The sequence below is a fragment of the Pelobates fuscus genome, chromosome 2 (assembly GCF_036172605.1).
Source record: "Pelobates fuscus isolate aPelFus1 chromosome 2, aPelFus1.pri, whole genome shotgun sequence".
In the NCBI taxonomy this organism is placed as follows: Eukaryota; Metazoa; Chordata; class Amphibia; order Anura; family Pelobatidae; genus Pelobates; species Pelobates fuscus.
The window spans coordinates 157,438,427-157,510,515 of record NC_086318.1 but is presented as its reverse complement, the minus strand read 5'-3'; the positions used below and the strand labels follow the sequence as shown (position 1 = coordinate 157,510,515).

General features: G+C 42.7%; 1 protein-coding gene across 1 annotated transcript; it reads left to right on the top strand.

Moving 5' to 3' along the window:
- Positions 1–21,879: 21,879 nt before the first annotated feature.
- On the top strand, positions 21,880–34,156 carry CHRD (chordin). Its single transcript, XM_063441112.1, has 23 exons — positions 21,880–22,015; positions 23,902–24,005; positions 24,915–25,041; positions 25,305–25,436; positions 26,218–26,335; positions 26,663–26,759; positions 26,848–26,989; positions 27,441–27,578; positions 27,891–27,967; positions 28,198–28,345; positions 28,454–28,560; positions 28,852–28,968; positions 29,368–29,524; positions 30,011–30,252; positions 30,721–30,834; positions 31,205–31,417; positions 31,709–31,802; positions 32,065–32,121; positions 32,213–32,316; positions 32,393–32,495; positions 32,590–32,744; positions 33,214–33,307; positions 33,414–34,156. Exons 1-23 carry the CDS (start codon positions 21,895–21,897, stop codon positions 33,476–33,478), a joined length of 2,826 nt encoding a protein of 941 aa, XP_063297182.1. The 5' UTR covers positions 21,880–21,894; the 3' UTR covers positions 33,479–34,156.
- Positions 34,157–72,089: the final 37,933 nt, after the last annotated feature.

Here is a 72,089-nt window from a genome sequence, read left to right as displayed (position 1 = left end):
CATATACAACGTGTCATTTAATAGCACATGTGATTTGTCTGGAACTGCTGCACTTCTTGTCATTACATACAGATTGTACAGAATTGCCAAATGTGTTCATTATATGGAGTATGTGTATGCAATTCCAGATTGCAAGTGAAACATAAGACTGGTAACATGCAGCATAGGACAGCCGTTTTACGGAGCAAAATGAAATATCTTTAATGCTCCTACTTTTGCAAAGAGCTGGCTGGTGAATAAACTGTATTTTGTCTTCCTTCATCATTGCCACCAGGGCTGGATTAACATAGGGGCTGATGGAGCTCCAGCTTCAGGCCCATGGCTATGGAAAAGGCCCATTGATTTAAATATATATATATATTTTAAATGACATGCTCTTGCTTAAGTATGGAACCTTAAGAGGGATGCAGGAGAACAAAACTGGTGTGGGCTGGCTGACAATGGAATTAGTTAACGTAAAACTATGCGAATGCTCTTGCTTCTTCAGTTTCTCTAACACTGTGGCATGTTCTCTTTCTTCCACACTCACTACATATATATATTTTCTCCCAGACTGTACAACAATAGCTTCCGCCTGCTAGTAAGAAGGTTAGGAAAGGAGTGGACCAGCGAGTGCTAGGGGACAGTTGTTAGAAAGTGTAGAGCTAGCGTGTTATTAGAGGCATTTATGCCAAGCTCAGGGTGCTGTGTGCACAGTTTGCCCTTGGTTGGTCATCCTGCATGATTGACAGGCAGCCTGACCTGCATTCATGCCAGGCTGACCATCTTATTCTTTGTGCAGACACGCCCCCTTTTTGGGCATGTTTGTCCCTTTGGGCGGTTCTGGTTACGTGATTCACATCAGTGGCCCACCCTTTTACACCGCCCACCAAAATCCTGCTTCACGGGACCCTGCTGTTAGGGGGTATGGATTTACCTGAACGATTAAAGCAAGAGATTAGCATAGGGTATGTGTTTACTGATCGCTATATTCCCTGCAGCACCACCTCCACCAGATACATGATGCATGGGAGGTATAACTGGTTTCGTGTTTTCTGTCGCTAAGATTCTGTAATTAGGCCAATCATTGTGAGCACCAGGCCCAATGGGCTCTTAATCCGGCACTGATTGCCACATAGTATATGTATGGTCATTGAATGAAGTAACATAACATTTATGTCAATAGTGTGAATATTAAATGAAATGTGATTAACAATGCTGCTCAAATTTATCAATGGCTTCTGAAGGTATAAAACGCTAGCTTACTTAGTGATGTTATAAAGCTGTATGAGCAGCCATACTATTTTAGTGATGCTGGTGCAAAGTGATATTGGTTTGCAAAAATCACATAATGACTTATTTTATTAGGCTAACACTCACTCGGAAACGGTATTAGTCCAATTAAAAATATTTAAAAAGATACTGATATTATTTTGCATTAGTGCTCTAAACTGAAATATTTTTTTTAATAAATAAATATAATAAATTACTATAAGTCTATTTTCAGTTAAAGGGACACTATAGGCACCCAGACCACTTCAACTCATTGAAGTTGTTTGGATGCAGTGTTCCAGCACCCTTAATCCTGCAAACCTAATTATTGCAGTTTTTTATCAACTGCAATAATTACCTTTATGGGTTAACTCCACCTCCACCAGACAGCCACTAGAGGGACTTCTAGATCATTAGGTGACTTTTGGCCCCCTAACTGAACCTGGACGTCCTCACGCTATGCATGAGGACTTCCAGTGTCATCGCATGCGCATTAGGTCTCCCCTGCCAGCTAATGTCAGCCATGGAGGAGTGGAGGTGGACCAGAGCCAGTGCCAGCGCCAGTTGTTAACCCCGTCTGCACCATGGGGTGGAGGTGGGAGCTTGACAGAGGGGGAAGCTATAGTGCCAGGAAAACAAGTCTGTTTTCCTGGCACTATAGTTTCCCTTTAAACGTGCTTGTCACAAACGAGCAATTTTTTATTAAAAGATAGCATACTGTGGCTCTATGTTATGATCATACACAGTGCCAGATTTGTTCAACATGTGGAACAGACATTTAAAATCAAAGCAAACTAGGCTGACTGCTCCATATTTGTGAGTACCATTTCATTTATTTATTTTATTTTTACACTGTTTTTATACGGAGAACACTATTGGTCTGTTTTATATTTTCTCTGAGTGGCACTTACACCAGAAGAACAAGAAAAACACTGCATTGTATTCCAGAAACACTGCATTGTATCCTGCAAGCGGGGATTTGTACCGCTGTACGCTTTCTACACTAGAGCTGGTCATAGCTCTACCAAATGTGAGTGCTACACCATTCTTTTTTCTATATTATACCTTAAAGAACTTATTACACTATTTTGGATATCTGTTTTTATCTTTTCATATCATTGGATTACCTGAGGAAGGACAACAAAGATTACACCACTGTAGGAATTTACCTTAAAGAAGACATACCCAGTTAAGACTGACTTTTATCCTATTTTATCTGGACGTTCTCTCATTTGGACTATTTTACTTTTATTTTATTTTTTTGTTTGGCGCAGCTTTTATCTCTATTTTATTTATCTGTGTCCTAAGGGTCTTGAGGGATTCCCTTTTTAAGTTGCTGCCTTGTTCTTCCCTGTTTTAAAGCGCTAACCCTTCTCATTTCTTTTATCATGTATTGATATAAGGACTGTAGTATGTGTATAAGGAATATCATTTTATAGGGCATATAGTATGCATGTATATAGGGTCTGTAGTGTTGTGTATAGAGGATTGTGTATAGTATGCATGTGTATAGGGTCTGTAGTGTTGCGTATAGAGGATGTAGTGTGTGTGTATGTAAGGGATGTTGTGTGTGTGTGTGTGTGTATACAATGGCTATAGTATGTGTCTGTGAATGTGTGGAGTGGGATAGGGGCTGTATTGTGATAGATTGTGAGTCTATCTGGTCACACAACTGCCCCGGAAATTACTTTATGAAGGTTATGTTTAAGGTGATGTACCTTGAACCGATTGATCATATTAGTAGTAAATAACTATTGGGATAACTGCATGCTGGTGATCTATATGGTAAAAAATGTCATGATTTAATGTAATAATGTGACCATATCAATATTTTAAGATACAGATATCCTTCTAGATTGGACAATCCCAAGGCTACAGTTGGAAGTCATTTTTAAAAATCGTATATAGCTATGCAATACACCATGTTATGAAGATGCTTATAAAAAATATTGCAACAAAATGACTCAGTTTTACTCGGACTTCAACATTACCCAAAATGAGCAACACTTTTTTTTCAAGGACCCATTCTCTTACTCGTGTACAATTAGTACTATCAAATCCAATGTTTGTTTTTATTGCATTGTTCAATTATTCATGTTTCATTTGATAAAAAAAATCAATATCAAGTTATAGCACTTTATAAAATGTAACATTTCTCCCCCTTTCCTCCCCCCCCCCCCCCCCCCAAAAAAAAAAAAACAAAATAAGAAAATGCATAAATGTATCTTATAAGAATATGTCAGTGTAGAATATAACATTTCTGGCAAATTCCCTATGGAAATAACACAATATTAGGTATTGTTACAATGTACTTACTGACTTCTGGTTGCTTCCTTTTTTTAAATCCACCAATTAATACAAATGACGGCTATTTGCATGATTGGTGGAAGTATGTGTGCAGTATTTTGTGCATATGCAATTGCTTTCTTAACATGAACTTTGGAGATTAGTCAATCTTTTGTTCATTGTATTAACCCAATTCTCACAATTCATGAAACTCAGCAGTTACTTAGTGGGTGAAAAGGACACAATCAAGCCCTGAAGTACCAGGGGATTTCATCAATTTCTCTAAATACAGTATCTTTCTTTTTTCTTTTTTTTTTTTTTTTAGGAAACTTCAAATTACAATGACATATACTCTGTGTGATCATGAATGCTGAGAGCTACTCTTGACTGTAGCTAAATCACAAAAGTCAGGCCAAAGAGAAGATTAAACCAATCTAAAAGGTGATAGGTGTGAGAGTTCTGGGTACATGTTATTTGAGTGTGACATTTCAAGACCTCCCAGTTCTCCTTTCAGATGTGGAGATGTTTGTACATAGGATTTACAGACCTCAAACATCTCAGATGAAAACTTTCATGTGGTTGCATTAAAAGGTGTCACTGAAAACAGGGTAAACAGATTATCACACTTAGCACTTCAAAGTGCATGTCTTCAGCCCAAGACATCTGCAGGACTGCATCCTACTCCAACATGCAGTATTGTACTTGTTTTGCTGTAGATAGGGCACATTACAATACTTAAGAGATTATTTAAACAGTTAAAAAGTGTGACACTATATATACGTATATTTAACAAATATATCTATATATATATTAGTATGTTAAATAATGGAGCTGACATTGCATTTTGTGAACTAACGGTCTTTTGGGATTACTAGTCCTTTATTAAGTTTAAGACATTTTAAATAAATTCCCAAAAGCTTGTTTTTGCCAGTATACTTGTAACCCCTTAAGGCCCAAACTTCTGGAATAAAAGGGAATCATGACATGTCACACATGTCATGTGTCCTTAAGGGGTTAATGTACTAAATAAAGATTTAACAAGAAACCGCAATATGTTATTTTGCATCTATATCCGTACTACCTCACTATGCCCATAGCATGGCATGCTACAACTATTTCTGTACAATCCAATGGGCGCTGTCTTAAGGTGGACTGAGACTGTTCCATAATTGTGTGTGTGTGTCTCAGAGCCTGGAGTTCTAATCATTACAGATAATGAGCATTGTGTGAGTCACACTTACTTAAGAACTCCGACAGTACGTTTAAATCAACAGTGTGTAAGAAAGCAAGTTATTTGTAAGGTATTTACAGTTGTGTCTGTGAAAGACTAACATCTTGCTGTTAAACATATTCTTCTATGGGAACAAGTCATCCTTCTACCTTGTGTTATCAATTTACTGTATCACATTACTTGTAACCATATAGCAAAAGTTCAATGTTCACATTTTGAAAAAGTCACTTGAGGTTAATTGACAGAAAATGTCTGCAGTTTGCTATTGTAGCATGTATTTACCTCAGTCTAGCTAATGTTAGGAAAATCGACAGACAGATAGAGGGACATACAAACAGACACTGACTTGTAGCCTGGCTGGGTTTAAGCCAGGCTTCCCCAAACTCCGGCCCTCCAGATGTTGCTGAACCACAACTCCCATGACTCTCAGCCTATCTATTTCATTCATAGAATCATGGGAGTTGTAGTTCAGCAACATCTGGAGGGCCGGAGGTTGGGGAAGCCTGATTTAAGCTGTGCATGCAGCAGACATTTGGGCCTGCTTTACAATGCCTTGAGTATAAAACTTTGAAGTGATATTATTTATAATACCTACTCAGTGTGTTCACCGCAACAGTTGTAAAAAACTGTGTAGAGAAGAGCACCTAAATTAAAATACTTGTTTATATTTCCAAACATTGTGCTGATTTATGCAACAGGTACAAATCCCTGGGATTTGCAGCAAATGCGAGAACTGCAAAGGCGAACACATTTGTTGTTTTTTAATGCAAAGCAGCAGTATCAGTTTGGAGTGTCTATTTGAGTCCCTATTTTCAATTTTAATCAATATAATATTTTGTTTTAATTCTGGAAATCCATGGGATTATTGTGTAGCGCATCAAATTAGTGCAGTTCACTATTTGTTAACTAAAACCTACATATTTCTATGTTTGCTAGATTGATACATCTTTCACAAATCCAAAACCCCCCAAAAATGAGGATCATTACATACTCACACATATGTGAATAATATGAATGCTCTTTGCATTTTTCACACACAAAAAATACACTTTTGCAGATGATATCATCATTATACATTTTACTGCTTTAAAACTCACATATTTGTATTCAGCAATGTCTCACAAGTACAACAGTACTCCCCATGTATAGGTTTTATGGGGTTTTGGAAAGTTCCAGGGTCAAATGTAGGGCTTGCAAATTAAATTCTGTGGAATTTCTGCCAAAAATATAAAAGCAATTAGAATAAAATTCTCTCTCTCTCTCGCTCTCTCTCTTTATTATAAAATGCCATTCCAACTGTATTTTGATATATGAAAAAAAGCATTGGAACACCTGACCATTACACCAACAGGGACTCTTATGACATAAAATTCTAATTACATAGACATTAATATGTAGTTGGTTTTCCCTTTGCAGCTCCAAAAGCTTCCACACTTCTAGAAAGGCTTTCTCCAAGATTCTGGAGTGTTTCTGTCGGACTCTTTGCCCATTCATCAAGTAGAGCATCTATGAGGCCAGGCACTGATGTTGGATGAGAAGGCCTGGCTTGCAATCTCTGTTCCAGTTCATCCCAAAGGTGTTCAGCGGGGTTGAGGTCAGGCCTCTATGCAGGCTGTCAAGTTCTTCCACACCATACTCATCCAACCATGTCTTTATGGACCTTGCTTTGTGCACTCTGGTACAGTCCTGCTGGAATAGAAAATAGCTTTACCAAAACGGTTCCCACAAAGTTGGAAGCATAGCTTTGTCCAAAATGTCTTGGTATGCTGAAGCATTAAGATTTTTCCTTCACTGGAAACTAAAGGCCTAGCCCAACCCTAAAAAACAACCCCACAACATTATCCCTCCTCCAGCAAAAACTTTACAGTTGGCACAATTCAGTCAGGCAAGTAACATTCTTCAGGCATCCGCCATACAGAGTCGCCCGTCAGACTGCCAAACAAACAGACGCATGATATGTCACTCCACAGAACCAGAGTCCAGTGATGGCGTGCTTTACAACACTCGATGAGGCATTGTGAGGCTCCCGCCGCACAGTTTTTGTGCTCATATTAATGCCAGTGGAAGTTTGGAACTTTTCAGTTATGGAATCAGCAGAGCGTAGGAGACATTTAGGCATCATGTGCCTCAGCACTCTGTGACCCTGCTATATGAATTTACGTAGTCTTAAGATTCGTGGCTGAGTTGCTGCTGTTCCTAAACACTTCCACTTTCCAAAATATCTAGAAGGGATGAAATTTCACAAACTGCAAATTTATTGCAAAGTTGTCATCCTATCACAGAACCACACGTGACTTTATTAACCCCTTAAGGACTGAGCCAAATGTACACGTTGTGATCAAAACAAAACGTAAACAAAAACTGTAATTTGCGCTATATGTCTGTACAGGCGTAATTTACCTCTTTCATATTATGTGCACCCACACTAATTATATATCAACAGGGAAACAGGGCTTTCATTTAACAAAATATTTAGGTATGGAACATAGTTTAATATGAATAAAATATAAAAAATGGGAGTAAATAGGAATTTTTAAAAAATGTTTCTAACTGAGAATGTCATGATACTGTTTACTTTTACTGCAATAAAATACACATATTTGTATTCAGCGATGTCTCACGTGTAAAACAGTACCCCCTATGTACAGGGTTTATGGTGTTTTGGGAAGTTACAGGGTCAAATATAGCATGTTACATTTTTAATTTTTTTCACATTGAAATTTGCCATGTGGGTTATGTTGCCTTTGAGACCGTATGGTAGCCCGGGAATAAGAATTACCCCCATTATGGCATACCATGTGCAAAAGTAGACAACCCAAGGTATTGCAAATGAGGTATGTCCAGTCTTTTTTAGTAGGTATATATAGTGATATATACGTATATACTTATGTATATAGATATATTTATTATTTCGTTCTACATGTATTTTTATATCAATATATATATTAATTTTAAAATACAGTTAGAACTAATTTACACACATATATAGAGCGTTTAGAGCCGGGTCCCCAAGGACGGCATAGCACACCCGCTGTCCTTAAGGGGTTAACTCTTCAGATCGACCTATTTTATCACAAATATTTGTAAATCCAGGCTGCATGGGTAGTTGATTGATTTTATACACCCGTGGCAATGGGTCTGACTGAAACACCTGAATTCAATAAATAAGAGGTGTGTCCCAATACTTTTGTCCATATAGTGTATTAATATTAAAATACACTTAAAATGGACTTATCTTGCTCCAATCCAGCTGAATCCAGCTTAATCCAGCTGATCACAGTCATGTGATCGTGATGATATCTAGAAACATATAGAAATATAGAATGTGACGGCAGATAAGAAACGTTTGACCTATCTAGTCTGCCCAATTTTCTAAATACTTTCATTAGTCCTCGGCCTTATCTTATAGTTAGGATAGCCTTATGCCTATCTCATGCATGCTTAAACTCCCTCACTGTGTTAACCTCTACCTCTTCAGCTAGAAGGCTATTCCATGCGTCCACTACCCTCTCAGTAAAGTAATACTTCCTGATATTATTTTTAAACCTTTGCCCCTCTAATTTAAGACTATGTCCTCTTGTTGTGGTGGTTTTTCTTCTTTTAAATATATATATTTACTGTGTTGATTCCCTTTATGTATTTAAACGTTTCTATCATATCCCCCCGTCTCGTCTTTCCTCCAAGCTATACATGGTAAAATAAATAAATAAACGCTGCCGGATCGCTAGTCAACATCGTTTATGGTCGGAACTATGACGGAATCTCATTGTCTTTGAAACTCCGACTTTTGTTCTTAATTAATGATTGATTAATGAAAACATTCTTAGCAAATGCTTTCACTTTGGTTCGTCTTGCGCCGGTCCAAGAATTTCACCTCTAGCGCACAATACAAATGCACCCTGCCATCCCTCTTAATCATGGCCCCAGTTCCGAAAACCAACAAAATAGAACCGGAGTCCTATTCCATTATTCCTAACTGAAGTATCCAGGCGACCGGCCTGCTTTGAACACTCTAATTCTTTCAAAGTAAACCGCAAACACTTGATTTGGATTGAAAGGATTGGCTCCAGGGAGACAACCTGGGTTGTCACGATTGGCGTGGAGGGTATTTGGGCTGGAGGGAGGGCCAGATTGTTAGGCTGTGCACCTCATAGCTCATGTAACTATGAGATATTCTCTTTCTCTGGCTTTATTATACTCTGCCTCCATAGGGACAATCAGAAGTATATTAATCTCTCCAGCTATATACTCGGTGCTCCACTGTGAACTGCCTATCAAGCTCAGCCAGTACAGTTACTGCTCTACTTGGTTCATTCTTCATGAGCAGTATTCTTGAATCAGCTATCTATGAGATTGTGTTGTATTAGTCCCACCTTGTCTTTAATAATCACTTCAATATTGCTATTTTATTTGCAACAGTATACAAAAGGAATGGGTGAAGATTGGGTATGTAGTATCCAGCTATACAGTGTAAAGCAAAAAATGAAAGATTGCTTTATAATCTATGACTTTATTAATAACCACAGTCCACGTTTATGGTGTACCTCTATGTCAAATCTGGCCTACGTATCACAACTTCACTGTACTCCTCTCTAACCACAAACCTCAAACTAAATGTAGACGGCTATAGCTTCATATCTCTGAGAGATAAATTAAAAAATAAACTACTTGTCTACCTCTCTCTCTTATAAGTGTTGGCAGCAGAGACACACTAATCGAGTCTGTGAATCATAAGTGTTTCGCAGTGTTCGTGTTTGTTAAAGAAAATCAATATAAACAAAATGTGCCTGACATGTGCTACTGTCTACCAGAGGATATTTCACTCAAATGAGCATTGACTGAACAGGAACACATGTTACAACATACATGGGTTCATGCAGAAGCCTGTGGGACAATTAAGATTGGCTGTGGAAGTACATTTCCTGGTTGAAGAGAGTTAGAAGAGAACAGGCTAGCCTGGAAATGTGTTGCAGTAGAGGGACAGTCGGATTTGAGTATCAAAATAGACATCAAGATGCTCAAAGCTAAGTAGTTATTTTGTTGGTACTTCATGTGTGTCACACCATATATCAATGCATTCATGATTGCCAGATCCATATATTCACAATAATGTGATATAGATAACATGTGAAAGATGGTTATTATGTGTATTTTTATCACTATATCAGGTGTTTAAGGTCACGATTTCAGGTGTTATAGTAAACATAGTTGCTGGAAAACCCAATAATCTATGATATGCCACCATTCTTAATCAGGTTTATCTCCAGACTATAGTCTTTCTGGAAGACAGACTCCATCACTGCTGGGTTTCTTTCAAAAGCCTGCACGGCCTCATGACCACTGATTACTAGTATCAGAAAATCAGTTTGTGTTGCCTCCACTTTCTCTACCTGGAGAGAAAATGAATCTACTGATGACGTCATTTGATCAGTAATTTACCACGGATTACCTGCGTTTTACTGGGAACATAGAACTTTATCATACTGCACAGCAAAGCAGGAGTCTGATTAAATAGTTTATGATTGCTGCACAGCGGGAAACAGTCAGTGGTCAGTTGAGGCACTAAAGCAAGAGATCTCAAAGCGCTCTCTCTTCTTTTAATTAGTACAATCACCATAATTGTATCCAATTAGTTCAGTGTGAAGTGAGTAACGAGGAGACAGAGAAGCAATGAGCGTCTTGTCACTCGAAAATAGGATGAGCTAATTTGCACATTCAGCCCCTGTCCATGTTGACAACACACCTGGTTGAATATAACATCTCTCCACTCTTGGCTTTCACACAACACTTATTTTACATCTGAAAATTGATAATAAACATCCATTCAGTGTATAAACAAAACACTTCAATTAACAAAAAACAACTTTCTAAGATACACAGAAATCCTTTCTCCTCTGAGAGTAATTTAGGTTACAGTGATTTAAGTAAAAATCAACATTTAGTGTTTAGTGATGTGTCTATTATGGACTTTAAAAACGAATTGTCAATTTCCAGGATTTTAACATTATCTTTACTTATTTTTTGCATTTAACAAAGATGTATTTGTGAGATCTGAAATATAAAATTAAATGTAAAAATACACACATCTTCATGCAACTGGGAGCCTCCATCTTGGCTCCCTGTCAATCATTATGAGCTCTGTCCTTTGCACCTGGCAGTCAGCAAAGAGAAAGGTACTGAGATAATGAGAATTGAAATAATGTTTCTATTTCTCTTCTCCATTTGCAATGTTTACCTTGGCTTTGCATTGTCTAAACTGGATTTTGATGTAATTTGCTAAATCTTTAAAAGAAATTTAAAAGAAAATGGAGTATCTCACGAAACAAAAAGCTTAACATGTTATAGGTTATTTTGAATGTTTTATTCAACGATATCAATTCCAGAAAACTGATAGACCACTTTGAACATGAACCTATTATGTTATACACTTAGCCTAACACATTTAAAGATTGGGATTCCTGCAATATATAAACATTTCAAGGTATAAACTGTAGAAAGTGTGGAGTAACTTAGTGCCAAAGTGTTATTTACTAAAATAAGGATTGCCAGGAATTTAAAATGTAAGGCCCAATCAGCCAAACTGAAAACAGAATTTCCTTTTTATCTAATTCATCTATTTTGACTTACATTTTGAAATTCATTTTAGATACCCAACAATTCTCACTTTAGTAAATAATCCTGCAAATGTTTTGTTGAGTTATGGTTATACTGCATAATGATCAAAACAAATATCACTACACAAAAGATCACACTGACAACGCAAGCAGGAATAAGGAATAAGTTGTGGACATATATTTTCTTGTCTTTTTCATTGATATCACCGAGTTGGCAAGGTTTGTGCAGAGAGTCAGGTTTATGGATACTAGAATGGAATGTTAGGGTAAGGGTCATTGAGGTTTGCTCTGAGATGAAGATCCAGTTGTTTTTGAAATCTAGCAATGACACTGCCTGTACATAAGGTCCAACTATGCAAGCTGAGCATCATTTAAAAACGCCATCCATATTTTTTACAGATTTACATCATTTTTAGCAGTACAACTATGAATCAATGCCATCTCTGGTTTGTGTTTTATATTTCATTCTCTTTTTTGTTTAGTTAGAGCTATGGCTCTTTGACGCTACATTCACAAGTGCAGCTCCGTAGCAAGCGTCGTGAAAATATATACAAACTGTAGCATAGCATCTCGAAGCAGATTAAGCAGAAAGCAGTGTTTTAATGTCAGTAAAGCTCCGTAACAGGTTTCTCTCTTGTCTTAGAATTTGTCTTTGGAATACTGTTACTCGACTACTTCTGCACTTCAGATGTTGATAGCCAACAATTCCCACAATTCTTTGAATACAATAAATGGTCAAATAATCATGGGAGTTGCAGTTGAGTAACATCTGAAGAGCTGCAGTTTGAGATGTCTGATTTAGACATACTAGTGAGTACAGTGTGTTACAAAATCCTGTATTTTTCACTTCAAATAGGTGTTTCAATCAGCGTTTAACCATTTAAATCTGTATGATTTGCACATGCATTATTATGCATAAACTCATTATGAGCAGCACAGCTACTTCAATTAATATGCAATGAACAACTCACGCATCAATGGTGCACAGCTGATACAGGTGTAGGGGGACCGGTGAGCCTAGGGCTCTGTATTGCTTATCTATCTATCTGTCTGTCTATCTATCTATATATCTGTCTATCTGTCCGTCTATCAATGCATATAAAAAAAATAGAAAGGATTTGGCTGCACTCACAGTCTTTTTGTACGTTCTCCCGGTGCTCGTGTGCAACGCGGGTATGTATGACATCATCACTGCACGTCACGTAGGGGGCGGGGTTAAGTCTGAATGTGCGCATTAGCACTGGGAGAACGCTGGGCACACCTGAACACCATGGAGGTAAGTGGATATACTACTTTCTTTTAATTATGTCATAGCCGTATAAATGTTAGATTAGATGTTATAGAGTTTTATTGTTCCTGAGGAAAGTCCCCAGGTGGGACTGAAACGTCGACTGGCTATTATACTCTGTTTCCCACACAGTATGGTGAATGTTCCCTTATAAAAGTATGAAATAAAGAAAATCTTGGAACTATTACATAAAGACTGTGAGTGCAGCCAAATCCTTTCTATTTTTTGTATTACAAAGCAAAGGCTGGGCACCCGGCAGAATAAAATGTTTACAAGAAAGTGTGCAATGATTTTTGTATTCTATCTATGTATCTATCTATCTATCTATCTATCTATCTATCTATCTATCTATATATATATATATACACACACACATATATAGCTGTGGGTCCCCGGCCATTGCAGGCTTATATGGTAAAGGGGAGTGTAGGGGGGTGGGGGGCAAGGCAGGAGACTCTCAGTCTTTATCTCTGCCAGGACCTTTACTTTGAGCAAGCCTAAGTCTGTCAGAGTCCTTCTCAGTGGTTACCATGGCAATGCTCCGATACTACATAATGCTGGAGCTTGCAAGAAGAGCCTGCACTCATCGGAGGTGGAAGCGAGAGCCTCTAGAGTACCACTGGACTGCATCCCTTGCACACATGCACTGCATCCCTTAGACACTCATAATCTGCATCTACTATACACACATACTCTATCCGCCATACACACACTGCATCCGTTACACACTCACTGCATTCTATACACATATTCACTGCATCCTTGTGTGTGCGTACTTGGCTGGTCCTATTTGCGTACTCAGTGGAGGTCCCTGGGGGCCCATGTCTTGAACTGTGTAAAAAATCCCAAAACGTCTGATGCCAGCTCTGCAAAGACCACAAAATCACAGTGTCACCTTTTACATGGGATCCTCACCCAATGATAGTGAATACTGGAAGCAAAATTATGTTTGGCATAATTATATCTTAGAGGAGGTGGAAAATCCCAGTTAAATCCCAGTGTAGCTTCCTTGAGGTGTGGTGTACACAGTTTTTTTTGCATTAAAAGACCACTATAGTGCCAGGAAAACATACTCGTTTTCCTGGCACTATGGTGCCCTGAGGGTGCCCCCACCCTCAGGGATCCCCTCCCGCCGGGCTCTGGGATGAGGAAGGGTTAAAACTTACCTTTATTCCAGCACCGGGCGGGGAGCTCTCCTCCTCCGATCTTTCCTTTCGGCTGAATGCGCATGCGCGGCAAGAGCTGCGCACGCATTCAGCCGGTCTCATTGGAAAGCATTTACAATGCTTTCCTATGGATGCTTGCGTGCTCTCACTGTGATTTTCACAGTGAGAATCACGCAAGCGCCTCTAGCGGCTGTCAGTGAGACAGCCACTAGAGGATTTGGAGGCTGGATTAACCCTATTATAAACATAGCAGTTTCTCTGAAACTGCTATGTTTATAACAAAAAGGGTTAATCCTAGAGGGACCTGGCACCCAGACCACTTCATTAAGCTGAAGTGGTCTGGGTGCCTAGAGTGGTCGTTTAACCACGAACTCACACATATATATATATATATATATATATATATATATATATATATATATATATAGACCTTAAAGGGACACTATAGTCCCCCAGACCACTTCAGCTCACTGAAGTGGTCTGGGTGCATTGTACCTGTCTCCTTAGTCCTGTAATGTAAAACATTGCAGTTTTAGAGAAACTGCAATAGTTACCTTGCGGGGCTCAGACTGCATCTAGTGACTGTATCAGACAGCCATAAGAGGCACTTCCTGGATTCTAGCGGACTCTGAGTGCTTTAAACAACACTGGATGTCCTCACACTCTGCATGAGGACATCGAGCACCAGTGTAATCCCCATAGGAAAGCATTGAGGCAATGATTTCCTTTGGAGAGAGCCTAATGGGCTTGCGGCACTCATCGCGCATGCGCTGTAGGCTGCCCTCGTAGGAGGAGTCAGAGTGCGACACAGCGCTAAAGGACAGAATTTTTCAACCCTCAGGGAGGGGACCAGAAGGCACTATAGTGTAGGAAAATATATTTGTATTCCTAACAATAATACAGTCAATAAAGCTGTGTTATTATTATTATTATTGCCATTTCTATAGCGCCAACAGATTCCGTAGCGCTTTACAATATTATGAGAGGGGATTTAACTATAAATAGGACAATTACAAGAAAATTTACAGGAACTATAGGTTGAAGAGGACCCTGCTCAAACGAACTTACTGTCTATAGAAAACATTCCACAAACATGCACTTGTTCAAGATTAATATATGCCAGCCAAATAAGAGTTTGTATACATATCATCTTCCTCTTTTACAGAGTAAATAAACCTAATTTGGAAAGATTATGACAAAAACTAAATGTTCCTTTCTTTAATTGCTTTCACAACTCTAGTTTTTGTTCCATAACATGTTTCTTATTAACTAAAACCCCAAAATGAATTCTAGATCAATGACAGAAAGTTGCCAAACATATATGTTACCCAGCAAACCTATTTATTCCAAACAATTTTTAATTGAAACAATTTTTTAAAATGAATTGTATTTTTTTAATGAATCATATAACTAATTGAATTGGTTGTCCCGCACAAGTGCTTTATTTTTAATACCAATCTTTTACTTTATCTACCCTTACAGGGATGATGGCCTCTTAACATGGCTGCATTCTAATTTTTAACAACTGTTTAAAGATTTCTGTGTTCTAGTCATTTGTCTCTTGGGATCTGTCATTCACTCCTTACATTTAAAAAATTGGATTATCTTCAGAAGTCCTTGCACTGATTTTAGGTTTCCTCAAAATGTCATCCACATTAATTTTCTGCCGAGTTATTAGCTAAAGTGCTGGGAATTCAAAGTGAACTCCAAATTTAAAGTCCAAGTACCTAAACTGGAGGCATAGCTTAATTAGAGTGGAATAGCTTTCTAATCTGGCTATTTTTACCTTCAATTTGAAATGCACTTTCAGTTCACTTTAATTTCCATTGAATGGGAGCTTCGGCATCACATGAGCAAGTTTCACTGAACTGAGAATTCAAAGTGAATTTTAAATTTAAATTCTAAATAGCCAAACTGGAAAAATTCTCTAAGCTAGCTTATACTTTCAAAAGAAGAAGGAGAGAAGTGTACAATATATCAAATCTCCTGAATGGGGGTTAACCCCTGGTGAAAGTGATTTCCCCAAGAAAGTACAAAAACCAACAGGAGAAAAAAATAGGATTTAGGTAAAATGTCCCGAAGAGTGGGTATCCCTGCTGATTCCGGAAAGAGGTGAATTTTCCGAAAAAGGAGGGGGGAAGGAAGTAATCAAGTGGAACCTCCAAAAAAAGAAATCCAGATTTGGTAGGGATATTTTCACCCACTCATATACATTGGTTTTATACTTGGTGTAGGTTTATCTCACCTCATTTATATTTATTCTTATTAAAAGTTACGTATTAACATAGCTTTTTTTGCAGTTTCCATTTTATTACTTCCCCCCCCCACCCCCACCCCTCTTCTTTTTCAGAAAATGCACCTCTTTCCAGAATCAGCAGGGATACCCACTCTTCGGGACATTTTACCTAAATCCTGTTTTTTGAAGCTTATACTTTCAGTTCCGACAGTTACCATGCCCTTAAATTTGAAATTATCTTTGATTGATAGATAGACAGACAGACAGACAGACAGACAGACAGACAGACAGACAGACAGACAGACAGACAGACAGACAGACAGACAGATAGATAGATAGATAGATAGATAGATAGATAGAAAAATAGATAGATAGATAGATAGACAGACAGACAGACAGACAGACAGACAGATAGACAGACAGACAGATAGATAGAAAGATAGATAGACAGACAGATAGATAGATAGACAGACAGACAGACAGACAGACAGATAGATAGATAGATAGATAGATAGATAGATGGACAGATAGATAGATAGATAGATAGATAGATAGATGGACAGATAGATAGATAGATAGATAGATAGACAGATAGATAGATAGATAGTCTAGATAGATAGATAGATAGATAGATAGATAGATAGATAGATAGATAGATAGATAGACAGATAGATAGATAGACAGATAGATAGATAGATAGATAGATAGATAGATAGATAGATAGATAGATAGATGGACAGATAGATGGACAGATAGATAGATAGATAGATAGATAGATAGATAGATAGACAGATAGATAGATAGATAGTCTAGATAGATAGATAGATAGATAGATAGAAAGATAGATAGATAGATAGATAGATAGATAGATAGATAGATGGACAGATAGATAGATAGATAGATAGATGGACAGATAGATAGATAGATAGATAGATAGTCTAGATAGATAGATAGATAGTCTAGATAGATAGATAGATAGATAGATAGATAGATAGACAGATAGATAGATAGACAGATAGATAGATCGATAGATAGTCTAGATAGATAGATAGATAGATAGATAAATAAAAACTTTCAATTGACATATAAACACAACATTAACACTTTTGCTATGACATCGTTGACTGTGTATAGGTAATTATCTGTGATTAAACTGCCACAGTTGGGGACCTATTGATTGAGTCTCTAATAGGATAGTAAGTCAGGTGTCTATAGGTATCACTTCCTGATAAATAGACACAGATACTTTATTAAGAGTTGCCTCAAGTAAGTAAACAGGAATCACGAAAAGTGATTCAGTGCACTCTGGGCCTTGAGTTGATAGAATCCACACACATTTAATGTGGCCAATTAAACGGGACACAATGCAAACAAGTGCATTAGCAACATCTTTAGTTATTTCAAGGCAAAAGATGAGTTACCTGTCTTAACTTTGTTCTTCTTTCTCTATGCAAAATTTGCATCCATACTGTTTTGATCTTCAATTTCGATTGTTAAAAGTTAAAAAGAAAAAAAATGGTGAAACCTTTGAAGTGCACTTGTCATTGAAAAGGCGAATGAATATCATAGGCAATCAAGGCCATAATTACCATAGAAAATGTGTAAGACCACCAGATTTGCCGACAATGATGGAAGTTGATTGATCATGCTGAATTTATGCTAAAGTAGATATGATAATTTTTTGCGATTGTACCCAATACAGTATGTGCATGATATGTTACAAACTAATAGAAGGGGAGTTTAGCTGAGAGTTATGAAATAGTTTTTGAGCTAAGTGGGAGAATATTTGTGAATATTAAGCCCACTATGGCTCATTACGTAAACTGACCGATAATTCAATCTATTAAAAGTAGTATTTTGTAAAACTTTTTTTAATCTAAGGCCGTAGTTAAACACAGAGTCCACTATAGAGCTTAGAAAATGAGAAGACATTCTGTATTTTCAATTACTTATGACATTGCTCCTTTTCTGAAATGTTTTAAAATTATTTTTACAGGGAATTTTATTTGTTAATATTTAAATATTTTCTACACCAAAAATAGTATTAAATGTTCTACTGTTCACTGTTATTTTTGCGTCGAAATCGAGATAAAATATGCACAGAATATTTGCACAGATTTTTTTTTTTTAATTAGTGGTACATAATTATGAAGCAACAAAATCTATTGGAAAATAAATACATGTTGGAAATAAAATGAGATAAAAACTATATATATATTTAATTTCACCAAGTGAGGCCAATAGCTGATGAAATTAAAACAAGTAGATGTGGAGGCATTTGGGTGATTTACAGTATGGGTGGAGGGTTTGTTAAAGTGTCCAGAACAAGCTTCACCTTATATATGTTGTTTTGTTCTGGTACAAATTCTAATTTTTATTATCAATTATTTATTATTTTATTATTGTATCCTATTTTGCAGTATTCTCTTATTTTCTTTCTGGGCATAGAAAGGGAAGCAGAATATTTCTGATCTTGGTTAGTTAAACACTTAAATAAATTGGGGGGTAAAAAACCTTCACATGACACTTTGATCCATTTTCCCTCAAGTCTTCCTATAAAAATAAATATGTCTTTATTAAGTCATTATATTAATAAGTCCCAAACTATAGCCAGACTCAATATAGTAAATGACAGCTGTTTAAAAATCCCGTAAAATTAAGGTTACACTGCATAATTGCATTTCGTAATACATAGTATATGACTTACATATTAATAGTATATTATCCAAATGTACAGTAATATCAATCACAATATAAAATAGATGTCTTCTAGGATCTTGTTCAGTAATGTCACAGGTTGACACATTTTGTAATAATTTCAAATGCTTTAATCAATCAATGATTGAAGTGCTAAGTTCTTCTTAAGAGCCTGTTGTGTCACAATGACAACTTCAATCAGTTGCAAATTGAGTTGTGTGCAAATGCATTTTCCTTTCTATTGGGTAGCTGTCTCCTACAATAAGCATATCATTATCATTGTGTGTTTCAACACTTTAGGGTTAACTATCCCATATCACACTCTAGTGTGATCTTGTATATTTTAATCCACAGAAGGGCAATAACACCAAATTTGAAAAATTAAATCTCAACTGGAATGCCCTCAATCTCTGAAAATAAAAATGATCTTTTATTGCAGTGTATCTGCACATTTTCTACCATTCAAATACTAACGTCTGCATCTCTTATAATTTTCTATATTCAATATACAACATATAGATAAGTAGGTAGCGGCCCACTGGTGCCTGTCATTTAAGTTCATGTTCCCTGACTTTAAAAATTATTTTTTCCTAATTAGGTATCTTTTAATATATATTTTTTTCATTTTACTATGGTATGTGGGAATTGAATTTACTTGTCTTAACAGAGTTAGGGAGTCAGAAATGTAGTTTATGAATTGCTTTAACATCCTCCAAAGCATGAAGATAGCAACAGAGAACTGGATGTTTTGGGGGTAGGGAAGAGTGGCACCTAGAATATAAGTACCCCAACATTCTAGCTATCTGTTCTTATTCTAGGGCAATTTCTCTGCATTTTAGTTTTAAACAAATATCCCTAATATTAGCCAGATATTCCCAAATTAGAATCAACTATTTTGTTTCTTTATACCATTAACTTCAGAAATTCAGAAATTGCAGGCCTTTTGAAATTAGCAAAATACTTGTAAATTCTAAAATTGGAGAAAGCACCACACAATAGATTTTTTTTTCTTTAATAAAAGTTATTTTGAGAACATATGATGAAGCTAATGCATATCATCAAGACATTCAGACATATAAGTAGTCATTTGGTAGGGATGTTTTAAAAATATTAGTGCGATGATATGAATGCAGAGTGGCTCAACTAAATGTGACCTTTAAATAGCATTGTTTTTTGTTACTAAGCAATGTCTAGCGAAAACACTTGGTATTAATGAAGCAATTCATAACGTGTTATAACTTATGGGAAAAAAACAGTTTGGTACCCTATTTCAAAAAGCTGTTTCTGTCACTCCATAATCAAAAATAAATATATTTTTGTATTTTCACGAACATTAATTTATGCAACATGCATTCATAATCCTATTTGATAATATTAAACTCACTTAAATGACAGCCTAAATCACTGGATCAAAAAATATTTTTTGAGCTATAAATTCCATCATTCTGATTCCTTGTACATGAGCAACTTAGTTAATATATCAGTCCATTTCACTAATGCTCATATATAAATCTGATACATCCTAGCTGGTGATATCTTTTAGATATAATCTCTATCAGTCTGTTTAGTAGTAGTGAAACGTTAACATAATCCATCTATACATATAGATTAAACAGTTATTGCACCTTTAAACTGCAGATCTAAATTATAAACCATAAACCATGTTAGGACCATTGTATTTGAAAAAAGAAACACATTTACAGTTTGTCTTTTCTTTTTTTTTTCTAATAGAAAACATTTTAATATTATATTCTGTGGGGGTTTTTTTGGGGGGGGGGGGGGGGGGGGGGGTTTACACATCTGTGATGTGCTAGAGAATTTAGGTTACACATTTATAAAATGATTTCATATCAGAAATTGGGATAGGGCACCAAAGAGCACTACAATATTTGATTAAAATAAATAAATGATGCTGGTTTTAAGAAATATTTTTTTTCTTACTATATGTTTATATCTTTGATTTGTGATAATACAAAACACCAAGCAAGTCAAGCTTATACCCAGACATCCTATTTTACCAATTCTATGGCCTTGGCGTTTGCTTACAAATGACACAAGCACATGCATGTTTTATTAGAGGATGTCTGATCTCCCAAGGATAATGTGTTTTTTGTTACTGCAGTTCACTGTTTAGACAATATACCCCTTTGGGTATGATCCCCTTTAGTCTCTCCTTTAGGCTCTCATTACTTTCTAATCGCTGTGGTCACTGATCTCTCCTTTTTCTGTCAATCCTGACTCATAGTTTTATTTACAAAATCCTGTTTTAGGGCACTCTCTTCTCATTCTATAACTGTCCCTCCATTTCGTTTCCCTTTTCTGCCCTCGCTTTCTTTTTCTCTATCACCCCACATGTGGATCTCCCCGTTTTTCTTTCTCTCCCTCTCTCTGTATTTCTGTGTTCATCCACTTTCCCACCTCTTCCTCTTCAAATATCACTCTCTCCCCTCTCTGCTCATCCTCTCCCCCTGGGTGGGTCCAGGCTGAGTCAGGATGCTGTGTTGGGTTGGGGTGGGGGGGTGGGGGGGAGTCCAGGGATCCCGCTGGGCTATTGAATGCTGTTAACAGACACTTTCTCGGGCTGAGACCCTGCTGAGCGACTCATCAACTCCCTGAGTGAGTGCGATATACATTTGGAATTGGGAAGGTGGAGGGGGGCTCGCGGGTGGGGGGGGGGCGGGGGGGGACTTTGTTTGCTTGTTCTGCCCACTGACTATAAATGCTGCACTCTCCCCTGAACCATCAGAAGATACCTCGGATACAGAGCTTACTGTCCATCTAGGACTTTGGTGACTTTTTGTAAAGGAGAGACCTGTATAGAAAGTGTTGTTTTTAACCCAGACCCACTGCGTGAGTGATCTTTGCAGCTCAGCTGTAGGACAGTCTAAGGGGCTCCAAGTGATACATTGTATCATCAGCATCTTCAGAGTGCCAAGGAGTCCCAAGGCACAGCCTGCTAGGGACAAGTGGCTGAGGGCTTAGGGATAGTGATCTAGTGAGAGACACAGACCCACCCAGGAGAGAGAGGGTTCACAGGGGGTGACAGGGTCACAGTAAGGGTGCCAGTATCAGAAGTCATTAAATAGCTAGGTGCTGCCGCTCTAGGGATCTCTTTCCTGGCTATCATGGATATGTCCAGCGTCCTTCTTTTTTTCTTATGGATATTGGAAGCTGAAGCATCTCGTCTCAAGAGTGTGCTCCCCATCCAGCCGGAGCAGGAGCCAGTGCCATCCAAAGCACAGACAGGTGAGTGTTATTCAGAACGCACTGGGGGACTATGGGAATCTCAGATGTGTTTTATTGCAGCAAAACTCTAAAATGATAATGATTTTATTATGTGTACAGGGTGCAGTTATAGCATTTTTTTAAATGAAGTATTGTGCTTTATTGTACCGTGCAGGAAGATGGGTCACTTAGTTATAGAGTTCTGTAAGATTGGTAAGAGAAGAGAAACATGCATGCCAGGGTTAATCAGTAATGGTCCCAGTTATCTGTAGGGAGCAGCTTCACTTGTTATAGGTTAGAAAATATATATTATGCTTATGATTTTACCATAGTTTTACTCTCTATATTTACTGTAAGTGTCCCCAGTGAAAGGTGAAGTATGATTGGTATCTAGGTGTAGTCAATATCCTCAGCAGGTGAGCTGGAGGGCTGATCATATGATGAGCCCAGATGTTGAGCAGAGTGTGCAGGACTCTGGGCCTGTCTGCAATCCATGCAGTCATCTATGTTCCAGGATTTTGCCTGATTCCACCCAGCACAAAATAGAGGTTCATGACCTTTTGGGGTCAGGCTTAATTTCCCCAGAAAGGTTTGTGGGTAACTTGTAGGATGGGAAGCAGAACTGTTTTTGGATTATAGCTGTGGTTTGAGGAGACTTGGGGAATGTTCTGTCACAGTAATCGCTCCCATAGGAAGATATTTGCTTATTAGTTGCTATGAGGGAATGTTTATGTAACTCAGCCCATTACACAGAGCTATTCAGCTGCCAGAACTCTGCTCAGCAATGTCCCAGTCGGATTTTCTGGGTTCTGAACACTTAACAAGCAGTTCGTGTCTTACAGGAATATTTACTAAAGTGTGAATTCTCAGAAATTCAGAGTGCATTGAAATTGAAGGCCAACATAACCGGAGTAAAAAACATAGCTGACTGGGAGAATGTTTCCATTCCAGTTATTATGGCCTAACATTCTAAATTCACTTTCAATTTACTCTGAATTTCAGACAATTCCCTATTTAGTGAATATCACTGCTATTGTTCTGACAAGAAACCCGTTCATGGACTGTATGCTCAACGTGGGGCCGGACAAATGTGGGCCCTTAGTCTTTCTAGTTCAACTCCCATTATGCTTTGCCAAACATAATGCTGGGAAAGCATCATGGGAGCTGTAGTTCTAAAACATCGGATGATCTTTTCAGTAACCCATGCTCCAGCATATTGCAGTCTGTTATCTAGCACAGACCAGTATAGTGATTTATTTCATGTTCCCAGCCTGTGTGCTCTGCTACATGCACTTATGTTTCCAAGATGTTGCAGTGCAATAGGCGTCTCATCATTCCTTATGGGATCCTCTATTTTGGCCCCTTTTTTTTAATGTACTTTCATCTGCATGCTTCTCTACCTGTTATGCTTCGTGGCAGTGCAAGGGTTAACAGCTTTTTGTTGGATGCAGTAGTAGCATTTTTGTTTTCGCTCTGTTACGGTACCTCAGAGGCAGCGTCTGGCTCCAGCATCTTCCCCTCACACACCCGGCACCACTGCCAGGAATCAGAATAATGTGGGGAGGCCAACAGCTGCACCAACCTCAGTGTAATATCTTCCAGAAGGCAGAAATGACAGCACACATGTAGGGCTCGGTTATGGTGCATGATTCTCTATGGGGCATACTCACGCATTCACTACTCTAAGGGATTCAGTGAAATTCAGGGATTGTGTTCAAGGAACAGTTCTGGCACTGATGGTTGTAAAAGTGGGGGACAATGAGTGGGGGACATTGAATTGGTTTACACGCTGATTGCGCCACAAATAGAACTTTACTCATAATTGCTCTTAATGTATAACTTCAGCCCTTTGGCACACAGCCTTTGCACTCTACTGAATAATTCACCCACTGTCCTCTCTGTTTCAGGTTGTACATTTGGTAGCAAGTATTATGCCCTGGATGATTCATGGTATCCAGACCTGGGAGAACCATTTGGAGTTATGCATTGCGTACTGTGCTTCTGCGAACCGGTAAGAAGTTCATATTCCATCCTATCTGATAGAAAAAGTCATTGATACACTGAATAGCTTACCAGTGGAGGCAGTCAGAGAATACGTAACTAAGAAATATATAAAGAGCCTGTGGTGTGTTTATCACTATCCTAAATAACAAATAACCTTTTAGGTAATATGGACTAAATCGATATATTTCAACAAGTGTTTGTAATTTTATGATTTAGAGCAGTCTACATTTAATGTCTTATACAATGAAAAATAGAGGAAATTCTGCAAAAGTTCTGCTGACATTATATAAAAAATTACTGTCTGTAGGGTAGTTGTCATGTTCATGTACGTAATAGGGGAAGGAAGTCTAGGGTACAGATCGGAAAACAGAGGACCTGAAATAATGTCTGTGTTGTTGGAGAGATTCAGATAGTTGAGATGACATGTGGGTAACAGTAAATATAAAAGAATAGATACAATACCAAGTGATTAGTAAGAGAAAATGGGTTGCCTTTCTAAGCTACAGTAGAAAAGAGGTTGGTTTTAGAATGATTAATTGCTAATTACACTATGCATAATGAATTAGCTGGACAGTAGGAGCAGGCAGTAATGTGTTGGGAGGAAGTTTTTATTTGGTGTGTTGAAGGGTTTTGTGACTGGGCTGGCCCTTCTGCCTGTTAGTTAGTAATTAGAGAGCGTTAATAGGAAGATTCACTCAGGCATTATCGGCTTATTATCCTCTTGTCAAGCATGGGATGTTGGGAGTGGATTCTATTCAATCAGAACCAGCAGGATGGGCATACAAATTCACAGCATCACTTTCTCTCTTGTTAACCCTCATTTCTTCCATTTAGTCCTCTGCTGCTCTCTCATTGTTATACACAATGCACAATTCTATGCCACCCCACTCAAAGAATTTATTTCATGTCTTTGTAGCAGAGAGGTCGCCGGGGAAAAGTATCTGGGAAAGTCACCTGCAAGAACATCAAGCATGACTGCCCCACACCACCCTGTTCTAATCCCGTCCTGCATCCTGGTCACTGCTGTAAAACATGCCCCAAAGGTAAGGATTGCCCTAAGTAGGATATGTGGGATCTCTACTGTATCCCACTTAGCTTTGTATTGTAGTGGTATTATTACTTGGTTCTCTCACATTTGTCTTAAACGTATCTTTGACTCTTACTTTCCTTCATAAACATTTTTAGTTCTATACAGATGTGTTTTCTCCTAGTCTTTGCTCCTTCATATTGCCCCGGACATTTCTCTTAATACTCCCATTGCTTTCACCCATCTCCTCATGTGCACTTTTTATTATTTGTGGTCTAGCTCCACCTTCCCCCGCAAAGAGAGAATTTGCATTTGATGGCTATGAATATTTTAAAGAAAACGATGATGATCTTTACAATGATCGCTCCTATCTGAGCGCCGATGACGTCTCGGCAGAAAACGGTCGTACAGGTAATGCTTACAAATCCTATGTACTTTGTGGAAAATAAGTGGTTATCTGGTTTTGTTGTGTTTCAAAGCTATTGTTGCAGACATATACTCCAATGAATCCATTTTGAAAGTGGAACAAATTAGGCAAAACTGTGTTTTGTGTTGTTGAACTCATTTGCATATACCCACCCAGAATCCCTTGCAGTAATAAGAGCACTGCAAATTTGAGATTCCTGCAGGAAAAGCAAGTTTGGTGTGTGCAGATCTGTGTTTAACAATGTATTTTCTATTCATATACTTTGCAATAGAGATTTCTTTCTCGATTGCTACAGCAGTCATATGCTGCAGGAATAAAATTTGTTTTATAATGTTTCTTTGTGACACCTGAACATACAACATGCCACTTTATATTGCATGAGTGACATCTCTAAAAGAGTTACACCTACCCAATCCTTTTTAGAAGACAGACACTTTACTCCCTGTGTAACACACACACACATATAGATATACATAAATTGTTTTTATATAGAAAACTATTGTTGAAACCATCTTTGATGCAGCTTTTGTCCATTAGTTGACGACTGTGGGGGCTATGAGCCAAACTCTTGGGTAAAGGCAAGGCTAAGTCCCCAATATTAACTAGTGCTTACACAGTCAGACCTAGTTGTCCATCAGTAAAAATTCAACATAAGCTTTAACTCTAACAGTGCTACAGAGATATGAGCGTGTTTCATGGTCCTATTGGACCATATATTATTTATCTAATACTTATTGTACATTTCATCCATGTTTCCTTCTACAGAGTATGTGGCCCTTCTCACAGCCCCTAATGGTGTGTGGCCCCCAGTTACCACTGGTGTTGCCAAAGCTAGGTTCCACCTCCAGCGATCTAACCTGCTGTTTTCCATCAATTACAAATGGTAAGATGTTCCTGTTTCCTTTTATACTCTGAGTTTCTGTGGCTTTATTTGTTTCTGCATTTCTAATTCCACTTTTGTCTTTTGTCATCCAGCTCTCCTCTGGTCTATACTTTCTCTTCCTTTATGTCCCACAAGTCTGTAACACCCCCTTTCATTTCATTCTTCCTTCAGTGTATATCTTACCTCCCCCCAGACAGGCTCTCCTAAATCAATCTGCTGTGCGTTTTCCTAATATGCTTTTGCAAATTAAGACAGTTGGAGGACCACATATTGCCTTTGGAATATACGTTCTTCTGTCTAACCCTATTTCCCCTGTCGGTGTTTTAGGATTGAAAGATTGTCCCGTGTTCGCTTTACCGATGCTGAAGGTTCTGTCCTGTTTGAACACCCAATACACAGAAAGGGATACCCACAGAGTGACACAGTAAGAAAACGTTCCACAATTCATTTGCAGTTAAAAAAAAAATGTATTCTCTAATTAACAATATATACATTTATCTTTTTAAACTCAGATCTGTGGGATATGGCGTTCTCTTCCCCGATCATCTCTACGTCTGCTTCGTACGGGACATATTGTAGTTTCATTAATGACATCAACTTTTTCTGAACCAGAAATCTTTGGCAAAATCATCCGTTTCAAATCACCATTCTCAGGTAATAAATCAAGTTAAGTTTAAAGTACATAAGAATGAAAAGTAGGTAAGGGCGAGTCAGAGAAAATGACCCAAGAGAGAACATCACTTGATTTCAATAGAGAAACCTGAAAAGGATTTATAGCTGACCTTCACGTACATGGCTTTTGACACCTTTAAATGCATGTTTGTAACCCTGGTTTAGGATTACATTAGGAATTATTCCCTAAAGTCAGATAATTATTTTTTTGTTTGATTATTACGGGATTTGGAGGCATAGAATACGGAAATGGACAGACCTACTTTATAATATTTATTTGGAATATATTAATATTGTCGCTGATAGTTTTTAAACGTGACATGCATAAAAAGTCTCTAAATTTAATAGTCTTCTAGCACACCTCGCTAATGCTGAGGGTAGCAAAATTGTGTTATGCTTTGTGAATAACAGCCTGTTTTTATCCCCTCCATAGAATCTTTCAGTACCCTTCTAACACCAGATGCTCCCGATGGAACTCTGGGTGGAGGACTTGCTATGCTGACACTAAGTGACGTGGATGACAATCTACATTTTATCCTTATGCTTAAAGGACTAAGAGGAGAAAACCAAGGTGAGATTAACTGAAATCATTTCATAGAAGAAAAGGGCAGTTAAAAATACAGGCTGGAGAAGTAAAACGGTTGTTTGTGGGTCAACATGGGAGAAAATAAAACTAGATAATATTAAAGAAGTAAAAAAAAAAGTAAAATTAAGCAATGGTATAACTGTGGGACCAGAGAAATGCATTACCGAACAAGACTTGCAACATCGAGCATATAATTCAAACATTGTATTGTAGGAGGGAGTGAGGGGCTTAAAAAAAGAAAATTAATGTTTTCATATGTTATCATGATCATTCATTGATGCTTCCTTCACATTGCAGAAACTATTCCAATACTGATGCAAATCCAACACCAGAATCACGTGATTCGTGAGATTCAAGCAAACGTCACTGGGGAGGTAAGTGCAACATGAATGTGTGTTCTTTTTTTATTTAGATTTGTTAGCTTGCTGCCTCATTATATTTTTTTAATTATTAAACTTTGTGTTTTTCTTTACACCTCGTAAAATCTTACATGCTTTTGCCTTACAAGCCCACAATTCCACACCCCAATCAAATTCTGTCCTGTTCTGTAAAGTATTTTGGGACTTTATCAATAAATTCACCAAAGGCCTTAATATATTCACAGGACCTAGACTTTGCTGAAGTATTGCCACATCTGTCTAACCAAGAGATGATCTGGTTGGCCCATGGGCAGTTGGAGATTGCTGTACTGCCAGAGGGAAGGTCAGGAGAACGATTATCCGGCAAAATCACAGTCCGGAAATCATGTAACAGTAAGTGCCCCAAAATAAAAGTAGTTTGTTGGGTCTCCAAATAGGGAAATCTGTGTTCTAGCATGACATTTTGCATGCTCCCTGGTTCATACATATCTTCTTTTGCAGCACTGCAGAGTGTATTATCTGGAGGTGATGCTTTAACACCAACAAAAACTGGAGCAGTCGGTTCAGCAACTGTTACTTTGCATGAAAACGGAACCTTGGAATATCAGGTAAAGTGTATACTTATTTAGGTTTCTGTCTAGCACTGGAAAGCTCCCAAGTGTGTGAAGGTATTATATTTGTCTCCATTTGGGGATTGAAAACGTTTTTTTATAAAAGTAATTGTAGGGCAAATTTCTAAACGTGAAGAAATATTCATGAAAGCCAATATTCCAGCTGATTGCTTGAGTTTCGGACTGCACACCGCAGCTCATTCGAAAAATACCCTTTAAAACATACTCTTTTATCTTTTATTTGTGGTATCAAAAGATTACCTTTATAATATATCCGTTTTTTGGCAGATTCAAGTTGCGGGAACCACAAGTGCAGTGACATCAGTGACTTTGGAGACCAAACCTCGCCGGAAAACCAGGCGTAATATTCTACACGATCTGACCAAGGAATATCATAACGGAAAGGTAGGAATGTAGGAAATTATGGGAGCATTACGTGGAATGGTTGATGACCTGGTGTAGCTACATGGGAACGGTGTTGAGAGGCACACTTTATGTAATGCTACCGTTGACCGCTTTATTAGTAGTTAATAGTGTTAATACATATAATTAAGAAGGGATGCCAGTTTATGCAGCCGAGTTGAAAGCTAGGGCCCAGGAAAAACCCTTGTTACAAATTATAGTATTGGTGGTGCAAGTGGATGGCACAATTGGAGAACATGATACAATACCATACATGATAAAATAATTAAGTGGCCTAATGCAAATGCTTCTAGATTAACTAAATCAGTTTAATACTTGATACAGTAGGGGACTCTGCATTCTTTGACTAATTAAAGGAACATGTTTGTATTTTCTCACAAGGTTTGGGGACTCTGGATGGATGGTGATGCTCGTGACCTGCACATGCTGCTGCAAAGTGAACTGTTCTTTAATGTTGCAACTGAAGAGTATAAAGAAGGGGAGCTAAGAGGGCAAATCACTTCATTGCTGTACGGTGGCACATGGGCCCGATATGAAGGTCAGTATAGCAGTTTACACGTGTGTACATCACAGAATTACTTAATTCTTATTGAAATAATGATTTGCATTGAAGTAACTCTGGAGAAAGTGACAAATATAGAGCAGTCACCATGGATACCAACAGAATGTTCCTGCTGATTGCTCTACATTTTGATTACAGAGGAATCTCTCTGTCTGTCTGTCTATATTTTCCATTTCATTCCTGCCCCTCTTCCCCCTTTTGTCATCCCCTTTTTACCTCTCCCCCCTCTCTATATCCCAGTCGTCTTCTCCCCTCCCTTCTTCTCTCTTGTGCTTGCAATTCTGGGAGGTCTTGCATTCTGTGTTCTTCACAAAGGGAGGTGCTTCATGACTTGGAATCTCAATAGTGTAACCCTTTGCTTTGCTCTTGTATAGAATTACACCTTTCTGTCTTTTTATTAGGGGCTTGTGTATGTGGAGTTTCTGTGAGAGTTGCCTGACGTTTGTTTTCTTGTATTTGCAGAGCTGCCGGTTCCCCTGGCTGGCCAGTTTGTGTCACCGCCTCTCCAGACTGGGTCAGCAGGTCATGCATGGGTATCACTGGACGAACATTGCCACCTGCACTACCAGATTGTGGTTACAGGTCTCGGCCGTGCAGAGGATGCTACACTGAATGCACATCTGCATGGGTTTGCTGAGCTTGGCGAAGTCAGCGAGAGTTCCCAGGAGCACAAGAGGCTGCTGAAGGGCTTCTACGGGTCAGAGGTGAGAAAGTGGGGGAGGGAGATTAGAGGTAAATAGGAAACAGGGAGGGCCTCAGTCTATATATAAGTGAAGTAGAAAAACTCTCCTGATAATTAATAGAATCAACTTCTGGCAGAGGTAGTAAAAGTCAGTCCAGCAAAGGAATTGAAAGAATGCAAGGGATAAACAGCAAACTATAGAAAGTGTACGATTATAAGGGCAATACGTTTTTTTCCTCCAGAGCACTCTTTTCAGTTCATAGTGTACTTTATACAGTTAACCCTAGAATCATTGCTGTAATTCATATTTCTAATTTTAAACTATGCCATGCACTTTCATGGTTTCCAATGGCGCAGTTATAACTATGTGCAGTTTTACCCAAAAAGACGCTGTGATGCTTTATGTTTTGGCAATTTCTTAATATGTTTAATGGCAATTCTTTTTCTTATCTGTTTCCTTTCTCCATCCACTTTATTTGTTTCCCCTTAGGCACAGGGCAGTGTCAAGGATCTTGAAGCAGAACTGTTTGGTCACCTGAACCAGGGAACCGCGTTTCTCCAAGTTAGCACCAAGTTGAACCCACATGGCGAAATTCGAGGCAGCGTAAGTAATACAGATTAAACAGTGTTGTGTATTTTCTATAAGTGGATGCATATACATCAGGAATACATAGACTAAAATTTAAATAATGTATGATTTGATGTAAAGCACCTCATCAGCACTCCAGGTGGTTGATCAAACGATCACCAGAGACAGCCACGGGTATGATCCTTTATTAAAAAAAACAAAAGTGACAGGAACAGTATGTTATATATTTTTTCAGTTGTAATCCCATTTCCACAGGTGGAGTGTTGATGTTTTCTATTTGTAGCAAATTATCAGTGTTATCACAGAATTGCAGTGGAGTGAAAATAGAGCTGAGGATGAGAGCCGATATGTCCATTTAATTACTCTGTTATATCTTTCTAATCAGGTCCATATCCCAAACACTTGTGAGACTGGAGGTGTGCCGCTGTCTCCAGATGAGACTGAGTTTGATTATGAAGTTTATGAGGAAACTCGGCAGCGAGACCCTGAAGACCTGCGCAAGGATCCTAGAGCCTGCTATTTCGAAGGGCAACTTAGAGCTCATGGCTCTCGATGGGCTCCTGATTATGACAGGAAGTGCTCTGTGTGCAGCTGTCAAGTGAGTCTAAAGTGATCAAGTGAATGAGGGCAGAAAAGAGTGCAAGTTGAGCAACATAAGTGTGTAAATGGCAATGAAAAGGACTGACTGGATAAATTGTCACATGAGGTAGTTCAACGGCACAGAATAAACTGGAAACTGGAGAATAAGATGTAAATAAAGGAAAGAGTGAGTGGCTTGGATGTAATGGGGGGGTGAGTGGATGAAACAGGCAGAGATAGATGACACAGTGTTACATAAAATGATTCATTTTTTCATTCTGTTAAAATTTAAAATGTATTTCTCCTGCAGAAACGTACAGTGATTTGTGATCCTATTGTGTGCCAACCTCTGAATTGCACCCAAACCGTACAGTTGCCTGACCAGTGCTGCCCAGTATGTGAGGGTAAGTGGCCACATTAAAAAATGCGCACAAAAAACAAACATCGACATGTGGTTTTAAATAATAAAGAAAAGATTCAGACATTCTGATAGAAGGACAAGAGGCACTCATTCCAACTGTTGTTTTAAAGCCAGTGTTTTCATTCTTTACTCTTGACGCAATAGTCTTGACCCTGCTTACCATACAAAATAAAGACTACTCTGGTTATCTTCACTTCATTTTCTGAACTAATGTATTTCCTTAATATCTCCATTGATTTTAACAGAAAAGAAAGAGACGAAAGAGGATAAGAGACTCGAGAGACCCCGATTAGCAAATGGAGGTAAGGCACCTTTCAAAGACTTCATTATTACAACTATTTTGTATTCTCCTCTACCTATGCATCAAATAACACTTCCTATCTTCATTTGTAGGCTGTTATTTTGATGGTGATCAATCATGGAAGGCAGCTGGCACAAGATGGCATCCTGTAGTTCCTCCTTTTGGACAAATTAAATGTGCAATTTGTACCTGCAAGGTGAGGACCCTTCATGCATATAATGTTATTTGCCTCCGTTTCATTATTTTGCACTAACCCTTTAATTGTCTGTCAGGGTTCCACCGCCGAGGTGCACTGCGAGAAGGTAATGTGCCCACCACTCACCTGTAGCAACCCTGTTCGTGCCAGCCCAACTGACTGCTGCAAACAATGTCCAGGTAAAATGAAAACGAGAGAATGTATGCATATATAAAATATTATATGACTGAGAAAAGATTATGGTAAAACCTTAAATTGTTTTGATTATTTTAGTGGAAGATCAGAGCCCAGTTGAGATGACAGACAGTATGCAAGCAGACAGTCCTCGATCATGCAAATTCGGACGCCATTGGTACCCAAACAACAAAAGATGGCATCCAGCCGTGCCCCCCTTTGGAGAAATGAAGTGTATTACCTGCACTTGTTTGGTAAGTAAAACCTAGAAGTTTGTACAAAGCCATAAGTTAAAGCTGTGAATATAGATGAAATAGGTAGTCAAACACACATTTTATATCAACAGTGGGATTTGTATAAAGGGATTCAATATTTGCAAAGAACAGGAGTATCTTCCAATAGTCTCTGAATCATAATAACAATATACAAGGGACTCCAGACTTTATAAATTGGGTGGTTTATTGCACCATAAAAAGGCAACATTACCTGGGTCTCCCAAACCAGGGTGAATATAAAAAAAATGTGATTTTAACAATTACAGTAGGACGTAATACAACATTTACAGAAGTTAGAAGAATTAGGAGGATATTCAAGAGTGGTTGTGGGTAACATAAATAAGAGTTCAAAGGAAGCATAGCAGGTGGCGTTGGGCAGGAGAACATCTGGCCTCTGAGGGGATGTTGACATTTTCTAGGAGTAACGTATGTGTATATATACTTACAGAACGGTATCACACATTGTCGGAGACAGGAATGCACAGCTGCTTCATGTAGTAGCCCGGAAATGCGAGACTCAAAGTGCTGCCCAAAGTGCAGAGGTAAGGCTTTGTCACTTATGGTGTTTAATCATGAGAAATTATTTACCGCAATGTATCTTTGTATGTTCAGTGCCTAATTTTTTTTTTTTTTTTTTTTTTTTATCAGATGCCAGTCAAGAAGAAGATGATAAAGTGAGATCAGAAGAGCCAAGGATTGGATGGAGCTACTAACCATAGGAGCAAGAGACACATGGGAACTGAATAAGGAGATCCAAATAATGCCCACACTGATAAAGCTGAAGGACACATGGATGCTATGTAAACTGTGTTTTATCCCACTCTGACGTCATGACTGTGTAAATGTCTCTCATATTATGGTGTTGGACATAATGGGGACATGGCATTCCTTGGAAGCAAACGGATATTGCACCATGGATTCAATCTCTACAAACTCTCATCCTGTCTCTCGTCAGAGCAACTTCCAAACTTTCCAAATTACAAATGCTTGAAATCTGCTTTGCAGACATAATCGAGAGGATTGGTGAATCCCCATGCTGTTTTGTAATATGCTCTGCAGATTTACAGACTGCAAATGTGCAATGCTTTGTATGCGTGAATGTACTGAAGTGCTCTGCAGGTTGGGATGGGGAGAATTTAAGTGATGAAGAATACATTATGACTGTGGAGAAAGCCTGGATTACATGTGTGTGCCTATACACATTCCTATATATAGTAAGAGTGGGCATATATAGTGAGCGTATGGTCACACACATGTCTATCCAGTATCACTCCACAATGTGGGGAAACTTGTAATATTTATGTTTTTTTCAGTGGGTGCAACCGCTGTATTAATTATTAAGGATGGTCGTATTTATTGAATGGAATTAAACTGCAGACAAATATGCAAAACTTGGATCTGTTTTTTGGGGCATGGGGTGGAAACAGAGCCGTACTTTATGGAGACAATTGGAGGAAATGGACTGGTGGAGCACAATACTGGTGATTGATGTAATTTATCTATTTTGATTAACCCTTCTGTATCTCTATAAAAGAGAATCCCTATGTTTGGGGGAAATGCAGCACTGCTCCACCTACTTTATTGCCATCTTCAGACAGTTCACCCATAAGTTTTATTGAGAGAGGAAAGATTAGCAGTAAGATCTCAGACAGTTCCTGGTTTGTGAGGCTATTATTGGATGTGTATCAAATCCTAAGCTTTTGCTGCAAAAAGAGGTTAATTCACAAATTTTGGCAAGAATATTTTTTCTTGTATTATCTATACACAGGGTTATTCACCAACGTTCGCATGCCCCGTACTGAGTGGGGCAAAAACACTCAGTTTCAAACTGGGCCATTCGGACTGATAAATCTGGACATTGCTGATGGAATTAATTTATATCCAGATTTTGTAAATCAAGCCTTGAATGGGCTTAATTTGGTCTGGATTTCAGCAGCACTGAACACTGCCGGACGGCTGAAATCCAGACTGAGTAAGTTAAATCTGGGCCTGAAGGCTTCAACTCCGGGCCCAGATTAAAAGTTATTTGGCTGCTGACAGCTCTAACAATCAGCAGGCATAGAGATAAATAACCTTTGCCACATGAAAATAGTAATAAAAAAAAAATCATATGAGGATTTATAACCCCCATATTGCTATAATGTTAGTTGTAAACCTCCATATGCTCCCACCAGCATGATCATGTCTACTAAACATTATAAACTAGCGACTGGGCAGACATTGTTGCCCACTCACTAGAAAAGGCCCCATCCTGTGGGGACTATGTCCTCCTCATTCCCTCACCTATGGACATTGTGTAGGTGCTACTTTCTATTTTAAGGGGAGTATCTATTTTCCCTTCCCCTACCCATGGCACTGGGTGGGGGTCCTAATATTTATATAAAAGGGTCTGGCTTATGGTATACTTCCTTGGCCCCACCCATGCGGGCAGGTTGAAGCCTGAATTAATTATAGTATAGGGGGGAGGAAATTCCACAGTCCAGCCCCTCCACCAGCTCGCTAGGGGACTCCAATACCAAAGCCATCCATCTAAAATAAAGTCCCTACCTCCCCCACCCCCCCGACCCTAATAATATTGAGAAGTGGCCAAAAAAAAATCTAAAACCTGTAAATAAATAAATAAATAAATTACACTAGGCTTCAGAAATCTTCTGTCTTCTAATTCTTCTGTTCTTCGGCCCCCAACGCCAAAAACAATTCGATAATAACGGATGCCATAAATTAATAGGTAACAATCAAGCTTGAACCACAACAGGGCAATGATTCATTGCAAATGATCCCTTGTTATAGTTTGGCTCTTTAAGTGATAGCCACGCCCCCAAAACTTCTGAATTCAAACATTTCGGCACACGCGCCGCGTCATAAAAAGGGGCGGACGAATGGTCGCGATGAGGGTAAGGAGTGTGAGGAGTGTAGGAGAAAACCCACAGGCTGGCAACAGGTACCCTGACACATATATAGACATACAGGCATACATATATACAGAGACATACATAGACATACTGGGATACAAAGACATGTAAACAGGCATGCTGAGAAATACAAACACAGTCATACAGACACAGACAGTCAACGTTACATGCTGTCCAGCTCTATGGAGTCCATCCTGCAGCACAGCCCCATTACTGAGTCACCAACCATGCTGTGTTGTACACAGGGAGCAGGGATATTAGGTAATACATAACTCCACTCAGCCTCCGGCATACACCACGGTAGGAGGCTGAGCTGCGTGGAGTGTAAGAGCTGGGCTGCGCAGAAGGTAGGAGGTGCTTGTGCTCGGCCACTCTTCAAGAAGTAACCAGCTGGAGAGGAGCAGTGTGCTTTTCTTATGCTGGTCACCCTGACATTGTGCCCCTAGGGCAAATGCACCCTAAAGCAGCTGCATGTGCTGCCTTATGGTAGCGCCAGCCCTGATCTGAGATCAGGATAGGGATTCCTGTGCTGATCATAATCATAATCTAAACCCTTCTCCAAATCCTAATCAGTAACATAATCCGAATGCAACAATACATTTTAAACCTAATCTTAAAAGGACCACTATAGTGCCAGGAAACATACTCGTTTTCCTGGCACTATAGTGCCCTGAGGGTGCCCCCACCCTCAGGGTCCTCCTCCCGCCGGGCTGGATGGAAAGGAAGGGGTTAAACTTACCTCTTATTCCAGCGCCGGGCAGGGAGCTCTCCTCCTCCTCTCCTCCTCTTCGGCTGAATTCGCGTGCGCGGCAAAAGCCGCGCGCGCATCCAGCCAGTCTCATAGGAAAGCATTATCCATGCTTTCCTATGGACACTGGCATCTTCTCACTGATTTTCACAGTGAGAAGCGCGGAAGCCCTCTAGCAGCTGTCAATGAGACTGCCACTAGAGGCTGGATTAACCCATTCATAAACATAGCAGTTTCTCTGAAACTGCTATGTTTATAAAAAATAAAGGGTTAATCCTAGCTGAACCTGGCACCCAGACCACTTCATTAAGTTGAAGTGGTCTGGGTGCCTATAGTGGTCCTTTAAGCGTAAACTGACTAATAGAACTAATACTTATTCTAAACTGAATAATAATCTTTAATTTAATCCTAGTCCCAAAGAGTTTCCTCTGCTAATATCAGTACTGATATTAGTAAATGAATTCCAAAATAAAACAGAGAGTGGCACGTTGCTGCTGTCTACTGGCTATTTTCAGTATGGCAGTCTCCTATCTCTAATAGTGAAAATAGTATGCCCAATGCATTGCGTTCTGTGCTGGACAACTGACAAAGCCCAACACCGATCAGAATGGCATTGGGGCATGGAGGGTAACCTTCCAGGGCCTGTTTAGATCCTGAGGTTCTCTGAAGCACCATATCCAGTAAGATAATGAGTTATAGAACTACATGCAGTGTTGACTTTCTGCATGCAGCTCATCAAAAGGTTTGGGGCCACTAAACTTAGCCCCAGCTAAACCGTGGAGCCCCACATAGTTATTTATACCTGGGTTTCCTGGTATGAGCCTACTACATTGATGTCTATGGGGATTCAAATCCCCATTTAACCTCTTACGGATGCTTGACAAAACATTTCCGCTATGCTTGTCCTTGACTTAAGGACACATGACGGAAAATTCCCGTCATGCAGTATTTTACAAGCAGATACTGTTCTACTCCTGGTAACTGTGTAGCCTAGGAATAACCCTATCATGATATTCATTGGGCTCTCCTCTGTCACCTAGGACCAGGATTAGTGCCCCCAGACTTACCGAAACTCTGTTTGCAGAGCTTACAGTGAGCGCTCCAAACAGGCATCTAAATAGGGATTTAAATCCCCATTGTTACAATGCGGTGTGAGTAGGGTAAAATCCCTGCTCATACAAGGGCATCCCATGTATCAATGGATACCTGGGCCTCCCCTCTATCAGCTAGGGCCATTGCTAGTGATGCCAGACTTCTTGATGAGTAACATGCAGTGCTGTAAGTAAGCACGTCATGTAGCTCCTTAAAGGACCACTGTAGTGCCAGGAAAACAAACTCGTTTTCCTGGCACTATAGTGTTAATAGGTCCCCCCCCCCCCTCATGCCCCCCCTCCCACCAGGTTCTAGGGGGAGGAAGGGGTTAAACATTTACCTTTCTCCAGCGCTGGGGACCCTTCTCCTCCTTCTTCGGACGTCATCGGCTGAATGCGCATGCGTGGCAAGAGCCGCATGCGCATTCAGTCAGTCCATAGGAAAGCATTTCGCAATGCTTTCCTATGGACGCTGGCGTCTTCTCACTGTGAAAATCACAGTGAGAAGCGTGGAAGCGCCTCTAGCGGCTGTCAATGAGACAGCCACTAGAGGCTGGATTAACCCATATGTAAACATAGCAGTTTCTCTGAAACTGCTATGTTTACAGCAGGCAGGGTTAACCCTAGATGGACCTGGCACCCAGACCACTTAATTGAGCTGAAGTGGTCTGGGTGCCTATAGTGGTCCTTTAAATAGTCATGTAAATGCCTATGTCTAGGTTGTGCTGTGAGCAGGGTTAAATTGCAGCTCACACCAGAAAACCTAGGTATTATTCGATACCTGGGGCTCCCCAGCCATTTGTAGTGTCCGCAGACGCAGACTGACCGGTGAGATGCATTCAGAGCTCAGAGTAAGATCAGCATGCAGTTCTTTAAGGTGGCCAATGGCTAGCAAGCCCTGGTCAGCCACCATTAATTAGCTCTCGTGCTGCCAAGGTTTTTTTTAACTACCGGTATTTGCCCGCAGGCTGCTAATATTAGCAAAAAGCAAGTGAATGATGATTTGCAAACGTGCATCCTGCAGGGTACATTATTAACTGCTCTGATTTTGTTGCTGTAAATTGGTTCAGATGAGAAATTCACAGATTTTCTGACTTCATCCAAACGAATGTTACAGAATCAGTCGGAACAACCGAATCCTGACTGCATTAGGCTTTTAGTTAATCTGAGAATTGCCAATGTGGTAGGAATTTGGTTGTTTTTGTCGGATAACCATTTGTATTCAATAGGTTGTAAATCCGCAAGTATCACTTTAAGAAAATGCACGGTCTGTACATACATAAAATGCACATGTGAAATCTATCAGTTATTTTAAAAGCATCACGTAATATACAGTACATCTGATTCATGAACTACATAGAATTTCAAAAAGAGCAGATTAATTACTGTGTTATCAACTATAGAGTAACTGTACTGCAGTAGTTATGGTAAAAGTATGCTTGCTGCGGATTCCTGTGGTGTACAGTGTCTCCTATTGCAGCAGGCTTACAGCAGATCCGTCACTCAAACATTGCCTAAGACTGTCAGTTGATCGCTATGAGCCAATGAATGCCCCTCTCTCCCTAGAAATATTCACAGACCTGACATTAGCTAGCCCGGAACTCTTGTTTTGGTTTGGATAATGACACACTGGTTGTGGCGGACTGCCTATCGCTGCTTTCTTAGTGCTTATCAAGTACCACAAGCACCGCACCAGACACCATCAGCATTGTAGTCCCCACTTCCAGCATTGCAGCTTGGTTGGGGTCTGGCTGTCCTCCACCCACCCTGGACCTAAGACCAGGATCCAGATTCTGTTGGGTAGACCTCTCCTAGTCCAGAGAGCAAAGCAAGCTGCTCTTACAAGAGCAAGTGATTATTACCCAGAGGAGTATAGTGATATAGTAATCCTCAGGGTAGATACAGCCGTTCTCCCCCACACATGAGATGAGACTCAATGTTGAGGGTAAGCAGGAACTCATTTAATGGTTGCCACAACTGCCCTTATATGCAAGTCCCCATGCAAGGGGCACTCCCACCTGGACCTGATGGAAGACTACAGTACAAAGTTACAGACCAATGACAAAGTTGTTCAAGTACACGACAGTCCCATACAATCCCTCCACGCTGCCTGGGAGATAATTGAGTCAAGTACTGTATTAACTCAATTATCTCCAGACACAAAAACACACATTTTTATAAAAACACCACAAAACCTTAAAACACACAACCTCCCCACAAAGTTACATCCCTTGATAGCCATGATCTGGGTGTCCAACATATCCAAAAATCACCCCGATCATTTCAGGGGTTCAGGAATTTCCTGGAAGTCTTATTTTTGACCGACTGCTCGCATGGTCCCCATACCCAAAATAGTTCCAGAGAATCAGGGCTTGGAAAACGATTTGGAAAACGAACAAACTACCGAACATAGTCAATGTTCTTACCCTGGAGCTTGTTGCCCTCATCCAGATGAACGATTTCAGTGCCCTTCTAAATTGTATAGAACCGAACGCAGGCGATGATGGAAGTCCAGCGGTGTTAAGGAGTTTCTGTGTCCGATTTTAGTTCCATGAGATTCATGCCCAAACAGCGCTGCCTGCGTTCATGCGAACAAGATGGACGCCACCTCGTGGTTGTCCATAGGAATTGCGGCCACCCAGATGAACAATTAGAACACTGCGGTTATAACTGTTCCAAGGTGTTAATAGTTGTTAACAAGCTACCGGGTGGTAGAACAAGATCTTTTGAGAGCCTTTTTTGCGTGGCCCATAGTCCTGAGGCAGGAGGCTGGCAAACAGGCCCCTCCAAGAACCAGTGGCGAGGTTACTTTTGCCACACCAGTGACACTGCTTAAAGTGAAGTTACACCTTAGGCAGCAAAACGGGTAAACTTCGTATGTGCAGTGTTTCAAAACAAAATACTGCATATACAGTCTCCAGGCACCATGATCACTTTAAATCACTGAAGTGGTTATGGTGATTAGAGTAACCCTTTAAATAATGGAGTACACACAAAATCAGGAATTATATCAAAGTGGTGTGCTAAATATGATATGGACTAAATCGGCTAATAGTCAGACTTAAAGGACCACTCTAGGCACCCAGACCACTTCAGCTTAATGAGCTGGTCTGGGTGCCAGGTCCTTCTAGGGTTAACCCATTTTTTCATAAACATAGCAGTTTCAGAGAAACTGCTATGTTTATGAATGGGTTAAGCCTTCCCCCTATGTCCTCTAGTGGCTGTCTCATTGACAGCCGCTAGAGGCGCTTGCGTGCTTCTCACTGTGATTTTCACAGTGAGAGCACGCCAGCGTCCATAGGAAAGCATTATGAATGCTTTCCTATGTGACCGGCTGAATGCGCGCGCAGCTCTTGCCGCGCGTGCGCATTCAGCCGACGGGGAGGAGAAGAGGAGGATCGGAGGAGGAGAGCAGGAGGAGATCTCTCCGCCCAGCGCTGGAAAAAGGTAAGATTTAACCCCTTTTCCCCTTTCCAGAGCCGGGCGGGAGGGGGTCCCTGAGGGTGGGGGCACCCTCAGGGCACTCTAGTGCCAGGAAAACGAGTATGCTTTCCTGGCACTAGAGTGGTCCTTTAAATTGTTTATCTAAAACCATTCAGAATGCCATACAATTGATAAAGGAAGTATTATACATTCTGTATCACTGAATAAGTTTAATCACCAGAATCCTGGCAAGTCATGGGTCATGAAGGGGCTAAGTAAGGACCTCTTAAGCCATCGGCAGGCCTTCTAAGTATGGGCTGCCTAAAACAAAAAGGAAAACGCAATGTGCAAGATCATTTGATTACATGTTGTCTGAAACTTTGGGATGACTATAAATGGAAATAAACATTCAGTATCAATTATTCCCTAGCAAGAGATTTGATAGCAATGGCCATTCTGTCTTTAGACTTGGACCTAAGAAAATTGAATAAGAACAGAATTAAATATTCAACATATTTCAGAATTTAATCAGACTTCCCTGAGAAACAGATTTTTAATCTTTTGGCATAAGAGACCCGTACACACTTACAATTGAAAACATATTTTTAATACAGTGATTAAAAACGACATAATCCACTACAGCATAAATACTGATCATAGAAGCATAGTTAAAATGTTTAAAGGTTACTCAAACTCTTCAAACTTTAAAAAATAAAAAAATAATAATGCCCCATTGGGCATGATTTTTTAGGTTCCCCTCCCAAAATAAAAAGTTTTAATATAAAGTTGACCTAAAATACAGCACAAAGTGAAGCTCCCAGTGCTGCTTAACACACCCCCTCCTTGCGTCATGCCTGCAGTCACATTGGCCAATCAAAGAAATTTTGAGAACCGTGACAGGACCCTCCCTTACAGAACACCCTCCGGGCGTGAACGGGCTCTTAGTTATACCTCATCGGTTTCACAATTCGAATCAAGAAAGTCCTTGTAGTCAAAGTCCCCAGAGTGGAGTCCCTTATCATTGTGAGACTCCATCGTATCAGTTTCTGGTACAGCTGGGGTGCAGTCATGGTTTTTGATGCAGGTGTTGAGTACTTCACGTACCTCAGCAGAAGCTGAGTTTGCGGCTTGCAATGCCTTCTCGAACTGCAGTAAATCCTTAGTACAGACTATAGTGACTTAGTAGCAAAGGCAAATTCCGAAAGTAGGTCTTCTTTGGGCTGGCAGGAAGGATGGTGTCAATAGAAGTATTAACAGGATGAAGTGCAGGTGTTTCAGAAACAGAAGGTGGAGATTTCTCTGGAGTACAGGATATGTTGTTTGCCGTAGTGTGGGTACCCTTTTGTGTCCTGGAATGTGGACAGGTCTGGCAGCAACCTTAGCAGTTTCCAGGCTGTGTTGCCGGGATGACAGGATGAGTCCATAGGGTACCCAACAGAGGAGTTGTTGGGCAGAGAGAGATGAAATGCCCTCTTTCTCCACAGCATAAACACAGGCCATGGACTCTCCTTCAGTCTCTTTCCTTGGGCGACAACCTAGTTCGGGTAAATCCGATCTCCATGCCTTCCCCCCTGTCCACTGGAGTTTCATGGCTTGCTTGAGTACAATCAGGGTGACAAGGCAGGTCCCTGGAGGTAGGTTCACGCTGCAACAGGATGGAGTCTTTGTATGCGTGTATTATGTATTTTTCTCTAGGTGTCCGAGATCCGCGGGAACCTGGAGAAGGCTTGGGAGTTGCTTTACTGGAGGCAAAACACTGAGAGTCCATTGCGGTCATAAACGACTCCCAGTTGTCCAAAACAGCGCTTTTCTCCTGCGGCTTCTGGTATGCACACGCCTTCAGCCATCCAGAAAGCAGAATAACAGCGAAGCGGACTTTGACAAAGTTGAAGGTGTAGGTCCTTGGTTTTAAAGCAAACAGGAGCTTGCAATCCATCTTGAATGTCGGGAATGAGGAGCAGGTACCGTCAAACTTGTCAGGCATTATCACATAGGGTTCTGGAGATGCAGGTTCCAGAGAATGCCTGTGTATCTCTATGCAAGTCCATAATAGTATGGGACATATTGGCGACTTGCTGAGCAAGGGAGGTGAGTAACTTGTATATCTCTGCAGACTCCATGGTCAGTTCACTATGCAGGATCTTACCTGATGTGGAGTCCGGTATGCAGAGATATATGCTCGCACTTGCAAATAAACACAGAACAGAGTGACCAGGCAAGACGCCACCTGGCCTGTTAGTCTGTGCACGGGGGCTATGCAGGGATATATTCCAAGTCGCAGTACAGGCAAGGACAAGCAGAAGAGTAGTAGTGGGAAGCCAGAGGTCAGAGAAAAGGATGAGAAGAGCCAAGGTCAGGAGCCAGGAACAAACTGGAGAACACATGATCTGGATACTCAGAAACAGGAACCAAAAATGTGAATCAGAGTCAATGAACTGACACTGTCCTCAGGGAGAGGCAGTGTCTTATACCTGGCTAATTAGTGATGAGCTACAGGTGGACCATGATTGACAGGAGCAGTCACAGGTAAAGTCCAGCCCCCAGTGCTGGAGACATGTCAAGGATAAACTTCAGGCTCAACAAGAACTGAAGTGGCTCAGAGGCAGGAACACCCAGGTTAAAATCCCGTTTTGAGCACTTCTGGGGCGACCTCGTCTGGATGTCATGGTGAGAACCGTGACAGGCTTCTGATAGAAATAACTTTGACTGGAACTTTAACCATATCAGCCAACTTGCTAAAAAAGTTAACAGAGGGTAAAGGGAGGCAAGAGAGCTCCAGAAAGTGAGGAGACACATGTAGCCCCATGTAGCTAGAGTGCAGCTAAGCGGAAAAAGGCCTTGACAGGGGTTAGGAGGCGGGCTTAGGAGGAAGTAAGCAAGGAGTGGAGTTATGGGTAAGTAGGTTTGGCTATTTAACCCCTTAAGGACACATGACATGTGTGACATGTCATGATTCCCTTTTATTCCAAAAGTTTGGTCCTTAAGGGGTTAAATAGGCAGCCATTTTAGGTGAGTCATTCTAATTTCCTACCTGGTTGAGTTTGTGTTCACTTCTGTGTTCACAGATTTGGCTTGGTAGGATTTTTCTTCTTTTGTCTCCTCTGCAGGGCCGATGGACGACGTGGAGCATTTGCTGGAGGGGATCAGGTCGGCGGCGAGGCATCAGGGCGCAGACTGGCTGCGGGCCCAGCTGGGAATGGCCCTGGCGGAGGCGGCGGAACGGGATGGCGGCGGTGGCAGACCGGTCCGGGCCAGGAGGCCCCCGAGGAGGCTAAGCCCAGGCATGGGGCCCGGTGAAGGCATCCCTGGTGGTAGTGGCGATTCCGGTGCGGGCGCAAGCAGGCCCGGTAGCCGCGTGGTTGAGGCCCCGCCTCCCCGCGAGCGGCCGGGGCCTCGGATGAGTGCCCGGCGGCGGATGGATATCCTGGACGGGGGCGCCGCAGTTCCCGGGTCGGAGGTGACCGGGCAGCCCCCTGGAAAGCCAGGGAACATGGAGGTGCGGTCCAGGAGGGCTTCCACCCCGTCAGAGCTGGTGGATGACGGGGCCGGATCCGGGAGGACACGCCCCTCTTGGCGGGAAGGATGCTGGGGGGACTCAGCCAGGGGTGGGGGCCGGAGAGTAACAGTGGGAGGCGGGCAGGCCCTAGCGGGGGACCGGGGGGGGCACAGGGGCCACTAAAAGGGGGAGTGCCATAGGGGAGGTGGGGGCTGGGGTGGTAGGGAGGTAGTAGGCCCTCCTGGGATAGTGAGTGGGTCCTCCGTGGGTTATGGGGGTAGGTCTGTCCAGTCTGGGTCGGGTAGGCCTGGTAAAAGGGACGGGGGGGCTAAGGCTGCCTGTAAATCTAAGGGGGTTCAGGGAGCAGTTAGGCAGGGGGTCGGCGTAGGTGGGGGGTTGGGTTCTTCCCTGGAAGGTGGGCAGTTGGGGGTCTGGAAGGTGGGCAGCCTTAGGGGGGGGGTCTGGTTCAGGGGGTAGCAGTGGCAGTCCTTCGCCGGTTTGAACCTTGGGGTCCAAGGGGAGGGGGGTAGGTCCCGGTGGCATCGCTTCACGTCAGGCAGCTCAGCAGAGGGCAGGGAGACAGCCCCCAGGTGTGGTCGGCGGGGGCGGTCCCCGAGTGGGGACAGGAGGAGTCGTAGTCCCAGGGGCTCCCTCACGCGATGAGTAAGGGGCGCTCAGCGGGAGGCTTTGGTGATGGGCAGGCGCTCCCAGGGTCGTGACGGGAGGGGAGCAGGTGCTCATTACACCCTACCCAGGACTTCTTCTCCTCTTTCTAGGTCTCGGAGCCGTTCCCTCTCTTCACAGGCGAGGCACCGGATTGGCTCCCCGGTTGGTGAGGCTATGACAGAAGTCGCTCTTCCTGGACTTCGGGCGCTCGACAACGCAGCCCCTACCGCTCTGGTGTCGGGGGGCTTGGCCGGTGAGTCCTGCGGGTCATTACACTCCAGCGCTTTAGTTAACACTCTTCAAGCACTACTCCACTCGTTGGGGGCGGGGGGTGACATGGGGGGCGGCATTGGTCAGGTATGGGCTCCGGGGGCTGGGGTCACGGGTTCTCGGGTTGGGGTTTCCGCGGGGCCTAGCTCGAGCGGGGACGCTGGGGTGACGCCGGAGGCGGCGGAGACTGGGAGTGAGCGGGCGGAATTGTCTGGGGGTATTACCGACGTGGCTCGGCAGCACGCGTATGTCTCCTTCGCGGGCCCGCTGGGGGCTCACCTGAAACAGGACGTGAAGGAGAAGATCTGGAAAGGTGAGTTCTGCGAGATCTTCTCCCTTCTCCCCTTGGAGGACTTTATTGACCTCAAGGAGGACGATAAAAAGGATGAGAAGAAGGAGGAGGAAGAAAAGCGTAAACGGTATCGTAAGATTCTGAAATCCTTTGGTAACTGGTTGAGGGCGTTTTGCGTACTGGCCAGCGTGCTCGGCGAAAAATCGCCGTGGTTGTGCTCATCCCTGTTTTGCTACTTGGACAGCATTTGGGAAGCGTACCGTACCTATGGGGGGTTGGCTTGGTGGCGGTATGACGAGCAGTTCAGGCAACGGCTGGCGGCTAATCCAGGTATGAGGTGGGATCAAATGGACCTGCCTCTCTGGATGAAGCTGATGATGGCGCAGAAGGCGCAGCCCTTTTAACACTCGGCCGGCGCAAGGGGGCAGTCCGCCTCGTCGGCCGCCTTCCAAAAGGGCTTATGATGGCTCTATAATGAGGGCCAGTGCAAATGGGGGACCACCGGTCGATTTTAGCACGAGTGCTCCAGCTGCGTGGGTGCTCATGGGCTCAATCGCTGCTTCAAAAAGGGTAAGTCTGGAAACATCGTAGCGGCTGCCGCGGCTGGAGGGGGCGCTGCCCCGGGGCCTAACCCCGGTGAGGCTAGGTGCGATGGAGCCGTGGCTAAGCCTCTACGGTAATAGGGCTGATGCCGCAGTACTCCGGGCAGGTTTTGGGCACGGGTTTTTTATTCCGTTCCAGGAGCGGGGGGGGGGGGGGGGGTCGGGGAGGCTGCACAACCTGAGATCGGTTGCGGACTTCCCGGGCGTGGTGAGGGAAAAGCTGGGCAAGGAGGTCGGGCTGGGGCGGATGGAGGGCCTCTGGGTTTCCCCCCTCGGGGTGGTTCCGAAGAAGGAGCCGGGGAAGTTCATGCTCATTCACCATCTCTCCTACCCAAAAGGGGAGTCGGTGAATGATGGTATTAGTAAAGATTTGTGCTCGGTCTCGTATGCATCATTCGACCGGGCGGTCAAGCTGGTTAAGCGGGCCGGGCGTGGGGCGCTGATGGCCAAGGTGGACATTGAGGCCGCGTTTCAGCTGCTGCCGGTCCACCCGGACTGTCACCACCTACTGGGGTGTTTTTTCGAGGGGGCATATTTCGTGGACTTATGCCTCCCTATGGGTTGTTCCATTTCGTGCTCCTATTTTGAGAAATTTAGTACTTTTCTCGAATGGGTGGTGCGGGTGGAGGCGGGGAGCCGTTCAGTAGTGCACTATTTGGACGATTTCTTGTGTGTGGGGCCGGCTGATTCCTCGGAGTGCCTACACTTGCTTCGGACAATTGAGTGGGTGGCGGGCCTCTTCGGGGTTCCGCTGGCGGCGGATAAGACGGAGGGCCCGGCGACGTGCCTTAGTTTGTGTTATTCTGTATGTCACGGAATGTTGTTTTTCGCGCGCGCCATGTCCCTGGGTACTTGAACGAAGTGGCTGACGTTCTGTCTCGTTTTCAGTGGTCCCGATTTTGGACGGCGGTGCCGGGGGCATTGAAGGAGGGTCAGGCTTGCCCGGACGAGATATGGCAGCTGGGAGCATCCTGCTTGGGGGACTTGTGAAGGCTTCGCTGGCACCAGCCACTTGGGCCTCCTACAGTAAGGTTTGGGATTCTTGGGAACGGTCGCTTGACGGGTTGGTTTGAGTAAAGGGGGATTCGCTACGGGATGCTTTCCTGTGGTACACCTGTCAATTGCTGGCGAAAGGGGCGTCCCCAGTAGTGGTTGACAGGTCCATGGCGGCAATGGCATTTTGTTTCAGGTTGCACGAGAAGGAGGATCTTACCAAAACCTTCGTCGTCAGGCAGGCGTTAAAGGGATATCGCAGGGGCCGCAGGCTGCCTGACTCTAGGTGCCCGGTGTCGGTTCGGTTGTTGGGGGATCTGGTCGGAATATTGCCTGAGGTTTGTTGCGACGGGTTTGAGGTCTCTCTGTTCAAAGCGGCTTTTCTCTTGGCATTTTTCGGGGCGTTCCGCATCGGGGAGTTGGTGAGCGCCAATAGGGTCATGCCTGGGGGTCTGCAGGTTTCGGGAGTTCGTATTTTGGATGGAAAAGTGGTAGCGCACCTGGGCAAATCCAAAACGGATGTCCGCGGCGTGGGCCGGGATGTAACGCTATGGGCCGTACCTGGCGCGGAGGCCAGCGGTAAGGGGTTCTTTGTTGGTGCATGCGGATGGCTCTTCCCTTTCCCGGTTTCAATTTACAAAGGTTTTTCGGTTGGGTCTAGGTAAGTTGGGGCTTCAGGCTGAGCGTTTTGGGACACACTCCTTTCGTATTGGGGCGGCCACGGAGGCCGCACGGTTGGGGCTGGGGGATGAGGTCGTGAAGCGGATAGGGAGATGGGAGTCGGTGCGATTCCGTTCCTATGTGCGGTTGGGTTTATTGGATTAAAAAATAAAATAAAAAAAGGAAACAAAGTAATGTATGGGGGCCGGGGTGGGGGGGTCTTCCTCTGACTTCCCTCACCGTTTGTTTTTCTCCTCCCCAAGGCGAGTTGCATGGATTGTGGGCCATTCCTTTGTCTTCTAGGCCGTGAGGAGGGCCGCAGCTCGAGCGCAGGGCCAGCAGCTGGGCTTTCCGAGAGACCAGTTGGCAGTCCGATGGTTTGGGTATCGGGGATTTTGCTGGGGGGATGTTTGTGGGGCAATGTTTAGGATGGTTGCAGGTGGGCGAACGCCGGACCTGCTGGTCCTCCATGCTTGGGGTAATGACTTGGGTGTTACGCCACAACGCCGGCTGGTGAAGTGGATGAAGCAGGACATCAACAAGTTGAGGGACCTGCTTCCTGGAATTCTGTTAGTTTGGTCGGAGAACGTTCCAAGGCGTCGGTGGCGGCACACGCGGGATCCGGTGGCTATCGATAAGTGCAGGAAAAAGGTGAACAGCTTGATGGCAAGCTTTGTTATGAAGGTGGGGGGAGTGGTGGTGAGGCACAGCGAGTTGGAAGAGGGGTTGCCGGGGTTCTACCGCTCAGATGGTGTTCATCTCTCGGAGGTGGGTTTGGATCGGCTAAACTTGGACTGGCAGGATGGTATTCAGAAGACGCTATTTCTTCGGGGTGGCGGAGCTCAGACAGCTTAAGGGATCAAGGTTGGGGCTTGTGGCGGGATGGGGAGCTGAAGGAGAAGAAATAGGCGGTTGATAGGTTTCGAGTCCTGTCGGTGGCTCAGAACCTGGTGTGGTAGGGGTATCCGGGTATACCCCTGCCGTGGTTAATGGATGGTTGGCACTTTTAAAATTGGTGTATTGGAATAATGTTGGTGTATGTTATATATATATATGTGTTATTTATATGGGGGTCATTGCCTTTTATATGTTATCAGAAGGAATAGGATGCGAGGGCGGAGTATGGGGGGCAATGACCCATGTTTTACTTGTTAATTTATTATTATTGTTATTATTATTATTTGGTTAATAAAGCTGTGGACAAATTTTCCCATATTCCTTAGTGTCTGCGCGTTATTGGGTTAGGTTATGGGTTTGGTTGTCCTGGATTCCGACTGCCCAAATGGCGACTATACACCTGTCAAAGTGAGAGTCTAAGAAATGCACAAATATGCACATATATTATACACAAGTGTAATTAACTCTGGATATGTAGTTTTTCATACATACATATCTTTACCACCATGAACTTCTAAAAACAGATGCAGTCAAAAACGTTGCAGTAACCCTATAAATTTATAGGATCTGTTTGATGATTGCCCCACACAAACTGGATAAAATATTGGTCAAAATCTTTAGATCCCAAAGTCAGATGAACTATCATTTAAATTTCCTTTAAAAGACAAATGTCATCAGTTTTTCACTTCTTTTTTTGTAATTTATTTTTTAAGTTTATCACATTTAATGAATCAATTATATTTTTTAATGATATTTTTTTTTTTTTTTTTTTTTAGAAAATGTCACCTTTTTATCTGGATGAGCAACTGCTGCCATGTTAGTTCAGTGTACTGTTGCTCGACCTATCTTGCCTAGCTAGCTGTCCTTTGAGAGCAACGAAAAATCCACTTACTGCACAATGCACATTGATGCAAGACAATAAATCACTGATGTAAAACATCTTATACCCGTTCTAAAGTGGACTTACGTGTTTAAAGTCAACACAGTATTATCAGGGTTATTCATTAACTAGTGAGAATTGACAGGAATATCAAAGTTAAGGGCGAAACAGCCAAACTGAAAACAGAATTTTTGGAGAATTTTTCTAATTCATTTTTTTTGGCCTAAATTTTGAAATTCACTTTGAATATCTAGCAATTTTCACTTTAATGAATAACCGTTTACATAATATTATCCATCAAAATGGGATACATTTAGTGGAACAATAAAAAAAAATACAAAAAAAACAGACATTGATCTTAAATATTTTTAAGTCACAGAGAAATACATTTCAAATTACTACTTGCTAATCTTGTGGACTTAAAGGAACACTCCAAGCATCATAAAAACAATTGCCAACTGTAGTGGTTGTGATGTCAGGAGTAGTCAAGCACCCTCCAAGGGTAAGTAGTCAAAACATTTGTGAATGGATTGAAAACGTACTTGTCTAGCAGGCTCCTTTGAACTAAACCTGCAGTGCTGGGCCAACTCATTGGCTAGAATGTCAGCTGAATACTCAGAGACAATGAGCTAAGCCCTGTACCACTGGGTTTGACTGCCTACTCTTCGAGGGCTCCAGGACACGCTTGGCAACTTAAACACTACAATGGACGGTAGTGGTTAAGATTGTTGGAGTGTTCCTTTAAAGGGAAATCAAATACATCTAATTATTAGTATAATTCAAAACGATACATTGCCATAAATTTGACACCCCATCCCTGAGATGCCATCAGACAATAAACAAATACATTTGTCAATATGAAGAGAATTTTTTTTTTTTTAATTAAATGCTAAAACAGAGAACAGGGTTGAGCAACTCGGGATCTTGAGGGCCTGGATTTTGAATATCCCTGTATTTTACTCCAAAAAAATGGTAAATAATGTCCATTTATTATGGGTTAATCTACCATATAGAATCAGAAGAAAGCAGGCCTAGAGACCTGGGCTTCGGTCCTGACAATAAAACAATGAAACAAGAAAATTCAAAATCTGCTATTGCCAAAAACCCTCTACTAGTAGCAATAGTTAAACAACATAATGGGGAAAAACAATGGTAGTTTGTACATTTAGCTTTGTTCTGTATCATATTATATTCTGTACCTGTTTTGTTATTTGTTGCATCGTAAACAGAGACAAATAAGTCAACAAAAATAAATGAGAAAAATATGTATAAATGCAATTTTCTACTTTTTCAATAAAAAAAACCCTTAAAAACCGACTATACTTTGTAAGTCGTATATGTGCACAAATTACAATATACCGTATATACTCGAGTATAAGCCGACCCGAATATAAGCCGAGGCCCCTAATTTTACCCCCAAAAACTGGGAAAACTTATTGACTCGAGTATAAGACTAGGGTGAGAAATGCAGCAGCTACTGGTAAATTTCTGAATAAAATTAGATCCTAAAAAAAATATATTAATTGAATATTTATTTACAGTGTGTGTATAATGATTGCAGCGTGTGTATGAGTGCAGCGTGTGTATGAGTGCAGCGTGTGTGTACGAGTGCAGCGTGTGTGTATGAGTGCAGCGTGTGTGTATGAGTGCAGCGTGTGTGTATGAGTGCAGTGTGTGTATGAGTGCAGTGTGTGTGTATGAGTGCAGTGTGTGTGTATGAGTGCAGTGTGTGTGTATGAGTGCAGCGTGTGTGTACGAGTGCAGCGTGTGTGTACGAGTGCAGCGTGTGTGTACGAGTGCAGCGTGTGTGTATGAGTGCAGTGTGTGTATGAGTGCAGTGTGTGTGTATGAGTGCAGTGTGTGTGTGTGTGTGTGTGTGTTGCAGAGCCTTGGTGGGGGGTGGGCAATTTTTTTTTTTTTTTATTATTTAAAAAAAAAATTTATTATTATTTATTATTATTTTTATTTATTTAATTTAATTATTATTTTTGTATTATTTAATTATTACATTTTTTTATTATTACTAATGATTTTTTTTTCGTCCCCCCTCCCTGCTTGATACATGGCAGGGAGGGGGGCTCTCCTTCCCTGGTGGTCCAGTGGCATTGGCAGTTCAGTGGGGGAGAGGGGGGCTGGCAGAGCTGTAACTTACCTGTCCTGCAGCTCCTGTCAGCTCTCTCCTCCTCCGCGCCGTCCGTGCAGCTCCCTCTGTCAGCTCACACTGTAAGTCTCTCGCGAGATTTACACTGGGAGCTGACCGAGGTGCTGAACGGACGGCGCAGAGGAGAAGAGAGCTGACAGGAGCTGCAGGAAAGGTAAGTTACAGCTCTGCCAGCCCCCCTCTCCCCCAGTCTGTATTATGGCAATGCAAATTGCCATAATACAGACTATTGACTCGAGTATAAGCCGAGTTGGGTTTTTTTAGAACAAAAAATGTGCTAAAAAACTCGGCTTATACTCGAGTATATACGGTACATTAGAATTTATTTGAGGAAGAAGTCAGATGTAGGTCAAAATTATTGATCTAGAAAATTCCAAAGCTCAGTGTCACTAACCTGGCAGGCCAATTAAGAGCTGGAACCCAATGGCAGCAAGACATCACACCCTTACAAAAACGACCTCTAGGGGAACCTTTAAGTGAGGGCAGAATCCTAGGAGATCTGTGGTGGCACATGGGGGTTTAATTAATGAAACAAAGTCTAAGTGAGATGTAAAAGAGGAGTGTAACAGAACCTTACCTTTGCCTGGGAACATTTATTGCCAAACCGGCCCTTTAACCACTAACCAGGTACATGCACATTACATGCACATTAACAGAGACTATAACCACAATGGAATGTGCTTACCTGGTTCATGTGGATTACTTTGAACACAGTTCGGGACATTTAACCACTTTCGTCTATTTTATGCAATCCGTACGGTAGAGATTCAGCATGTATAAGAATGAACACAAACTACCGAACCCCGGACCACCCGGCTATTCAATTATGTGGTATTTTACCTCCCAGGTCAGCACTTACCATCAGTATGAAACGCACAAACTCTTTGTTCCAGTTACTAGGTGGCCGCCATTTCGGGACTTTTACACGTGTTCGCGGCCATCTTAGTTCACGAACAGCGGTGATTTGTCGTCGAGTGTCTGGAACCAAAATCGGATTCTGCTCTGTGTCAGTGTGTATCAGGGATCCTTAGGATAGGGGTCAATCCATATCTGCCAAGTGACCCTATGTAGGGGGAACAGTCCCCATTCTGCTCTGTGTCAGTGTGTATCAGGGGCTCTGAGGACAGATGGCAATCCATATGTCAAGGTGTGAATATGTCATATGTCAGGTGTCAATCCATATCCATTGTGATTTAGGAATGTTAGGTGATATCTGCCCTTTATGGATTAAAAGCAGACTCTGCATCAACTGTGTAATTTTCCATGGGAGTTTTGCCATGGATCCCCCTCCGGCATGCCACAGTCCAGGTGTTAGTCCCCTTGAAACAACTTTTCCATCACTTTTGTGGCCAGAAAGAGTCCCTGTTGGTTTTAAAATTCGCCTGCCCATTGAAGTCAATGGCGGTTCGCCCGGTTCGCCGGTTCGCAAAACATTTGCGGAAGTTCGCGTTCGCCGTCCGCGAACCGAAAATTTCGGGTTCGCTACAACACTATCTGTCAGTATGTCTGTCTGTGTCAGTACGTCTGTCAGTGTATGTGCCTGTGTGTGTGTCTTTGTGTGTGTCAGTGTATGTGTCAGTATGTCTGTCTGTGTGTCAATGTGTCTGTCAGTGTATGTATCTGTGTGTGTCAGTATGTCTGTGAGTGTTAATATGTCTGTCAGTGTGTGTATCAGTATGTCTGTCAGTATATGTATGTGTGTGTCTTTATGTCTGTCAGTGTATGTGCCTGTGGATGTGTCAGTATGTCTGTAAGTGTGTGTCAGTATGCCAGTCAGTGTATGTGCCTGTGTGTGTCAGTATGTCAGTGTATGTGTCTGTGTGTGTCAGTATGTCTGCCAGTGTGTGTCAGTATATGTGTCTGTGTGTGTCAGTATGCCTATCAGTGTATTTGTTTGTGTGTGTGTCAGTATATCTGTAAGTGTATGTATCTGTGTGCCAGTGTGTCTGTCAGTGTATGTGCCTGTGTTTGCCAACATGTCTATCAGTGCACGTGTCTGTGTGTGTTTCAGTATATATGTCAGTGTATGTACCTGTGTGTGTGTCAGTATGTCTATCAGTATATGTGTTTGTGTGTCTGTCTGTCTGTATCAGTTAGTCTGTCAGTGTGTGTGTATCAGTATGTCTGTCATGTGTTTCAGTGTGTGTATGTGTATCTGTGTGTTTGTGTATGTGTATCACAGTCTGTGTGTGGCAGCGTATGTGTATATGTGCATACATCTCAGTATTTAACCTTCAACACTACATGCAAACATCAACACTACATAAAACACAGCTCTGTGTTAAACACCAAAATGATATAGAAACACACCCCTGCATTCAAAAACTAGCATTACACATAAATACATGCTTGCATTCAAACGCCAACACCACATACAAACACACTCAGAAATAAATACAAACATACTCCATACAAAAACATGCCTACATTAAAATACACAAACACGTCTCAGTGCTAAATACAACCTAGCAAGCATGGAAAAATGGAAGAGGCCCAGCTGTCAAAGCATTGTTGGAGCTGCACAACAGGTAGGAATTTACCTTTTGGCCATCCTTGCGATAGTTGTACACTGTGTTGAGGTGGAGGATGTCATTGCATGACAGGGAGAGAGGGTGAAGGCAGGGTTCAGTAGGTCCAAGCAAATGCTTGCCCAGGATTTAATATTAAAGAATGCCCTGATGAGACAAATGGAGGAGCTGGAAGGGGAAGAATGAGACACATGGAGGTTTTTTTGAGGGGGAGGAAGGGATAAGGGCATGTGAGGGTGAAAAAACACAATTTACAGCAGAAATCATATATGGCAATAAAAAAAGAGGTGCCAATGTGGCTCCCTGGACATTCCAATATATCCATAGGTGGGGATCATTTCACCCAAGCCCATCAAACCAGAGCAGGTTCCCGTATATCCATATATTGCTATACTGTTTTACTGTTTAAAAAGCAAAAAAAAAGAGGCTACAGTGCAGGGACAACCTGCAATGATGTCTCACAGCAGGTTGTGGAGATACTAGGGGGCATGAATCCTAGGTATTGGCAAAAAACACAAAATAAAGTGGAGTGGGAAATAGACCTCCAGAAATTAAAATATCATAATAGTGGTATAAACCTTTATTAAGTATGAAAGTAATAATACGTAAAAATAATTGTGCAAACCCCAAAAATTGTGTAGACAATCAAAGTGTTAATTAAACAATAGTGGTACACTTTTAAAAGGCTGGGAAGGTTTGACTGCAGGTATGTTTATAGGAGACATATGTGTAAATATAGTTCGTATCTTAACCAAGATAGCTATCTATGGAAATGTCTCTCAAATATACATGTGATACCTGGTCAAATCTAGGGGTATAAAAAACTGTCTAGAGAGGGGAGGGGGAAAAACGTTGCTAAATCGCTCACTTGTATCAACCCTGATATACATAGTATCCTAAAAGGTGTGTGAAGCAAACAACGTTATACTTCAGAGGATAAAGCAAAGCAAGAGTCAGGTCATTAAAACTTGGCTAATTTCTAGTGTTACCCAGTAAAAATGTGTATTAAATACACACATTTGAAACACTAAGAAAATAAAGCCAATAGAGATGTCCCAAACGGTTCGCTGGCGAATAGTTCCTGGCGAAAATAGCTGGTTCGCGTTCGACACAGATGCCGAACATATGCGATGTTCGGTCCGCCCCCTATCGGTCATCATTGAGTAAACTTTGACCCTGTATCTCACAGTCAGCAGACACATTCCAGCCAATCAGCAGCATACCCTCCCTCCCAGACCCTCCCACCTCCTGGACAGCATCCATTTTAAATTCATTCGGAAGCTGCATTCTTTTTTAGACAGAAGTGTCTTATATTTGAGCATACTAGGCTGAACGTGCGTATATCATGGCTAGTTGCACTGAGGGTATGAGTATATAGCAGTACATTGTTGTGAAAGATGGCTGTCATGTTTAGGGTGTAGCTTGCACGTTTTCAACTGTGTATTTATATCAGCAGCTCCACCACTAGTTATAAATCAAGTGTGAGTCGCCCCATGAGATGAGACTAGTGAATAACATAATACATGAACGGTTAAGGTAAAGGCATGTAAGGAACTACGACAATAAACTCTTTAGGAGGTGAAATAATGACATGTTTAAACGCTTGCTACTTTACGATTAGTTAATGTGCAGAGAGCAGTTCAGGTAGGAGCAACATTGCTGGGTCATCCCCTTCTGGGGTGAAATTCGCTTGTTGATAGCTGCTTAAAGTGAGATATTGAGGGAGCTCACACGAAGTGAGTCTTTCCTCCATGACAGCTAGGCCCCGCCCCCCGGAAGCTGCATTCTTAGTGAGAGGAGGGACAGTGTAGCTGCTGCTGATTTAATAGGGAAATCGATAGCTAGGCTAGTGTATTCAGTGTCCACTACAGTCCTGAAGGACTCATCTGATGCTGTAAGGAAAGCACCCCAAAAAGCCCTTTTTAGGGCTAGAACATCAGTCTTTTCTTTTTTTTTTCCCTGTGTAATCTAATTGCAGTTGCCTGCCTGCCAGCGTGTGTGTCAGGCTCACAGCGTATACTGTGCCCACTTGCCCAGTGCCACCACTCATATCTAGTGTCACAATAGCTTGCATTTAAAAAAACAAAAACTTTTTTGACTGTAATATAATAGCAGTCAGTTTCCTTCACACGTGTGCGTTTCAGGGCCTGCCAGGGCACAGTGTCACACCAGTGCAACTCATATCTGGTGTAACAGTAGTGTACATTAAAAAAAAAAAAAACTAGAAATTTGACTGTGAAATAATAGCAGTCAGTTTCCTTCACATGTGTGCGTTTCAGGGCCTGCCAGGGCACAGTGTCACACCAGTGCAACTCATATCTGGTGTAACAGTAGTGCACATTTAAAAACAAAATACAGGGGGCTTATTGTCACCTTTCAGGGACCCTTGGTGTTGTATGTGCCTGGGTGGAGGAAGAGACCTTCAATGAGATCAGTGAGGACAAGGAACGGGACATGGCTAGCTTGATATCCAACCTTGTGCAAATGGGGAGTTTGTGGTTGTGCAAATGGACTGTTTGCGGTTGTTTGCGGTGCGTTAAACGGGGAGTTTGGTATGTCACTGTGAAGCGGGCGTAACCCTTACACTACCTGATCGATACAACATCATACCTGATGTTTTAAAGCACGTTATTCCAAACAATTTAGGAATGTTAGGTGATTTATGCCCTTTATGGATTAAAACCAGACTCTGCATCAACTATGTAATTTTCCATGGGAGTTTTGCCATGGATCCCCCTCCGGCATGCCACAGTCCAGGTGTTAGTCTCCTTGAAACAACTTTTCCATCACTGTTGTGGCCAGAAAGTGTCCCTGTGGGTTTTGAAATTCGCCTGCCTATTGAAGTCTATGGTGGTTCGCCCGGTTCGCCTGTTCGCGAACATTTGCGGAAATTCGTGTTTGCTGTTCGCAAACGGAAAATTTTATGTTCGCGACATCTCTAAAAGCCAAATATTGAGCAAAAAACAGACAACAGAAGGTCTCCCCCTGATGAGCCTGTGAGTCAGGCGAAACGCGCGGCGGGGCGCGATATTCTCTGGGTGCTCCTCAATGTTACTCGTTAGATTACTGTGCAGGATATACTTTCAGCACTAAGAGTAGACGGCATTTAGACATCCGGGGCACTTCAGGTCTCTCAGCCGACCAGGGCATAACGGCGGGACGCGATATTTTTCGTGTGCCCCGCAAGCCGATCAGGGCATAATTGATACTACTTTGTATGTGCCGCCTATACGTTTGTCCCGTCATTTGTATAGGCTAGCTACTATAGTTCACTATCAGATTAACTAGTGAACTGTTAGATCTGTGACGACGGGCAACCGTCCGCAGCGCATTAGACTTTCTGTCTAAATATTGAGAATTAACAGTCTTTTATTATTAATATTTCCCTTGAGTATTACTGTGCTGGTTTACTTTACTACATTCGTAGCACCTCTGCATCCTTTTCTACACTATCGCCTTTCCTATCCCCGGGCGCCCTCGAAGGCACCATTCTAATCCTCTACTCTCTACATGTACCTGATATCGCATGAGACATATGTATAGGCAGTTAGAGGGAACGGGTTTTTGGCATCCGATAATATTCAGCAATTGTATAATAATGCACCTAGACAATTTGCTCTGCATCTGACTTGATTTGATTACTTTACACTTGATTAGACTGCTCAGTTAAACGGAGACCTTCAGTCACCATGAGTCAAAGGAACTAGCTTTTTGAATTATTATATCAATGACTGTGGTTTTGTCTCCTCTCATGTGTATATGTCACACAGTATCAGACTGAGTCTTTGATACATTTGATACTTTTGTATCTCATAACACTGTTAGTGACATTTGGATGTTCAGGACCTTAGCTTACAGCTAAACGCTGCTCGGCCCCCTGGTGGCCGCCTGGTTATAGTATGGCAGCAAACCACACTGCTCAGTGATCTAGGTTTTTCTTGGTGTAATCCACTGGTGACTGTGGAATTGAAGTACTGTGGAGGTTTCTTTACCCCAGTCTCTTTCCATCCCCCTTCCTCCCTCTCTCATTTATTCCCATAGAGAGGGTCTGTCACCCAGTCCAGCACATATCTACTCTTACTGTTTTATTCTCTTCCTGTACTACTTGTATCTATCTTGTATATCATTTCTATCTTGTATATAATTTTGTATGTTCTCGGCTTCCTGACTGCTACCATTGTCTTGTACCTAGTCAGACAACTATAGCCGGGATAGCTATTTTAATGTTTATTTACCAATAAAGTATTTTCTATTATTTTTCTTATTACCGTATATACTCGAGTATAAGCCGACCCGAATATAAGCCGAGGCCCCTAATTTTACCCCAAAAAACTGGGAAAACTTATTGACTCGAGTATAAGACTAGGGTGGGAAATGCAGCAGCTGCTGGTAAATTTCTAAATAAAATTAGATCCTAAAAAAATTATATTAATTGAATATTTATTTACAGTGTGTGTATATAATGAATGCAGTGTGTGTATGAGAATGCAGTGTGTGTGTATGAGAATGCAGTGTGTGTGTATGAGAATGCAGTGTGTGTGTGTATGAGAATGCAGTGTGTGTATGAGTGCAGTGTGTATATGAGTGCAGTGTGTGTATATGAATGCAGTGTGTGTGTATGAGAATGCTGTGTGTATGAGTGCAGTGTGTGTATGAGAATGCTGTGTGTATGAGTGCAGTGTGTGTATGAGAATGCTGTGTGTATGAGAATGCTGTGTGTATGAGTGCAGTGTGTATATGAGTGCAGTGTGTGTGTATGAGTGCAGTGTGTGTGTGAGTGCAGTGTGTGTATGAGTGCAGTGTGTGTATGAGTGCAGTGTGTGTGTATGAATGCTGTGTGTATGAATGCAGTGTGTGTGTATGAATGCAGTGTGTGTGTGTATGAGTGCAGTGTGTGTGTATGAATGCAGTGTGTGTATGTGTGTGTGTAATGCAGAGTGTGATGCAGAGCCTTGGTGGGGGGTGGGCATTTTTATTTTTTATTATTATTTTAATATTTTTTTTGTTTCATTAAATTTTTTTTTATTACTATTTTATTATTTATTTTATTATTATTTTTATTTTATTTATTTTTTTATTTTTATTTTTTTTATTATTATTAATATATATACATTTTTTTCGTCCCCCCTCCCTGCTTGCTAGCTGGCCAGGGAGGGGGGCTCTCCTTCCCTGGTGGTCCAGTGGATGGGCACTGTGTAGGAGGGGGCTGTGGGGGCTGCAGAGAGATGTTACTTACCTTTCCTGCAGCTCCTGTCAGCTCTCTGCAGCCCCCACAGCCCCCTCCTACACAGTGCCCATCCACTGGACCACCAGGGAAGGAAATTTTTTGTGCTGAAAAACCCCAACTCGGCTTATACTCGAGTCAGAGTCTGTATTATGGCAATTTGCATTGCCATAATACAGACAATGGGGGCTGTGGGGGCTGCAGAGAGATGTTACTTACCTTTCCTGCAGCTCCTGTCAGCTCTCTCCTCCTCCGCCGGTCCGTTCAGCACCTCGGTCAGCTCCCAGTGTAAATCTCGCGAGAGCCGCGGCTCTCGCGAGATTTACACTGTGAGCTGACAGAAGAGCTAAACGGACCGGCAGAGGAGGAGAGAGCTGACAGGAGCTGCAGGAAAGGTAAGTAACATCTCTCTGCAGCCCCCACAGCCCCCATTGTCTGTATTATGGCAATGCAAATTGCCATAATACAGACTCTGACTCGAGTATAAGCCGAGTTGGGGTTTTTCAGCACAAAAAATGTGCTGAAAAACTCGGCTTATACTCGAGTATATACGGTACATTTGGTGTATACTCTATCCCAGGAACAGATCTTTCCCTTTTCCCCTCCCTCCTTTTCTCTTTTTGTTATATTCGTAATATTGGGTTACCCCCTTCTCTGTTCCTGGATTTTGTGATATTAATCGCTTGGCCACCTCTTCAAAGACAACAGAAGGTTTGTAGAATGGTAATATAGGTAGGGTTTATGAACCACAAATCCTAAATGTGCAGTTTAGGAGGATAACCTGTTAGGGACCAGGAACCAGACAGAGACAGAACTAGATGCAAAAACACCTTTATTAATAAATAGAAAATAAAGTAATAACCAAAATCAAAGTCAAGGAGGCAAGCAGGGTTTCAGGCACCAAAGCAGGTAGTCAGACGAGCCAGGAGCAGGAACCAGGAACACACAGGAACAAGGAGACTTCTGGGGAACAGGAAACCACGCAAGGGCAAGGAGGTACTGGGATTTGCTGCTTAAATAGGCTGCACTGATTAGCAGCAGGGTTGCTTACTATTCTCAGGTGAGAACCCTGGGCAACATACTGAAGGAGCTGATCGTTAATATCAGCTGAAAACTCAGACACAGAAAAAGGAAGGGTTTAAAACAGCAAAGAAACCCTGACATAACCCTTATCGGGGAGTGAAAAGAGTGTGTCTTCTCCTAGGATCTAATAGAGTAGAGACTAATGCTGCTAATAGGCAGGGTCGGCCTTAGGGGTGTGCAAGCTGTGCGGCCGCACAGGGCGCCATGGGAGCAGGGGGAACCCTGACAGCTGACACAGCTCCCACTTGGCGGCCGGGATTATAAAAAAAAACTATAGTGCGGCGGGGGCGGGGCTAAAAGTGCCGGGTAACTGCTGCAGGGGAAGCAGGAAGGAGTCCCTGCTTCCCTAACAACCAGAATCCTGGAGCTGCACTGCCTCCATTCCTCCATAATGAACAGAGGTAACTATGTGTGATTATCTGCCTCTGTGTGTGTGGCTGTCTGTGTTTGTGACTGTCTGCCTGTGTGTGTCTATGTGACTTTCTGCCTCTGTGTGTGTGTCTGTGTGTAACTGTCTGCCTTTCTGTGTGTGTGTGCGGCTGTCTGTGTGTGTCTATGTAACCGTCTGCCTGTGTGTGTGTGTGTGTCTGTGTGACTGTCTGCCTCTGTGTGTGTGTGTGTGACTATCTGCCTGTGTATGTGTGACTGTCTGCCTGTGTGTGTGTGTGTGTGACTGTCTGCCTGTGTGTGCTTGTGTGGATGTCTTCCTGTGTGTGACTGCCTGCCTGTGTGTGTGTGTATGTGTGTGTGTGTGTCTGTCTGTCTGTCTGTCTGTCTGTCTGTGTGTGTGTGTGTGTGGCTGTCTGCTTGTGTGTGGGTCTGTCTGTCTGTAATTGTGTGTTTATGTGTCTGTAACTGTGTATGTGTGTTACTGCCTGCACCTGTGTGTTTCTGCCTGATCCTGTGTATGTGAATATCTGCCTGCGACTGTGTGCATGTGGTGGATTTGACAGTGTATATATGTATAACTGTGTGCATCTGACTGTATTGCACATAACTCTGTAAAAATATACACTTGGATTCACACATAGGCTTAAATGCATATTTTTATCTGAATTAAATACCCATCACACACAGCCAATAAACTCAGCACAAATATCACATGCAACCAATTCATGCATATCACACACAGTTAATACACCCATTACAAATATCACTCACAGCCAACACATAGCATACATATCACACAGAGTCATCACGCCTTTCACATACACTGACAATACACACATTACATCATATTATAGTGAGATGTATTACATTAGAGCTCTGTTATATAAAATGCACATTACTCTGTGTTTTATAGTTAGGGAACTCGGTGATACACTAATAGACACATTACTTAGAGTACAAATACAAAAAGAAAAGTCCTGCGTTCACTTCCATCACTCCTGGGTGGCAGCAACGACCACAGTACACATCAGCTCCAATACATATAGTAAAAACCAAAGAAAAAGTTACCTGCGCTCTCTCCTTAATCCTTATGTATATTTAAATAAATGGAGGTAATTTAGTTACTCCAATGGCCACTGGAGGGAATGCCCGCCTGCCAACGTCAAGGCAGACCCCCCCTAGACGGGTCCTACTCTAACCCTTCACCTTGCTTCCTTGAGCTTCTGGCAAAGATATCTCTAATGGCATACCTGTATTATGAAATGAATAAGGTACGACAGATGGGTGTTTTACAAAAGTGATGAAAAACTGACTTTGCCAGGAGGAAGGATTCATGTGTGGAATTGTTACAGGAAAATTCAGACCAAGGGAGCAGATTGGACGAATTATCTTGGTTATCGGAGATGAAACATCTAAAAAATGCTTCCAACGATTGATTAGTCCATTTCTACACAAAAAAAAACTTTTACAAAATCTAGAAATGAACGGAGTCAGACACAATTTAAGAAGGAAGACTGTGTAACCTAAAGATTTCTTTAGTAAAAATCTTAACCAACTCAGCAGACGTAAGCAACTTAGATATCAGGTGAACCATTTTGGAGATGGTGGTATTTGGTCATAGCACACATATAACATGCCTTGACATAAGCGTCAATGTCTATGTTTAAAGAAGGCCTCAAAAACTATCTTGGATATGCTGGTATGTCCCGCACATTTTAGCGGAACAAATAGCTTGTTATGTGTTTTTTTCTACCAGAGCGTCTGTTTGTGACACTTGTATTCTCTCTAAGGCTATAGAGTACATAGACACAGGGCTGCCATCAGAAATTTTGGGGCCCCAGACACAGCTCAAGGTCTGGCCCCCCCGGTGCCTGCACCCGAGTCTGCCCAAAGTGCTGCCCCCCCACCCCCGGGTCAGCCCACAGGGATGCAGTATGTATTGATTCTGGTGTGTGTATAGTGGATGTAGAATGTGTGTAGTGGATGCAGAGTTCGTGTGTTAAGTGGATGCGGTGTGTGTTTAACGGATGCAGTGTGTATAGTGGATGCAGATTGTACATTTGTGTAATGTATGAGGTGTATATTAGATGCAGAGTGTGTGTTTGTGTAGTCGATGTAGTGTGTGTTTATAGTGAATGCAGAGTGTGTGTGTTTGTGTAGTGGATGTAGTGTTTGTGTGTATTAAATGCGATGTGTATAGTGAATGCAGAGTGTGTGTTTGTGTAGTGGATGTAGTGTGTGTGTGTAGTGACTGCAGAGTGTATGTTTGTGTAAGGATATAGTGTGTGTACATTTTTGTGAATAGTGTGTGTATATGTTAGTGCATAGTGTGTCTTAATGTTAGTGAATAGTGTGTGTAAATGTATGGGGCTGCAAAATGTGTGTGGGGGGGAAAGCCTACAGTTTTTTTCCCATCCATTAATAGTAATGTTTTATTCCCCCCTCCCTGTATCTCACCTGTGGCCATGGAGGGGGGAGATCACATTGGCTGGAACCCTGGAGCCAGAGGTCCTGAGGCACTCTGCTCTGTAGAAGTCTTGCGAGCTGTGCGGAGCGTTGCCATGGTAACCCGTGGCAATGCTCTGGCGATCGCGTCGCACGCGAGACTTTAACAGAGCAGAGTAGCTGGGCATTATATTTCAAGTGCGCTGGGCCCCCTGCAGAATACAGGTAGCGGGGGGCCCGCAGTGCACACATATATAGCGTTAATCGCTATATATGTGTGCACATAGCTAATGTGGGGCCTGGGATGACTTGAGCAGTCCGGGCCCCCCAGGACCGCCGGGCCACGGTTGTCATGCCCTGATGGCGGCCCTGCATAGACAAATCAGCAGTAGCTATTATACATTCAGGAGGAACGACAAGAGAAATAGCTTTTCAGATTTAGTTTAAATTGTCTTTATAGAGCATCTGTCTTTGATGCTATGAGTACCAGGTCTATATGTGATGATATCATTTGATCTGGAGAGAATTACATGATTTTGCTATTTCATGACGAAAAGTCATGATTTTATAAAAGACACGGAGGCGAGTATTGCTTAACCCTTTCTTTACTGTCCACCAATAGCAGCAAAGTATATTAACAGTAAGAAAAAACAGTAACCATAGAGATAGGACACTCCATATCCAGTCCCAGTATAATAGGCAGCACCTCCTCCTCCAATTCCTCTTTCTTTGGAGATGCTACCTGCCAACAGCTAACCGGAAGTCAGGACACAGTCCGGCACTAGAAGGGCCACGGCCCAGAGTCCTTGTTGATACTGGAACAGCGGATGCCCTCGAACATAGGCAAAACCGGGAACGAACGGTGAAACTTTAACCATAGGGAGTCCATCTCTTTGTCAACTCTTGAACTTCAGCTAACTTGTGGAAGTCCTGAGCATAGAGACGTCCTTCATTCGATGCGCTTAGAAGTGGATCAACCTGTGAAGACATAATGACAGGAGCCCAAAGGTTAAATCGGTACTAACACTATTTGCCCATGTCAAGATACGATACATTGGAAACCAAGCCACCCGTTAGTGTACCCCCATTCGTACCTGAGTCAAGAGTCCCCATGTATGTGAAGTGTCATGAGTCAGATGTACATATAAGTCATACATTCATGGAAGGCAATGTTATACTTACCGCCCAAAGCGAGAAATGACAGGGGGGGGGAATTATATAAATAAGTAATAGGGAGGGGCAATACTCGCCTCCGTGTCTTTTATAAAATCATGATTTTTCGTCATGAAATAGCAAAATCATGTAATTTTATGTCAAGACACGGAGGCTCATATTGTTAGTTTAAAGCTGAGCAATGACCGACGAGAAAACGTGTGGTTGAGGTCGGAAGTAGAATTCCCTGAAGGTGGATTCTCTGGACCAGTCCGCCATCCTCATAAGGTCTTCCAGGCATGCCCCCGAAGAGGCCATGGACATGGCAGATGCCCCACGTGTGGAGTGGGCGCTAAAGATGGATGTATCCACCCCCGCTTGCGACATAATCCACTTCACCCAACGAGCCAGAGTCGTGCTGGATACAGGGGTGAATGGTCGACGGGTCACGAGGAAAGGTTGAGCCTTCGTCCGAAGTTCGTATTCCTTCAAACAGGTCACTGGGCATAACAGTAGGTTAGACGGAAAACTCGGGTACGAGACTGAGCGTATGGCCATCTTCGTCCTTCTGGAGATATTAAATGCCACCCCATCCGGGGTGAAGGATCTCGCATCATGGTCCAGGGCACGTACCTCCGAGACTCGTTTATATGAAATGAGGCAGAACAGGCATACCAATTTGGTAGAGAGTTGTTGCAAGGTGAGGTCCGAGTTGGGTGGCCAGGAGGAAAACAGTGATAGGATGCAGGTGACGTCCCATGTGGCTGTGTATCGAGGTCTGGGGGGACGCGAGAGGCGAGAACCTTTGAGTAAGCGGCATACCAGGGGGTGCTGGCCCGCTGGGCAGCCATTGAAACCATGATGAGCTGAGGAAATGGCTGATCTGTATAGGTTGATCGTGCGATATGCACGACCCGCTTCAAATAAGGATGTGAGGAACTGGAGTATCGCCGTCACAGGAGCCGCCACGGGATCCAGGTCCCTAGCCAGGCACCAACCAGCCCACGCTCTCCAAGTGGTCCCGTATGAGCGTCTAGTGCCGGGAGCCCATGCGTCAGCCAAGAGGCGTCGAGTTGTGTCCGAAACTCCTGGGACTTCCCAGGGTCTCCCGAAATTCTCCATGCCAGTAACCATAATGATCCGTCCAGTAGGAGGGGGTGTTGTTGGCCCATCGGGTTCAGCAGAAGGTCCCGGTTGGGCGGCAGAAGAGCGGGAACGTTTATTGCCAGTTCCAGGAGTTGAGGGAACCACGACTGGGTACCCCAGAATGGGGTTAGCAGGACCATATCCGCCATCTGGTGCCATACCTGGAGTAGCACTCGGGGGAGCATGGCAAATGGCGGGAAAGCGTAAAGGCGTGAGTCGGGCCATTCCTGTAGGAACGCGTCCACTGCCTCCGCGGCCGGGTCCGGGCGCCAGCTGTAGAACCTGGGTAGTTGGGCGGTGAGTCTGGAAGCGAAGAGGTCTATAGAGAAAGGCCCCCAAAGGGACGAGATAGTGGAGAACACCTCTGTATCCAATTTCCAATCGTTGGTGTCTGCGAGATAGCGTGAGCTCCAATCCGCATGGGTATTGTGAAGGCCAGGAAGGTATTCCGCCTGGACCGTCAGGTTCCTGGCTAGACAATAGGTCCAGAAATCTTTCGCTAAGCGGGCCAACATCGCTGAGCGTGTGCCGCCCAGGTGGTTGACATACCGGACCGCTGAGATGTTGTCCATACGCAGTCTGATGCATGCAAGCTCTTGATCGCGAAGGAACCAGCCAATAGTTCTAGGGCATTGATGTGGAGTCGGGACTCTGTGTCTGTCCAGCGACCCCCAGTGGTCACCCCGTTGCAGTGTGCGCCCCAGCCGTGGAGACTCGCATCTGAGTCCACCGTGAACTCCGGCTGAGAGCGAAGATGGCCTTGCCATTCCAGGCAGATAGGTTGTGGATCCACCAGGTCATCTCGTCTCGGGATTCCGAGTCCAGGGGGACCAAATCTGCATACGAGGCCCCTTTGTGAAGGTGTGCTATCTTCAGGCGTTTAAGAGCTCGGTAGTGGAGCTGAGCCGGGAACACCGCCTGGATGGACGAGGTCAGTAGTCCAATGAGTCGTGCCAGGTGTCGCAACGACAGATTAAGCGTATTTTGGTTGGAGGGAGACTGAGAGACTCCGCTTCCGAGTCGACCGTGAACCCCAGGAACTCCATGTGTCGGGGATAGGCAGGACTTCTCCCCGTTGAGCAGGAAACCCAGGCGACGTAGGAGATCCATTGTCCATTGAAGGTGTTCTAAGAGGACTCCCCGCTCTTGTGCCATGAGGAGGATATCGTCCAGATAGACTATCAGCCTTACCCCGCGACTGCGCAGCCAAGCCATGGCCGGTCGCATCAATTTGGTGAAGCACCACGGAGCAGACGAGAGTCCGAACGGGAGGCATGTGAATCGCCATGTTCTGCCTTTCCAGAGGAACCTCAGTAGGTCCCTGGATGACTCCGGTCACCGGGACCGTTAGGTAGGCATCTTTGAGGTCTAACTTTGCCATCCAGTCTCCACGTAGGAGTAAGTCCCGAAGGAGGTGGATTCCCTCCATTTTGAAGTGTCGGTAGCGCACTATGGAGTTTAGGGCCCGAAGGTTTATAACTGGGCGCATCTGGCCACCTTTCTTTTCCACCAGGAAAATGTTGCTGATAACCCCAGCATGGTTCAGTGGTGCCCGTTCTATCACTCCTTTCATGTGGAGTGACAATAGTTCCTTGTCTATTAAGGCGCGGTTTGCCTTTGACATTACCATAGGGTGAGGGGGAGGAATGCGACCCTGGGAGTCTACCAATTCAATGTGGAACCCCTTTACCGTGTTCACAACCCAGGCATCTGAGGTGATCTCTAACCAGGCATGTAAAAAATAACGGAGTCTGCCCCCTACACAGATATTGGAAAAAGCATGAATTAGGTGTGGTCTTACCGTAAGGGCGTCTGGAACCGGGGTTCCCTCTGAAGCTTCTGGAGCGCCATGGTCTTCCACGAGATGGGAAGAAGGGAGACTGGTGTCTCGTGTCCTGATAAGGTGGCCTCTGGTTATAAGAGCCTCGTCCTGATCCTCGGGAGTTAAAATTAGACCGGCCGGACAGACGGCTCCTGAATCTGCCGGCCCTGGAAGAGACCCGTCCCTGAAACACTCTCCTCATGGAGGACTGGGCCTTGTCTAAGGCTGTGAAAGCACCTACAAAGCGCCCAGATCCTTGATAAAGGAGTCTCCGAACAGCTGGCCCTGAGCGTCTTTGCCCGCCTCAGTGAGGGCGAGGTTGGCCAGTTTGGGCTCGATTTTAAAGAGGATGGCTTTACGCCGTTCTATAGACAGGGAAGTGTTCACACTACCGGCTATGCAGATTGCCCTCTGCACCCAACCACGGAGTTCTTCCGGGTCAACCTGTCTATTCTCTGTTCTGGCCATCTCGGCCAGGTCGAATAATTTTGCTAAGGGACCAAAAATGTCCAGGTGTTTGTCCTGGCATGACTTTAATGCAGATTCCAGACCCTTACGGGGATTCCAACCCATCTTTGCAAGAAACTGCGTCATTTTAGGGTCTACAAGACAGGTGTCTCGCAGACTTTATTAGGGATAAGGGGTCTAGGGCATTCTGCCCTGAGCTTGTTGCGCGCCGTCTTGCTAAGAGGGCGCCTAACCCAGTTCTCCAGATATTTTACTACATGGTCGGCTGGGAGCCATTCTACCGACCTCGGGTGATGGAGAGCATCCGGGTCAAACATAGGTTCTCCAGCCGGGTCCATGAGAGTCGAACCTGCGGTAGCGGGAGAGTCACTGCGAGAGTCACTAATTACCAATCCTGGTAGGGTAGGGGCAAATGGGTCAGTGTCCTGCCCTTCCGACTCGTTCTTAGAGTCATCCCCGGACTCATCAATAGCCTCCTCACAAGACCCGATTTCTGAGTCGGAGTCGCTCTCTGTAAGTGCTCTGGCACATTTCCAGTGCCGCGCCCGTTCTGCCTGGCGCGGAAAGGCTCTTTTGCGTGACACAGGCACGCTATCTTGGGTGGCTATTTTCACACCAGTCTTGGTGGTTCTGGAGGCGGGAGGGATCAGGTGTGTAGGTATGGTAGATGCTTCTGCGGGTACAGGTTGTGCCAATAAAGCCTGAGAAATAGTCTGAGACAGTGTTGCGGACATTGAGCCCATGGCGGCCATAATGGCGTCTGTAACTGAACGTTGCAGTGCTAAGGCCTGGGCATCATCCGGCACCGACATAGGGTCGTCCGCAGAAGAAGGGGGGCCAGAGCTGGCAGAGATAGGGTCAGCCAGCGCTTGGGGTATATCCCTATCCTCAGGGGAAAGAGGGGAGACAGGCCCCTTAGGATTAGGCATAATAATAATAACTGAGGCTAATGTCAGATCCAAATAAAATATATATATCTTTATGCAGGGAATATGCAGTATAATATATATAGGGAGACAACCAAAATATATACTGAGTAGTGAATAGTAAATAGAGCTGCTAAATATGTGGAGGATGCAACTAGCAGGAGTTAATCACCCCAGGCTAGGCAGTGTAAACAGAGGAAAAAGGAGGGAGCTCACCAGGGTCCAGACCGGCAGATAAGGAGAACGGAGGGAAAAAGAGCGCCAAAGTGACTGATAGAAAATGGCCGCCGGCAAGCTCGCGAGATTCGTGGCGGAATACCAAGAGAAAAGGGAAAGAGCTGAACGTTCGGCAGAAAAAGGCGAATGCATATAGAGTCACAGGGGAACACATAGAACAGGTGAATCCAGCGTTCGAATGAAAAATTTGAATGCAGCAATAGGAGAATAGGCAGGCAGACCGGATCACATCAAACAGGTGAATGCAGTCAGGCGTTTGCATAGAAAATTCGAACGCAGTAATAGGAGAGAAGACAGACAGACCGGCAGAGTAATGGAGGTAAAGTTTAGAGCGATACCAAGGGAATCAGAGAAGGTAGAGCAGGATAAAGCCGGACAGGGAAGGTCTGGGACCCTGGGCTCAACAAGGTATACAACAGAAGGTCAAATAAATACAAAATACAATCATACATTAACCAGTGAATGTGTAAAAAAGTCAGCAGAGAAAAAATTATTTGTGAGGTACTTATCTGTCTGGTGGCAGCAAAGAAAGAGGAATTGGAGGAGGAGGTGCTGCCTATCATACTGGGACTGGATATGGGAGTGTCCTATCTCTATGGTTAATGTTTTTTCTTACTGTTAATATACTTTGCTGCTATTGGTGGACAGTAAAGAAAGGGTTAAGCAATATGAGCCTCCGTGTCTTGACATAAAATCAGTGAACATCTAGCCTGTCTAGAGGAGACGTTTAGCCTCACCATTACACACCAAATTTTTATGGTCGGTTATTAGCACGCTGGGGATAGCGGAATGCTCTAGTAAATGTCTCCATTCTTTAAAAACCAGGAATATATGTATTGTTATAAATGCATCCTCTTACCTCCATCACCACACCCATTAGAAGTATGGCTGTTTGGGTGGTATGACTTTCTGAGTGTTTTCTATCGATAATATTCTGTAATTAGGTCTATTATAATTGTCAGCCCCAGCACAACACAGAACTTGCTGTTTCAGTTCTTGATTCAGAGTAACATTGCTGGCACCAGAAAAAGAGATTGAATGGAGTAAGGACTGGGTTTTGTTTTTGGTGGGAGAAAACAGGCAGCTTAGTTTGCCATGATGAACAAGAGGTCAGGAAGCTATCTCCAACTGGCTTTGGTGAGACTTGAACCTCTGCACACTGTTTGCTGTGCTACCGTGGAATCTGCTTGCCTGGGAAAATTCCAGAGGGTTGTCTGGTTGCTTCTCACCCACCTGAAATATTTAGTTTTTCTAGGACATCTGTGGGTAATACAGGGTCTACCTTTTTGTGCTTAATGCTCACAGGAAGTAAAACGCAATCATGTACATGACCTCACTATTTAATGAGGGCCCTTTTGTAATGTCAGAGTTGGCTAGAGGATCCTCAGCAAGGTGAAAGACAGCAACCTAACAAAGACAGAAAAGAGGGGTAGGAATAGTTGTATTATTGGACATTAGAGTGGTCGGGCTAATGTCAAGGTAGAACTATGACATAACAGATCTAGACTAAGAGAAGGCTACAGACCAGGAGAAGAACAAAATACAAAACAAAAATACAAAATACACAGTACCAGACACAGGCTGGTAAAAGGAACCTTGATACCAAGGTATGGTCTAGACAGGTGAGGGTATTTTTGTGGAATCATCTGATTTCCTGGATCCCATCTCTAGAAAGTGTATCCTGTAGCCATAAGTGGCACCCTTGAGCCCTTTCTAGAGAGCCTGGTATGGCTCTGGGTCATGTAAAGGGAATTTCAACCTCATCTTTCTGCTATATGTTTTTATAGTTCACACTATGTTGTTGTTTTCTGTTTTGTTCTGGATATTTTACACTGTCTTGTGGTACCAGCATAAATTTGATTAAGTATATTGAGTTCAGACGGCAAGGGACCGCTGATCTTGCAGTTCCTCACTCCTCCATCGCTCTCCCCGGCATACTATACAGCTCATGGGAGGAGTGAGAAACTGCAAGATTACAGCCCCATACTGAACCCCAGGGAGAGGTAGGAAGGCTGGATGTTGCATTTTTGTGAGAGTGTGCAAGAATGTGTGTGTCAATCAGTGTGTGTGTGTGTGTGTGTGTGTCTGTCAGTGAGTGTATTGTGTGTGTGTGTGTGTGTGTGTGTGTATGTGTGTGTCTATCAGTGAGTGTGTCTATGTCTTGTCTGTCAGTGAATGTGTGTGTGTCTGCCAGTGACAGTGCATGTCTGTCAGTGAGTGTGCTTCAATTTAGTGAGAATGTGTGTCTGTAATTGAGATTATGTGTATCATCGCACTTATGATAAATCACGGCTTGAACTATCTTGCTTTGCATGTAATGCGTCTATCTCATATATTAGTTTCCCCTTTAATGTTGCATTACTGAAATAAATGAACTTTTGCACGATATTTTAATTTTTCGAGTATCACCTGTATAATTATTTTGGTTCACCACCAGGTGGCACTCTTTGCTCATTACTGTGTCATGTCATAAAACTCTTCTGTATGGTCATTAACCATTTTCCTGGAAAAACTTGTCATTCAATGCAGCATGCTTATTCAGCTTCCCACAACCAATCTAACCTTAAAGGAACTGTATAGGCAAAAAAAAAGCATATCCTTTTCCCCCCTAACAGTAAACCTACTGTCACTAAATGCCTTTTCCCCTACTCACACACACACTGAAACATACAATGCATCCTACACTCACACAGAAACACACCATTCTTCCCTTACACAAACATAAACACACAATGCATTAATTACACACACAATGCATCCCTTACACACACACAATGCATACCTCACAAACACACACACACACAATGCAGCC

What these genes read in the sequence shown, in the direction of transcription:
- CHRD (XM_063441112.1), top strand. Translation starts at nt 21,895, where the DNA reads ATGGATATGTCCAGCGTCCTTCTTTTTTTCTTATGGATATTGGAAGCT. An exon ending in GCTCTGTGTGCAGCTGTCAA is followed by an intron (nt 31,418 to 31,708) that starts GTGAGTCTAAAG and finishes TTTCTCCTGCAG; the next exon opens with AAACGTACAGTGATTTGTGA. An exon ending in GTGCTGCCCAAAGTGCAGAG is followed by an intron (nt 33,308 to 33,413) that starts GTAAGGCTTTGT and finishes TTTTTTTATCAG; the next exon opens with ATGCCAGTCAAGAAGAAGAT.